The sequence below is a fragment of the Dioscorea cayenensis genome, chromosome 13 (genome assembly GCF_009730915.1).
Source record: "Dioscorea cayenensis subsp. rotundata cultivar TDr96_F1 chromosome 13, TDr96_F1_v2_PseudoChromosome.rev07_lg8_w22 25.fasta, whole genome shotgun sequence".
Classification (NCBI taxonomy): Eukaryota; Viridiplantae; Streptophyta; class Magnoliopsida; order Dioscoreales; family Dioscoreaceae; genus Dioscorea; species Dioscorea cayenensis.
Genome location: NC_052483.1, coordinates 3,973,415 through 4,045,503, shown reverse-complemented (window position 1 = coordinate 4,045,503; position 72,089 = coordinate 3,973,415). Strand labels below are relative to the sequence as shown.

Genomic DNA, 72,089 nt, shown 5'->3' with positions numbered 1-72,089 from the left:
TCAATAGAGTTTGGATTCCCTTTGAGAAATCTCTCTCGATGTTGTCTTCCTCTTCTCCTATCTTTCCTTTCAATCATTAACAAAAAAATTTTTGTCGACTTTTCATGCTATCGCATGTTTTGATCGGGTGGTGAAAACTACTTTATGCTTGTATAAAGTTGTTACATCACTCTTATTATGTGGATCAAAAATTCCAAAAACCATGATGCACAATAGCTCCCATAAATCATCTAACAACAATAAGGAGTTTTTATATTTCAAAAACTTGAAAATAGTTTCTCGATTCGGCTATCACACAAGCAACTGTTTAACTATACAATCATAGAGATCTTCAACATGAAGTTCATATAAAGCTTTAGCATGAATGACATAATCGAAATCCATATTCCAATCATCTATGGACCTTATTATTTCCTTTTTTTTTTTTCAAGAGAATGGTCTAATTTGTTGATCCCTCCCATGCCATGAATTCCAAGTATCCCAAATGTTTTATCTTGCTAGGCAATATTCATGGACACCACTCAAATTGGACCCAATCATTATGCCAACATTTGTAGATGAAATTGGCATATCTATGACCTGATTAGAAGGCCTTAAATTTTCAACTGACTTGTATGATGATCCATGTTCACAACCTGTATGTTATCAATTCAAAATTGTTTTTGCACGTTGCATATCAGATGGAAATTTAATTTAATTATCTTTTATACGATGGTTCATGTTAGTGCAAAAGCACTTTAATTGGCATGATTTGACACCAAGTACAGGTGACGTGGCAACTATTGTGATGACATGGGAAGTATGATGATGTGGCAAGGAGTCTTGGCTTGGAGGCAAAATATCTTGGAAGATTTTGAAGGAGCTATTTTTGGTATGTGTTACAACTTGAGGAGTAACCATCATGAAGGCTAAATAAAGACACTTGTATTTTTGACAAGTAGATCAAGCAAGCAACAACTTGAAAGAAAGATCTTATCAAGACCATATTTAGGAAATTTGATTGAAGACTAAATATGGATGAAGCTTATTTGAAAAAAAATACCTATCATTGGTATGATTGAAGACTATTGAAGATATAACCTTAATAAGTATGATTGAAGACTTTTAATGGTATGATTGAAGACATGCCGAATTAGAGAGATAATTATTGATGGTATGATTGGCATGATTGGCATGATTGATTGAAGATCTATTCTTTGGAAGATTTGAAGATCAAACCTGGGAGAATTAAAGATCAAGTTTGGAAAGTCTTTGAAGGCTAAACTTGGATGAATGAAGATTACGTTTAGAAAGTTTTTTGAGGACGCACAAAGACGTGCGCCCCTTGCGAGGGTACTGCATGGTGAGTAATTGAGGAGGTAGGCTAGTTGCTAGTAGTAGGGATCGGGAGATCTGGCTGCATCGACTCAGACTAAGCATGACCAGGAGGTTGATGGGTCTTAAGGTTGCTTCGTAATGGAACCAGAACTCAGTCAGGTCAGCAGCCAGGACCATGTTGTAGGTTATGTTACAACAGGAGTTGCAACAACTAATTTTGGAAAGTTCTAAAGTTAGTAGCCACAGAGATTTTAAAAAAGGTATGGGCTATATTTGGGACATTGAGACATCTATATAAGCTATCTTGCTCTGAGATTATGGTGTGCAACCAGAGCTAAAGAGAGTATATGTATTAGACAATGGAGTAATTTTTTCAAAGGTCACTCAACTTTGCCTTTGTTTCATTTCGGTTACCTAACTTCAATTTGCATCAAAAAGGTTATTCATCTTTAATTTTGTTTCTTCGGCAGGTCACCCGCGAGTAACCTGATTCATCTATCTGACGTGGCTACTGGGAAAACACAGTCAGCTAATATTGGACACTCTAATTACACATTAGACAATTATAAAAATAAATTAAGTGTCATCTTCATATGAAAAAGATAAAAAAAAAGAAAAAAAAATCAAATGGATTTCATATCTTATTTGATACAATATTGGCTGACTGTATTTTTCCAGCAGCCACGTCAGATAGATGAATCAGGTTACTCGCGGGTGACCTGCCGGAGAAACAAAATTAAAGATGAGTAACTTTTTTGATGCAAATTGAAGTTAGATAACCAAAATGAAACAAAGGCAAAGTTGAGTGACCTTTGAAAAAATTAACCCATTAGACAATCAAAAGAGGGTAGTTATCTTTATTTGTGATGGTGAGTGACAAAGTGTTTGTACTCATGTATTTTCACCTCTTTTAGTGGATTATTTATCTTTGGGCTTGACCCCCTAGACGTAGGTAAAGTGGACGCCGAACTAGGTTACCAACTTTGTGTGTCTTCTTTTGTTTGGTTTGTGTGAGATTTCCTTGAGTGTTTGAGTGTTCTTTAAACCTACAAACCACACCGGCAGAACTACCAATTTATATATAAGTCTATATATGTAACTTGGCTAAGTGAAGATGGTTTTTTAGCCACCATTACTTAAGTATAATGTATTTAGTGTTTAACTAAATGCAAATTTGATGTATTGCAAGTCAATTTACATGAATATATATATATAGTCAATCCTCGACTCGTCTACTTCTAAAAAAATGGGTGGCAATAGGTGACTTGCCAACTCGCTTAGTACAATATTTATGCAATTATATAGGTAATCATACAATGATATATAATTAATAACATAAAAATCAACCATATCAATTAAATTATCATAATAAAAATTATAAACAATCAAATATTATACACAATCAATCATACCAATCTAAAACTCACAAATTATTACTTATTGTATACCATCATTAATTATTCCATTTTATTTATTTAGGCCATACTTGACCTAGCTAAGTATGGCCAATGGTTAAATGGCCTCTATCTCCCTGGGCATGTGCTATACTTGCCTATATGGACACATATCCCAATTAAATCAATCTCAAGTACTGCTACCATCGCTTATACAAACACAGTACCATGACACCCTATCATCGCATATATGGACATATGTTAACAACCTATCTCATCTATATGGACAGTTGCAAGAAAGATCACAACACACAACATCAATCTCTTGGCCAAAGGACATAACCAAACAAGGCAAGCACTAGTCATCTACTATTTTCCGATTATTACATATCTCACATCATAACATCAAATAAATCTCGCTCTATCATATATTTTTATCATCTTATTTCCAACACATCTATATTTCAAACAGAATAATTTACTCTTATCTTAAGATAACATAAATTATACCATGCCATCATTATAAGAATAACAATATTATACTTAACATTTACACACACATATATAAAGTAATTTGTCAATCCAAATAAATTCATCATATATATATATACACACATGATACAACATACATCCACATACAAGGCACTTAAATCAATCGCTAAATTCAACAATTCAATTATATATATATATATATATATATATTAACATAATCAAACATATAATCCATATAAGCATAAATAAATTACTTACCTCTTTGTCTAACATTAAACCAAAGTTTGTGCACCTTTTGCTTTTACCACTATCCGCTCACTTGTAAACCGGTATTGATCTTTTAAAAATTCAATATAACTTATTTAGATTAAAAAGAAGATCTAAAAAGAGAAAAATTGGCCACTTTGTGAGGAAAATAAAGGTCGTTTGATTCGGAATAGGAATGAGAAGAGGGGATGAAAAAGAAGGGAGGAATGAGAATGAGAATAGGGGAATAGGGATGATTATGAAGAAGGTGTTTGGTTGGTGGGAATGAGAGTTAGGAATAGGAAAAAGTAAGAGAGAGATATGATGAAAATTACGTGTATATCCTTTTGTGTAAATAAAATCATTTTGTATAAAAATAATTAATTATGTTTAATAATAAATATTTCACATTATTTATTATTAAATATTTAGAATGTAATTATTTATTTTAATTTAGTATAATTAAATATTTAAACTTAATATAATTAATTCACATATTTAATTAATATATTTAATTATAATAATTAAAATAATGATAGTTAAAAAATAATGATGTTTAAATTATTTTATTATGTTAATCAATATGTAAATATGCTATTATAATTTAAATTTTTTTATAATTAATTATTTAAAGTAATAATTTTTTTATTAACATATAATTAATTAACAAAAAAATAAAAAATTTCACTTATAAAATAATTTAATTATTATTATTTTTTAATTATTATTTATTTGAAATTAATATAATTAAATTAAATTAAATATATTAATTTCAAATATTAATTAAATGTAAAGAGAGGGGTAATATAGGTATTACACCCTATTACCCCTCTCATGAGTCCCATTACCCCCAATTTTGGGAGTACTGGGACTCCTCTTGATGGGATGGTCCAACCATCCCATCAAAGCAATGGGACTCCCATTACCTAATCCAAACATGGGAGCGGGATGCATAGGTGCTTGTGATTCCCACTCCCAAGGATTCAATTCAGAATCCAAACGCCCCCTAAGAGAATAATTTTAGGGTTAAGATGTTTGATCTTATCACTCTCTAACAAGGGATTTATCATGCAAAAAATACATACTATAACGCAGAGGATAACAAAAAATTTTAAAGGCAAGTAAACATGATAAAACCCTAACGCATGCCAGAACTAGGATTAAATTCTAAATAAATAGATAATTAAAAGTTATACTTTCTTTTGATGACGATTATGAATACACCTTGTTTCCCCGAAATTGAAAAAGGATCTGAATCGCTGACTCCCTCTACTATCATGTACATACGAACGCCTCTAGGAATCAAGCATGTATGCTAGTACCTCAAGAAACAACACTTGTTTCTTGGTTTGAATAGCAAGCACCCGAGATTCAAGAGAAAGAGGATGTAGCCACGTGGCAATGGGATCCGACTGAGCAACGGCCAAGGGAGAAGAGTGGGTAGTGGCCAGGGTTTCTTAAGAGACAATCTCTCAATCACTCTATTTTTCTCTCTCTTTCATATTAGGGTTAGACCATCTATTTATATTGGAAACCTAAAACCCTAATTTACAAAAAACCCTTCACTCCTAATCAAATTAGGAATCTCTTCTTTACTTGATTAATTAAACTATTTTTAATTAACCAAATCGATTAGATTAGATCAACACTTAATAAGACCCAACCCGAATAAGCTATTCACTCCACTTAATTTAGGTTTTTCACCAAAAACCCTAAATAGGGTGATCCAATAAGTAACAAATACTGAACCTTCATCCCTAAGCATTAGTAGTGTACAATCCTGTAGGTCCATTTAACATTTTCAATGAGTTTAAACAATTTTAATGCTCATAAATCATAATTATTCTCTACCAAGATAATATGATTACCCAATATAAAATGAAGGTCAATTTTGAGAATTAACGGAACCTATTGCAACCCTCATACAATCTTTGCCACTAAAAATCTAAATTAGCGTGAAAGGCATGGAGTGAGTCACCCTTTATTTTAATGTTAATTAATTTCTTGATCTCTTAGTGAACTGACTAGGTCAAGTAAATGATAACTCTTATCATTTCCCTTGGGCGTGGTCATGCACTACTCGAGCCTCACTAATCAAGTGGCCGTGATATTCACTCTCTCTACAGAGAGGGGCAATCCCTTCACTTTACTCATTTCTCTCAGCATGAACAACGACATGGCCAAACATACCCGTACTTGTCACTCAGTTATGAATGACGTTAAGCGTAAGTTAAAGTATGTAAGGATTCATCCGAGATCTATAATGATTTCAGGTCAAAGGATTTGAGTACAAGAATTGCTTAAGAAAAACACTTATGACTTTACAATCATGTAGTGTTCTCAAGCACAGATCGATATAGGTACACTGTTCCCTAACATGTATCTATGTCCTTTGATTGATATCCCATATCCTATGACTCGTAAAACAAGGCCATCTCACGAAAGACATACTAGTCTTAATTTATTTTCATTCCCATGAAAATAATTGACTAGGGACATTTAGAATATTTTTCTAGTTTATGCTTCAAGATTTTACTATCCAAATTACGCATTTGATAACTTGAGCAGAACCAATATTCAAGGATATTTAATCTTCTATACACAAAAATAATAATAGATAAAACGACGCCTCATAATAATTTTCCAAATAATAAGAGTTCATACAATGTATTTTGGCTAGGGTTTACACTAACAATCTCCCACTAGCACTAGTCCCAATCAGGCATAACTCTAAGACCAAAAGACTTAAATGGTTTGGCCTAGCCAACTGCTTGGTTAAAGGATTGGCTACATTGTCTTCTCTAGCAATCTTGCAAACTTATTTCGAGGATGTTACTGTTGCATAAATTTCCCAAAAAATAAAATAAAAATAAAACATAAAGTAATAAAATATTTTCAAGGGTTGTTTTTGAACGTTTTCACGCCTCTTCACTTCATAGCAGTTGTGATGTGAAGAGATTTCTCAAATTTATAAATACCCCCTCTAATCATTTTAAAATCTTATCTTGTACCTTTTTAAAAGATTAAAACCTAACTTTTCAGAAAAATCTTCTTCCCGTATTGAGAACTCTTATCCTTCTGGTTCAATTGAGTTCTTGAGAAAACAAAGTGCAAATTTGTTTCTCAATCAGTAGACATTGTATCAAAAGAATATTATTCCTCGAGACCGTTTGCACCTAGTGGGAGAAATAATATTCAAGAGACAACTTCTCTTGAAGTGCCTTGCCTACACCTTTCAATTTTCTTCCTGTCTTCTTTCATTCTTTTCTTATATATAGATTCTTCATTAAGTTTCCATACCTAGTGCATTTATATCCAACAATTCTTGAATATTATTTTCCTTCCAATGGCAACTCCTTCAATCAAACCATTCTCTTATGAAGTGGAAAGGCTAGAACGATTCAATGTCATGAATTACAAGCGGTGGAGTATGAAGATTTACTACCAATTATCCTTATTGAAAGTAGCATATGTTCTCCATGAGTATTATCCATTTGAGGATAACACCATCACCAACAACAACAATAATGGAGAGGGAAGCCACTCATCTAACAACACTGGTGGAGAAGGATCAAATAGTGGGGGCAATAAAAGCATTACCAACAATCAAGGCTTGACGAAAAAGCAAGAGAAATGGTTAGAAGATGACTATATTTGTCGAATGTAGAGGATGGCTTAGGAAGTTAGAGGATGGTCTCTTGTCAAGGTTACAAAAGTTGAAGGTCATTGACTTATATCCCTTTGGGTGGGCAGGACCGGAAGAGTTGAAGAAGTTGAAGAAACACATGAACATCAAAGCAATAGGAATGAGTGTAGTATCACAAGAGGTTCTCTGAGAACTCTCATGTTTGCCAACTACTCAGCTTCATATAGAATTGGAGAACGTGAGTTCTTTTTCATTTGATACTTTAAGCTGCAAAGATCATGGATTCTTGAATGAACTAACAATTGAATCATGCCCACAGCTTGAGGGAGCTTGTGATGAATGGAAGTCGGACTCATCTCAATTACCTCACAATCACCGATGACGAAAACTCGCAAAAATTAGTTGAGACGGATATATCACCTCCGGAACATTTTTCATGCGTTGAAGGTGTTATTTATATCAGAATGTAATTTAGCGAGTTTCGCTTGGGTCTTGCATCTCCCATGTCTTGCTTTTATTAAATATACAACATTGTGCGTGAGGTAGAGGAGTTGTTTTATGTGGAAGAGAGAAATTCATCGTGTCCTCGAACGCCCCTATGTTCCCAGCACTAGCATTATTTATTTTTAGTGTATCTACCAAAATTAGTGAGCATAAGCAATTTTTACGTGTGGAATTCCCTCAACTTTCATATCTTTTCGAGTGCATGAATGTCTTAATCTTAAGAAGCTTCCATTCAAGAGTGGCATTAACAACAGTCAAAGAATACTCATTGGTTGTGAGAGAGAATGGTGGGAAAGCTTAGATTGGGATGATGCCACCATCCCATCTCACATTTCGACTTCCCATTCAACAAAGGTCAAGAACTTTGCGGTCTTGCATGCTTATTTTTTTCATTCTTTAATTCAACAACACATTTCAAATACTACTCCCTCGGTTTTATTATAAGTGTCTATTTTAACTGTTTAATGAAGGAGGAAAGTAAAAATTAAAAATTTCATTAACATTTAACTTGTTAATTTATTTTGTCCATTTTATCAATTTCTCTCTTTATCTACTAAGGTCATCCATTTAATATGGTAATGGTGGAAAATGATGTATTTAAATAGAATGGAAATAAATTTAAAAATTAATATTTAAATTGGGTAATATTCTGCATAGAAATAACCATCTGTTTATATTTATTTTCAACTTCTTCTCATGTACTGTGGAGTCATGAATATTAAGCCAATGTACATTCTTAATTTTGTTGTCTAATTTATTAAAATATTTTCTATTAATGAATTCAATTGCTATAATATAAGAACTTTTTAGTTATAAGATTCATTTTTTTTTATTCATGTTTAGTTATTACTATATAAGGAGTTACAATATTCATTATATCTGCACCCCTCTATAAAATCTCATTTTGGAAGGGCATTCATTTATCTAACTTATGTATGTCTCTTTCCATTGCTTATTATCTTGTTTGAAAGCTAGTATGTATATATATAGTTTGACATGCACCAATCTAACACCAAGACTTGAAATATTATTAAACACACGAACATTGTTTGAAAGCACGAAAGTAGATGTACAAGTCTGTCACTTAAACTAGCAACATTAACTTATTAAGAATGATTGATCTGCTGAATATTCATGTCTTTGCAGCATGTGTATGAGGCATCGATGATGAAAGGTTCTTCAAGTTTTCTTTGTTCTGTGTCTGGGCAAGTTTGAGATCATCTCATGTATAAACCAAGTAAGATCATCATTTGGAGAAGATGTCCTCTTTTTTTTCCAAATTGAATGTGCAACTTATAACATTTCGAAATGATGCCATCCTTTGACAGGTCTTTAATTTCCTGAGTTTGCATCTTGAAAAGCTTGTCAGAACCACAAATTCTCTTTGCGATTAATCAGTGACCTACCAAATTTTGTGTGGAATTATGCTTTGGATTGCTCTGTGTTGTTTCTGGTTTCTCTTGTCAAATTAGAACACTTTGATGGGTTTCTTATCTATGCCGGTGTGAAGACATTATTATTTGGTTTCTAAGGTCTGATTGCCATTATTGATGTCAAATTAGATATGGCTCTGTGTTGTTTCTGGTTTCTCTTATCAAATTAGAACACTTTGAATGGTTTCTAAACAACACTTTGATGGGTTTCTTATCCATGAACTCTGTTGAGAGGAGAGAGAATATATGAAACTTTTTCTATTATTAATTATTCAAAATAATTCTCATATTTTACATATCACTCTCACACTTTCTCTCACTATGCACTGCTTCTCTCTCTAGATGCCTACACTTACTCTCTTGCTCTCACTCTTAGCACTCACTCTCACTTAGCTTTCTTGCTTCTTCATGGTTACATTAGCAATGGAGAGCATGTATTTATAGGGTGATAAGTCGGTGGTAGCTTAGCATGCTTGAAGATTCTAGACTAAAGAGGTGGTGGTGAGAAAATGAGGCGGTGGTGAGAAGCTTCATGAATATTGGTGGTCGCCTTTCTAGAAGCCAAGGTCGGGTGGCTTCATTACTCCCCTCAAGACCAACTTATTCGGAATTGTTGATCTACTAACTATTCCAAGTTGTGTACGTGATGTCTTCAAACTTCTTTGTGTTGAACCCCTTTGTAAATATATCGACAATTTGGTCTTCCGCTGGCGTCGACTTCATGTAGATCTCACCTTGCAAAGCACTTTTTCTCTTAGGAAGTGGTAGTGCACCTCAATATGCTTGGTTCTAGCATGAAACATTGATTTTCTCGCTAGGGCATACTGTCGACTCGCTATCACAATGAAGTATTACCTGTTCAATCGGTTGGTGAAGATCCTTCAGCAATTGCATCAACCACGTGCTTTCTTGTGCTGCCATAGCTGCTGCTCTATATTCAGCTTCGGTGGTGGAGAGAGATATGGTAGGCTGCCTCTTACTGCACCATGACACTGCTCATGATCCCAAACTGAAGATGTAACCTGTAGTCGATCGCTTCGTGTCACAATCTCCAGGCGTAATCGCTCGCAATACCCGACTATTTGGCATCTTTCACCTTTACGATACGTATCACCGTAATCTGTAGTTCCTTTTAAGTATTGTAGTATCCGCCGAACTGATTCCAAATGTGGCTTCTTTGGATTTTGCATGTAACGGCTTGCTACTCCAACTGCATATGCCAAGTCAGGACGAGTAAGGGTTAGATAGATAAGACTACCTACCAGTTATCGATACATCCTTGGATCTTCCAAGTCTTTCCCCTTCTCCCCGCACGTAAGCTTAATGTTTGGCTCCATTGGTGTAGACGAGTGGCTTGCACTCCAAACGATCCCGTATGTTCTTAGAAGATCCTTTACATACTTTTTGTTGACATAGGAACATACATTCCTTTGTCTTCTCAACTTCGAGCCCCAAGAAATGCTTCAATTCTCCAAGCTCTTTCATCTGGAACCAGATTGAAAGATTTTCCTTTGTGCATTGGATTTCTTTAGTGAGATCTTCTGTTAAGATGAGGTCGTCAACGTACACCAGTACTATAGCTATCTTGCCTCCAGCGTGCTTGATGAATAGGCTCAAATCTGATGCTGTCAACTTGTAGCCACTTTGTACAAGAAACTATGCAATTTTTCCATACCATGCTCTTGGAGCCTGCTTTAAGCCATATAATGCCTTCTTGAGCTTGCACATATATTCTGGATGAGCCTTGCTCTCGAATCCTTATGGTTGATCCATGTAGATGTCTCTATCAAGCTCTCTATGTAGGAAGGCATTCTTCACATCCATCTGCCAAAGCTTCCATCCTTTGCTTGCAGCTAGTGCCAATAGTACTTGCACCATTGTTATCTTTGCTACTGGACTGAATGTCTCTTCGTAGTTTATTCCATACTGTTGCGAGAATCCTCGTGCCACAAGTCGAGCTTTGTACCTTTCAACTATTCCATCTGCTCGAGTTTTCACTTTATACACCCACTTACATGAGATTGGTTTTGCTTCTTCTGGCCTTGGCACCAGCTCCCACGTCTGATTTTGCTTGAGAGCTGCTATCTTTTCCTCCATTGCTTTCTTCCATTTATCACTTTTAAATGCCTCTTGATAGGATGTTGGTTCTTCAACTTCCATGATTAGTGCAGCATTTGCATACTTAGGATTGGGATGTCTTACCCTAGATGATCTTCTTAAAAGTGGAGGCATTTCTTCTGTAGAGTCTTCTTCCGCTTCTCCATGAACTTTTGTCTTCCATGAGCTCTTGGTCTTTGATGATCTTGGACTTGTGTTTTCTTCAGTTGTTGTTGGTATCTCTTGAGCTTGGTCTTGTAACTGTTCTTCGACTATTGGCTCAGTCTCCTTCATATTTGGTTGAACTGAGTCTGTTGAAGGCCACCAAGCTGAAGATTCATCAAAGACCACATTCCTGGATGCGTAAATGCGCCCAGACGTCGGATTACAACATCTCCATCCTTTTCTCTCATCATCATAGCCGACAAAGATGCATCGATGCGCCTTCTTGTCGAACTTGGTACGAAGATGATCCGGTACAAAAACATAACACACATCCAAAGACTTTGAAGTGACTTCATCGTAGGTTTTGATCTTCCATAGTCTTTGGAATGGAGAGAGAAATCCTATTTTCTCGCTGAGGCTCGGTTGATGATGTGAGTCTGCCGTTCATACATTCGACCCAAAAATCTCCTGGCACATTCTTGGCATATAGCATACTCGCATATCTACGCTATATGCCTGGGTTCATTCTTTCAAACTACACCATTTTGTTGTGGAGTGTTGGGGTAGGTCAATTGTCTTGAATCCTATGCTCCTTCGAGATAGGGCATTAAACTCTTGAGAGAGATACTCTCTTCCATTATCAGTACGAAGACATTGTACCTCCTTGTTGAGCTCATTCTCCACCTTCTCCTTAAACTCTTTAAACTTGGAGAATGCTTCAGATTTTTCTTTCATGAAGAATACCCATACGTACCTCGAGAAGTCGTCGATAAAGGTCACCATGCATGTATTTAGCACCACTAATAGATGATTGTTTGACTGGGCCAAATATGTCGAGTGCACCAACTCCAAAGCTCCTTTGCTCGAATTTAGATTCTTTGGAAGGGAAGTTGATGAGCCTTACCGAATTGACACCAGCGCATATTGTGCCGAGTTCAGTACTTCTATGTCGACGTGCCTTTGACCATTGACTTCTCCATCATTAACTTTAGCTTGTGGTAGCTCATATGCCCCGGTCTTGCGTGCCGAGATCGACGTCTCGTTCTTCCGGGTCTTGTCCACATAGGCTGATTCCGCCGACATCACATAGATAGACTCCAGTTTGCGACCTTCCATTACTGGAGTGCCTGATGCCTGTAGATTACGGTATACCTTGACTTCTTGTGGCCCGAATACCACATAGTTTTCCTTGTCTGCTCGGTTGTAGAGACCCGACAACGAGTTCTTTTTCATCCCGGGGAGCGTGATAGATGTCCCCGCAACTTAATTTGATCCGAATTGAGCGCGGGGAGATAAGTGTCTTACCGATGTGGGTGATGGGCGACTTGGAGTTATTAGCTATTACAATCACCTGCTTCCCCTTGTACCTCGCCAGGCCCTCTAATTTCTTAATGTCACTTGTCATGTGGTTGGAGCAGCCAGAGTCGATGATCCAGTCATTCTCATAATTGATCTTCTTTTTGCTTTGTTATTCGTCGTCGAGCTACCATCTCTTTCTCTTCTTGCTCCCACCACTTTGGTGGTGACCACTCGCAAATCTCGCTTCAACATCCTACTCTTCTTCACTCATCATACCTTCCTTGATGTTTGGTATCTTGGAAGCCTGTTGCTGTATTTCCTTGGCCTTTCTTCTTATGCCAACAGTTTTGTGCAGAGTGCCCTTTCTTTCCACAGTTGTAGCAGCAGTCATCTCGACTGTCACCTCCTTTGGATGGACGGTTGCTGGTACTCCTTTGACTGCGAGCTCCCCCTGAAAAGTCAGTCTTTTCCTTTGGCCTCCTTTGCTGGCTTGTTTTGTCTTCAGTTGTAGGTCTCTGCTTTGGGTTGAATCGACCTTTCCTCCTACCACTAAAAAGTGCCTCCTCCTCTTGCTTCAAGGAAACACCAGCCATCTGCTTAGCTAATCCTTCTTGATTGGCGAGCATATTCTCCAGCTCCAACAATGTTGGTTGTTTTGGCCAGCCTCGAACAGCAGCCATAAACCCACTGTATTCAGGTTTAAGGCCATTGATTTTTATCCTCCTCATTCGCTGCTCACTGATCTTCTCTTCAGGGGTAACCTGTGCAATCTCACTGCATAGTGATTTTACTTTGGTGAAGTACTGACTAATCGTCATACTTCCTTGCGTGTCATCAGCTCACTTTCAAGTAGTTGGAGACGAGCATCATTCTTCTTGGAGAATAGTGTGGCGAGAGTTTCCCATGCAACTTTTGGTGTAGCAGCATCTCTGATATACTCCAACAACTCATCTTCCACAGCTATTCTTAGAACAAACATCGCCTTACCTGCCTTGATGCGCCACTTTCACAGAGCCTCATCTTTTGACTTCTCTGCCGCCAGAACCTTCTTCTCCTTTGATTTAGAATCACCAGGAGCATCTGCCACTTCTTCAAAAGTGACATCTGGTGGTGTCGTTTCCGACCCACCTACAACCTCCCATAGGTCCTGTCCTTGTAGATAGGACTCTATGCAGGCCTTCCAATTTATGTAATTATTATTGTTTAATTTCTTTAAACCACCAGTCGCACCTATGAACTCCATAGCTGTGTCTGGGTCACCTGACGTCCCGAGCAAAGCCTTCTCGTGAGAATACCGAGTACCTCACTTACTCCGATTGGCGAACTTCTTATGCTCGGGCACTGCGTCGATGATCCTGCGAATCTTCCCTCGTAACTCGCTCCGATACCGTAAAATTGTTGAGAGGAGAGAGAATATATGGAACTTTTTCTATTATTAATTATTCAAAATAATTCTCATATTTTACATATCACTCTCACACTCTCACACTTTCTCTCACTATCATGCCCCTTCTCTCTCTAGTTGCCTACACTTACTCTCTTGCTCTCACTCTTAGCACTCACTCTAACTTAGCTTTCTTGCTTCTTCATGGTTACATTAGCAATGGAGAGCATGTATTTATAGGGTGATAAGTCGGTGGTAGCTTAGCATGCTTGAAGATTCTAGACTAATGAGGCGGTGGTGAGAAGCTTCATGAATATTGGTGGTGCTGCCTTCTAGAAGCCAATGTCGGTGGCTTCAAACTCTAAATTAAATTTGGCTTTGAAGTTCGTGGATTGAAGCTTATCTATGTAAAATGTTGTTTATTTGGTATTTTCACTTATATTTGCTAAGGATTATTTATGAAATTTGTCTAACTTTGAAATACTTAATATTGTTAATGTGCAAAATGGTATAAAATAAGGGCCTTCTGACCTGACTTTGTTTAGAGTGTTAGTGATTGTGATTTTTGTTTTTACTTCTATATTTTTTCCCCTTTCCTTTAGCTTCTTTTGCAAGCTAAAAAGAAAACAAAGGTACCCTCAATGGCTAATGAAAGTTATACATGCTAACGGCTACCGTTTGTAACTGTCTGGTGTCTTCTGTTTTGTTTTCCTTGTTCTGCAGGTTTGCTGCAGTTGTGTAGGTTGTCTTGTCTGTCTTTTGGTTTGATTTCAATAAAATTTCAGATTTTAGCTCTTTTAACAACAAGAAAAAAAAAAAAAGAAAAAGAAGAAAAAACAAAGGTACATGTGTTTCTTTTGGCTTTGGTTACAACAGTTATTTGATAATGTGACTTTGTCACAATTTTGTATTATTATTTTGTCTATTTGGGGTTGAATTTTATATTTTAATATTCATGACACATATTTCTAATGAGGGTGTTATGATTTATTTTTTTCTCCTTGTTTTTTTTCCCGGTGTTAGCAAATGTGTTGCTAGCTCGTCCATGGAAATGGAAAGCATGGAGCTTCCTGGAGGACAGCAAAGATCCAAAAACCTGAGGATAGTGAGAATGGGGTAAAAAAACAGAATATCCAACAACCTGCTGATCAATCAAAGCTTTGATTTTTGCAATGCTGCTAATTAAAGAGCTTTTAACAATTTCTCAAGTTGAATTGAGATTAGAGAACAAGATACGTTTGATGATCAATCAAAGCTTTGATTTCGCAATTCTGTTAATCAAAAAGATCATCCACTTTTTGATAAGATGAAATTTAGACAGCAGAAAGATTATGTCATAATTGTCATATTTACTATATGATTAAATTGCTCATCAGATAAGCACACATTGAGCAGTTCTTCTAAAATAGAACCCATGATCTGTTGTCCTATCATTAAACATAATAATTTTTTTAAAAAAATATATTTACAAAAATTTATTATATTTTATAAATTACTTTATCTAGTATATTTTATAAAACAAATCTACATTTTTAGTTTTTTTGATTTTTTTAAAAATTAATTTAAATAATATATAAAAATTATATTTTTTTGATAGAGTTTTTTTGTAAAAAATTTATTTTTTTGAACAACTAATTTTTTTATAATCTAAACTATAAATTAATTTATAAATAAATTTAAAAAAATATAAAAAAATTATTAATTAATATCAATTCGCCCCCTACCCTATAGTTTCTGCTCCGCCATTGTTCGCCGCCCATCGCCGCACTCATAGATCTCTCACCAATCTCTTCCTCCGCTCGACTCGTCACGCTGGTCTCTTTGGCCCTAAAAAAAACTCCTCCGCCCAAGCCTAATAAGGGCTTGCTTGGGAGGGGTTTATTTTAATACAAGATTTTTAAGAGGGTATGGTATAAATGTATAATGGGGGGAGGGTGTTCAAATTTCCATGGACTAAAATGGCCTTTTATATTTTGTCAAATTAGTATTGTTACTGACCATCATCCACATCCACTACCCATATGTGATCGGCGAGTCACCATCGCCGGGCAACCGACCGCCCATCGATGACCGATGATCACTCACCGCAACCTAGCTTATGGGGTTACAAAGAGTAATTTGGTAATATTATTATATGAAATCTTATTACTTTTAAACCAAATACTACCTAATTTGTAATTTGACAATCTTCTTTTATTCCATTTTGTGCCAAATAAAATATGGTTTAAAACTTTGTTTTCCCTTGTCTTATTTTACCTTATTTTATGAACCCTTATTTTACCTTATTTTATGAACCCTTCTATCGCTAACTATTTAATCCAAAGATCCAAATCAAGGTCAATTAAGGAAAAATTTAAGAAAAAAAGGGTCAGCAACATAGATGTATATTACTAAAAAATATAAGAACCAAAAAACTTATAGAGACACAAAAACAAGAACAACCCAAATAAACTCAACCAAGAAAAAAAGCAAAAATAGTAACAACAAAAAGCATAGAAGCTAAAACATAAATCTTTCTCTCTCAACCATCTAGGGCTTTCCAAAACCATAGTGAAATAAGGAGAGAAAACTAAGCAAATGCCATGCCCGGCCGGAAGAAGCCAACCATTCTATGTCAATGGACTTAAAACAAATACTACCCATGGCTAAGAGCAATTAGTGGAGTTCAGGTAATCAATTGACGAGTATGCCATGAAAGCACTACCTATCCATCAATAACCTGAGATCATGACAATCTAAAAATGCCATTCCAATGCACAGGATTCTCCATGTTGGCATGATGTCAGGCAAAGATCAAGGCTTTCAGGAACATGGTAACAATTTTTAAGGCAAACATGTGAATTAGGGACCTACAACGCAAAAACATGCACCTCCATTACTTCTATCCACATGTGAGCCCCACCCCTTAATCAAATCCTAGCCATTCCTTTTAATCTTTTTAATCCTAGCCGTTGGTTTTACTTTTAATTTTAGCCATTGATTTTGTTTTTTTTTAGTTTCAAAACCCTAGCCTTCTTTTCACCTTCTTCGGTTTTAGATCACCGTTTAGGGGAAAAAAGAGAGAGAGACTTGCCTCATCTCTTTCTCTCCCTTTTTGTGGGTGGTGTCTGCGACGATGACAAGAGAAGGGTCTCGTCGTCACGGATTTAGTTTCACTGTTATTGTTGAGGTAAGGCTCTGAGTTATTTTGTTTTTGCTCTTTCTTATGCTTGTTTGTGACGTGTTACTAGTTAGGGTTAGGGTTTAATGAGAATTGATTTGATTTTAATTTGAGGATAAAAATTTAGAAAGTTCCTGTTAGCATAATAGAGATCCCTAATTTATTTGGAAGATTTAGAGACAGAATTTGGAAGATATCATAATAGACAAATTGTATATAAACGTCTTGTTTAGCTTTCTGCCAAATTTCAGAATTTTTGGAATACTATCCTGCAAATTATAAATTTTTAGACGCAGGTGACGCGGACAGGATTTCTGTTCAGCCCTTGAACAGTTTTTGATTATTTTCATAATTGTAAGTTCTGTTTTAGATTTATATTTATATAATAAAGTTATATAGGACGATGTTATCTTTGACTCTGCAAAATTTTAGAATTTTTAGCCATGTAAATTGTGAGATATGATCAGATATCTATAGGTGTGCTCAATACTATTTTTGCAGAGAACATAAAGATTGCTTAGACAATTTGATAGTCTTGTATATGGAATTTGGAGAAGAGTAATATAAAAAAATTATATAGTTTGATTTTATATAAATACCTAAAAAATTTCAGATTTTATGCACATGTAGTTTGTGAGATATAGCCCTATTGGTATAAGTGTCTCGGATGATATTTCACGTGCATAGCCTCGAAGAATTATGGTCATTTTTTGATGATCATGAAGATTGAATTGGATAAGGTAAAAAAATAGGAAAGTTGTTCATTTCTGAGTTATCTGATTGTCAGTAAGATTGTATTACTTTTGGAGTTGTAGGTTGAGAGATATACGTATTTTAAAAGTATTGGTCTGAATTATAAGTTTGCAGAAATAGTTGGAGATTCCATTGAATGTTATAAATTGAGTAATACTCTAAATTATGTAAATTATGGATATGTCATAGTGTTAGGTGTCTATTTTTTTCCCGAATTTTTAAAAATTTGTGATTTGGAAAAAGTGTAGGGTGAAGTTATGAGGGTTTTAGTACTCATTGATCATGTTGGAATTATTGTTATGGCTTTTTAGAGTGTGTAATTACTATTGTACCCTCACAATAAGCAATATTTGGGAGTGTAGATTAATAGTTTGAACTTTTTTCATTTGTACCCTTCTAAAAATCCTTTTTAATACTATTGCTTGTTAGCCCTCGATTTTTGTTATTGAAAGCTAATAGGATCTCTTCCCAAATATAGGAGATGCCAAAAAGTATATGGTTTTCTGAGTATTTTTTTGGGCATTAATCAGGTAAGTATCCCACATATAAATCCTATTATATGTATATACTTTAGTTTTCTGAACATCTGAAAATTTTGAGAAAAATACGAATTTTATTTATTTATTTAAATTTGGATTACTTAATTTTTGAATTTCTGATACTTACTTACTTTCTGATTAATTACTATTGTGTTTTTTTTTTATTATATGTTCATGTTTGGATTCAATTAACTGGTTTATTTTGATAGGATAAAAATGGAATCACGTTACTGCAAATTACTTGCATTTTGCCCAGTATCAATTTTGATAGTTTATTGTTTTGTGAACATGAAATATTTTGACACAGTACTCGTAGTCCCCAAACTAACTTTGCAATAACTCTGTCACTGGGGGTTAAACATTGATCGTGTTGACATGTACTCTGATATAGAAACTATAGTTTCCCACCGCTTTCCGTCAGTGAAGAATAACGGCCTCTGATAAATCAGGCTCGGGTCACCGAGGGTAAAAATATGAGTTATGATAATTCTGGCTCGGGTTACCGAGGGTAAATATATGAGTTCTATTCTTTTGTTTTGGCAATAGTTGTTTGGGGGACCTATATGCTCGGTTTTTGACATCTGTGTTTATTTGAAATGAATTTGATTCGATTTCGATTTTTGATAAAATATGATTTTTGTAATTGATCCCTATATTTTTAGTGGGTGCTTACTGGGCTGTCAAGCTCATAATCTGTTGTTTTAATTTTTTTTCAGATCTGGAGTTTAGTAGCTCACCGCTTTGAGAATCAGTTTTGGAGGCCTTGCACGCCTACTGGGTCTCGGCCTTGTAGGTGTGCGGCCGTTTGTCGGCGTACCGGGTCTGGTGAGCTGGGTTCGGGGCGTGACACCATAGCCCAAAATGTAGTAGAGAATATACAAATATATCTAGGCATAGGCTAGTTTCTGAGATAGATGGTTTTTCCCCAAGTGAGTAGGCAAGGCCGTGAGAAACTCTTATACATGTGCAATGGCCCTCCTAGGAGTCCAAGGGCGGAGGGACAGAGGGCAGCCGCCCCTATCACCAACGGGTCAATAGACCCCTCCCGCCCCCTGTCACTTCGCCCCCATCCACAACCCAACCTCCACTCTCCTCCTCCCCCGTGTTTCTCCACTATTTTCACCTTTCTCCGTTCTTTACCTAGTTGCCTCTTATTCTCCGTCTGCCCATGATTTCACAGTGGTCATGTGAAAAAGTAAAAAGGCGTTGAAACTTTATCTAATTGAGTAAAAAAATAATTTATTAAATTAATTTATTAAAAAAATATAAAAAAAGTAAAAATTATATAGTTTGGATTATGATAATAACGATTTTTTTATAATATTTATTACATATGGTTGAATTTCTTATCATTAATCTGTCATTTGTTGTACCTAATCATTAAAGAATGATTTAATTAGCCAAATTTCATCTCCATTCTCCAAATCTTCATTTAACCATTTGTATGGTGTTTTTCATGTGCAACACTATCGCTCACTGTTTTCCTTTGGATAGATGATTGATAAATTTGTAATACCTTTTTCATTGCTTGAGAGATTTTTACAAAGATTTTATTTTTATTTTTTTCAAGCCCCGAAAGTAAAATCAATTCACGAAATAAAAAGTCAAACAGATTGGGCCGTGCATAATTTTGTATGAAGCTTAATAGATATACCATTGTTAGATGAAAATATTTACAAACATATAGTACAACAAAAATCATTTTTACTGTTTCATATATAGATTTAGTTCTAGTGGCGGGACTACGAGGCACACATATAATTTTGTATGAAGCTTAATAGATATACCATTGTTAGATGAAAAATATTTTACAAACATATAGTACAAAGAAAAATCATTTTCTTTGTTTTCATATATAGATTTAGTTCCGATGTGCGGGACTACAAGCACACATATAACAATGTCACATCGCTCATTCATTCATTCTTTCCTTGTATTGGAAACATATACAACACATGTTAAACATATTAAAAATCAAAACTATTGAAAGTGTATATATATAACACATGTTAAATATCTAAACTTGTATTGGAAAGTAACAAAGAGCCAAACCATTCTCAAACCGTGACACAACAGTGGGAACCCACAAAAAAATAATCGAGTAAGGTCAGGGAGCTGCTAGTCTAAAGGCATCATTGATGTCATTCATTGATGAAAGGAATCCATTTATGTGACGTTTGGTTCACGGAGTTGGTGGGAATGGAAAAAAACGAATGCATTTAGATTCGGATTATCATTACTAAGGAATGTGAATACACACAAATCTTGATGCTAACACCATCTCATATGAATGGGAATTGAATTCTAGGTTTTTAGAATTGAATAATGGTCTCCATTACACCTAAATCTGAGAGTAATGGAGTGGAATGGAAGACATTTGACATATATACACTCATCCCAATTTTGTATAAATAATAATAATAATAATAATAATAATAACTATTCAATATAAATATTTAATTATAGTCATTAAAATAAAAAATATATCTAATTATTTCGAAACAAAAGTAGTTTCATTGTTTCATTATTTATACATTAAATATTTATTTAAAAATACCTAATTGTACTAATTAAAATTAAAAATAATTGTAGTGAATTATTTAATTAATATTTGGTAAATATTTTACAAATTAAAAAATTTGTCATAAAAATTTCAATATTATTTATTTACCCTAAAGGGCAAAAATAAAGTAGCATTACCACATTTTTCTTTTTTTCTTTTTCTCACTTCAATGAATTTTTATTTCAACCAAACATAATTTTCATTACCATTACACAATCCAAACACACAAGTAGGAATAGGAATACAAATAAAAAATAGTATTTGGTTGGAAGTTGTGCCATTGGAGGAGAAAAAGTAAATAAAAAGAAATATAGAAAAAATTTCATAATGCCCTTAATACTAATAAATAATTTATATATATAAAAATAATGAGTAATATTCCATGATAATTTTATTATTTAAAAAATATTTAAATATCATTATTCAAAATAATTATTATGATTAAACATTTAAATTGAATATCTCTTTCATAATTATTAGTTTTAATTATTTTAGTTAATTATTTAAATTAAAGATTTGTATTTAATTAATTATCTTTGAAGGGTAAAAATGTCATTTTAATTTAATTGAATATCTCTTTCGTCATTATTAGCTTTAATTATTTTAGTTAATTAAAGATTTTTGTTTAATTAAATGTGTAAATTAATTATTTTATTTAATTAAATATCCATTAAGGAAAAAATATCATTTTAATTTAATTATTATAAGTAAATATGTATATTAAATAATTCATATTAATTATTATTTTTTAATTATTCTAACTAAATATTTAAATTAGTCAATTTATGTTAATTATTATAATTAATTATTTAAATTAATAAAATTAGAAAGGGATATATAATGCTACGTGTCTTTCTGCTGATCAAAACAAGAATCCATGGAAAATGAAAGCAAACCACTCCAATTTGATGTTGTGAATGATTGACTAATGAAATAAAAAAATCACCAATTTGATACCATTCTTCTAATTATCTATTAGTATTTAAAAAATTATATATATTTTTTAAATGTTGAAACAACATTAAAGTATCCACTGATCAATAATAATATGTTAGTAAAATTAGTTCATTTTGCATCTTTGCTAATAACTCAAATTTAGGAACTAAGGCATAGACTAGTGGTTTTCTATCTTGCTTGTGTTTGAGAGGTCTTGAACTCAAAACCTCTCAACCACAATGCAAAAAAATAAAAAGATGCTTTGTCATGCGATTTTATATATACTCAAGTTTATAGGAAAATTTTTTCCCATAGAAGAGAATCCTCACGCCAATGTTGACATTTAAGAAGGAGATATGTATCCTTTGCTGTTCATGTTATATTATATTATAGATGATGCATAATAATAATCAATATTATAAGTATATTACATATAGCGGGAGGAGTAGTTGTTGTTCCTTAAATATTAAATGGTCTGCGCTACCCCATCTTTTTCATTAACTCATAGCACCATCCTCTGTTTAATTAGAGTCTCTGCAAAGAAAACCCAGTGGCATGTTTGATCTAATGAAGCTATGGGTTTTGCTCCAAAGAAAAACTTGATAGATTAGAAAGTGTCGTTAAAGATCTCATGGCCAAGAAGCATGGTATTGAAAGAGAGCTTAATCTCCCTCAAAACAGAGGAAAACAACCCACTGATCATAAACTTCAGTGTTGGGTTCATAAGGTAAAGCTATGAATAATTAAAAATGGACAAGACATATGTATGAATAATTAAATATGTACGTTTGTGCATCCAACTTGTTGTTTGTCCTCATCAAAAGAAGAATCCATATAAAATGGAAGCTAACCTCTTTGATTTAATTTGTTATGAATGATTGACTAATTTTATGAAATAAACATTTATCAATTTGAGAACGATCCTTTCTTTAAAAAAATGAGGACAATCTTCCAATTTATTAGCAATTAAAAAAGAAATTTGTATCTTAAAATGCTGAAACAACATTAAGTATCCACTAATCATAATATATGTTAGTAAGATTAGCTTTTGTTTTTTTTTCTTTTGTTTTAACAAATAGGAGACAAGTGTCCGGTTTGTTAAAAGGATAAACAAGTAAAAAAGTGCACCAATTATAATGGCATACAAACCTCCTAAGAAGATTTTTGTTCTACACCACGGGAGAGATGAAACTACTATTTCTCTCATATAGGACCCACACCCATACTTAATAAACAGTATTGATAAATCATATTGTATTCAATTGTATAATACATGAACTTTTTGCACTTTTTATGTAATACCATTGGCTATGAAATGGGTGACTCAGTTAGCTAATTTTTCATCATTGCTAATAAATCAATTTTATAAAAAAATATTATAGATACAATATATATTATTTATTTTGCATAGAGATGATGAACAATAATAATTAATTTATATGTATATTAAATATAGCCCGAGGAGGGGTTGTTGTTGCTTAAATATTAAATGGTTTGCACCACTGCATCTTCTCCATTTTCTCAAGACATTGTCTTGTGCTTGGTTTGAGTCTTTTCCACACAAAAAAAAAAAAAGGCAGCAACATGTTGGAGCTGGTGAAGCTATGTCTTGCACCTTGCTGTTCTTGCTTCCAGAGTCCAGGTTATGCGTGAGGACATGAGCTATGTGTTTTGCACCAAAGAGAAACTTGATAGGTTAGAAAGCGCCATGAAAGATCTCATGACCAAGAAGTATGGTATTGATAGAGAGCTTAATCTCCTTGAAAACAGAGGAAAACAACCCACTGATGAACTTCAACGCTGGCTTCATAAGGTGAAGCTAAATTCTATCCTTGAGTTTTCCCTCTGGTATAATACCTAGTTGGTCCCTTTACTTTTCTCTCTCCTTTTGGTCCATCTACTGAAATGCTCGGATTAGTCCCTTACTTTTTGAGCGTGCCGCTTATTTAAAGTATACAAGCAGGTCCCTACACTTTTTAGAAATGTGCCCACTTACTAGAGTGGGGCACATTTCTAAAAAGTAGAGGGACTGAGTGGGAGCATGTAATAGTGCACTTTGTCAAAAGTAGAGGACTAATCGGCATTCTCGATGAAAGAGAGACCAGAGAAGAGAGAAAAAGCGGGGACTGATTTTGGTGATATATAATCTTTTCCTTTCTTATTTAATTTTTACTCTCTTTGTTTTAAACGCACGTTCTTAATACTTGTAGTTTGGTCATTTTAGGTTCAAAACCTCCGTCGATCCACTTTCTTTCGAAAAAGTTACCTTTTAGTCCCTCTACTATTTTGCGACGCTTTATAGTCCCTTTACTTGTTAAAAATGTGACTTTTTAAATCCAGACTGACGGATCGTCCATTCTTAGTCTAAAGCGACGTCGATGTGGCCTCACGTGGCTTTGTTTTATACAAATTTAATTGATGCCATCTGACGTGGCTTTTTATAATAGATTAAAAAGATTAAAAATTGGAAAAGTAATATTCGTATATGTAGCGGATCCTCGATCACGGATCGAAACTTAAAAATAAAACCCTTCTTCTTCCCGAGCCCTATCACTCTCTCGCTCATCTTCGACTGATCCTCCGCTATCTCAACCTCATCTTCCCACCCAAGCCGACGATCCTCAGGCTATCTCAACCTCCATCTCCCCCTCCCACACCGACGCGTGCCCGTCGTAGGCGGCGAGATCCTAGTGGAGTATTTTAGGCCCCCGTTTGGTTGTGTCAATTTTATTGACTTGATGTAATAAAGAATAATCTAATATAATCCAACATTCGTTGTGATTGACCCTACACATATGTCCAGTTTTATTAATGTGTTACAATTGTATACAAGACTAATTTGATGTAATCGATATTTATTTTTATTCAATTACAATCCAATCCAAAAATTTTGATGAAATACACGTGTAGACTCAACTCGATGTAATACAACTTACATATTCAATTATAACAATTATAATACAACATCAAAACATTTCCCAAAAATAAAAAGAAGGAACAAAAGTCAAAAATCTCATTGATGTATTATATCGACATATCCGCATATATCGTTACGCATACATTTCAAACTCCAAAAATTGGCAAAAGCCAAGTGACATCAATCAAAAAATTTTTGATGAAATCAATCAATCCAAAAACAATAGTCATGTTAAAACAATATCAAAAATCCAATCGATCCGATCAAAAAATAGGTGTGGGAGGGAGATGGAGGTTGAGATAGCTGGAGGATACGTCGGCTTGGGTGGGAAGATGGAGGTTGAGATAGCCGGAGGATCGTCGAAGATGAGTGAGAGGATAGGGGCCTCGGGAAAGAAGAAGGGTTTTTATTTTAAAATTTCGGATCGAGGGATTGAGGATCCGATAACATATATGAATATTACTTTTTCCAATTTTTAATCTTTAATCTATTATGAAAGCGCGTCGGTGGCATCAATTAAATTGTATAAAACAAAGCCACGTGTATTCCATCGGCCGTTTTAGGCAACGACTGAGACGTCCGATTTTCGATCCTGATTTAAAAAGTCACATTTTAACAAAGTAAAGGGACTATAAAAAGGCACCGAAAATAGTAGAGGACTAAAGGTAACTTTTTCGAAAATGCGAGGAGGTATGCGGAGGTTTAAACCGTCATTTTAATCAATTTTGTTTCTATAATTTTGAAAAATTCGATATGATGATTATATAATATCATTTTTATCATAATGTTGACTCAGTATACAATTTTATATATGATTGATTTAGTTGTTATGTTTTTTTTATGCACCTTATCTAAGGTTGTGCATTGACCAGGTTGATTGATTTTGAGATGCCAACTACCACATACGGTTTAAATTAAATAATAATTTTTTTAAATATTATTTTTATTACAATGACGAGGGACTAATATTTTTGACTAATCCACTCCCATATTTAAAAATAAAAATAATGAACTTTTAAATTGGCTAGTTTACACAATTAGTTGCCACATAAAGAATAATTTTGGCTCAGGAGTAGTTGCTCCTTACATGCCTAGATGCGAGCATGAGGTTGTCGGGATGGTGTCTTCAGCCTCTCAGACTCCCCTCTTGTTATTCTACTTTTGTATTTTTACATTGTGTGTGTGTATGCCTCACACTCCCGGTGAGAGAACTTGGTTTTATCTTGTTCTTTGTCATCTGATAAATGCATGGTTTATCACGTTTATTTCATAATAATAATTTAAAAATCAACATATATAAAACATTCTCCATGGAGACAAATGAACGTTTTATTATGTAAGCGTTGTATTGAATTATTTTAGAAACACAATAATAATAATAATAATAATAATAATAATAATATAGTCTAACAATGGCTGCTAAATCAAGATGATTTTTCTCATAATTATCTGATAGATTTTTTTATGTCTTGGTTTTGCGTTTTTCAATTTGGTATAATAAAAATGTCATTGTGTATTGGTTTGTGTTTTTCAATTTGGTATAATATTAATTAGTTGCCACACAAAAGAATAATTAAAAATCAACATATATAAAACATTCTCCATGGGAGAAAATGAACTTGTTATTATATAAGGTCGTATTGAATTATTTGGAAACGCATAATAATAATAATATAGTCAAACATATAATAATAATAATAATAATAATAATATAGTCAAACATTTTTACTTTGGTTGCTAAATCAAGATGATTTTTCATAATTATCTTATAAATGGTTTTGTGTTTTTCAATTTGGTATAATAAGCAATGTCAGTGTGTATAGGTTTCAAAACATCTGAATTGGTTTTTAAACAGGTTGGAGAAAAAGATGAGAAGGTAACACAATTGTGGATGAATACAGCAAAAGTTGTTGTGTTACAGGCCCTTGTTGTCTGAATTGTGTATTTCAAGGTATAGCATTAGCAGAAGAGCAATCAATTTATTAGATGAAATAAATCGGTTGAAAGGAGAACAATCAAATGTCTCATTCATAGAGCAACACCCTCCTCATCCAGTCTCTGAATCATATAGAACAGTGGGGAAAAGAAATCAGCTCAATGTTGATATTGCTCGCAATTATCTGGCAGATGAAACAGTCGGTATAATTGGCATATGGGGCATGGGGGGTGTAGGCAAGACCACACTCTTGAAAAAAATCAGGCAGTCATTGTTAGGTGATGCAAACATGGGATTCAATCCGTTATTTATCGAGAGCTTTCGAAGATATTCAGCTGGAAGAACTTGAAAACAGATTGACTGAAAAGGTTGAAGTTGGAATCTTCTGCTGGTAAAGATGACATCTTTGATGTTTTAAAAATTAGCAACTTTGTATTGCTCTTGGATAATATATGGGAAGAAGTGGATCTTATTGCTCTTGGAATTCCCCATCCTTATAGCAATGATAATTCCACCAAACAATATAAACACAAAGTGATTTTCACTACTCGATCTGAAGATGTGTGCGCCAAGATGGGTGCAGGAAAAAATACCATCAAAGTGGAATGCTTGGAATCAGATGAAGCATGGGATCTTTTCAAGGACAATGTAAATCTAGTTGTTATTGAGTCAGATTTTCAGTTAAAGAAAATAGCAAGGCAGGTGATGGAGAAGTGTGGTGGTTTGCCACTTGCTCTGAAAGTGGTTGGTAAGGCCATGTCAAACAAAAAATCTGTCCAAGATTGGAAATTTATGTTGAACTCGATAAAGAATTCAGGCACTGAAGTAGTTTAAGGTGTGCAGGAATCATTGCTTCCAATTTTGAAATTCAGTTATGATAATCTAACTAATGATTTCAAGGAGTGTTTCTTATCTATTTGCATGTTGCGAGGACAACATAAACTGAGTATTATAGAGTTTTTGATAGGATTAGGCTTGATTGGTGATTTTGACAATTTGCAAGAAGCTTATGGCACAGGAGAAAATATCCTCAAGACTCTAGAGGAATCGTGTTTATTGTCTTCTGATGATGATGATGTTGTGAGGTTACATGATGTAATTTATGAGATGGCAGTGTGGATAGCATCAGACTGTGGGAGTAAGAAGATTAAATGGATAGTGAAAACTTATGATAGGTACCACGTCGATGAAATAACATCAATCAATGCAGAGAATTGGAGATTTGCTAACCGAGTGATTATAAGTGGCAAGGTGGAGCTTTTGCCAATTTTGTCTCATCAGTGTTCTGATTTGTTGTGTTTAATGATAGAATTTAATTCTTGTTTCCAAAATATTCCTGAAGGATTTTTCAAACAGATGCCAAATTTGAAATATTTGGATCTTTCATACACTGGTATCGAAGAGCTTCCAAAGGACTTCAAATGTTTGGTTAATTTGCAATACCTAAACATTTCAGGCACAAATATCTCATCACTTCCAAAGGAGTTGGTATATTTGAAGAAATTGCAATATTTGATATGCAGAGATTTGAAAGGGCTTGGCAAGGTAGACCTAGAAGATCTCATGTCAAGATTACAGAAGTTGAAGGTCATTAACATATATCCATCAGGGTGGGTAGACCTGGAACAGTTAAAGAAATTGAAGAAACATGTCAAAGCCATAGGAATTCGAGTAGTATCAAAAGAGGTTCTCCAACAGCTCTCATGTTTCCCAATATCTTGGCTATGTCTATACAATGTGGATATCATCTCTCTTTCATTTGACACTTTAAGTTGCAAAAATCATGGATTCTTGCAGTCACTACAAATTAAATCATGCACACAGCTTGAGCAGATTGTGATGAATGGAAGTGGGAGTCATCTCAAACACCTCTTTATCAGTGATGTCAAAAAACTAGCAAACATTATTTGGAAAGATCTATCCCCTCCAGAATCTTTTCATGTGTTGAAGCAGTTATATATAGTGGAATGTAATTTTTGATAATTTAGCTTGGATCCTGCGACTCCAGTGGCTACTCGATTTACATATAAAGATTGTGCAAAGATAGAAATGTTGTTTTAGATCGAGGAGAGAAATCCAACAACAAGAAGTCTCCGAACACATGCCCAACATTCCACCTCTCTGGAATATTTATATTTAATAAACCTACCAAAATTAGTGAGCACAAGCAATTTTGCATTGGAATTCCCTCAACTTTCATGGCTTCAAGTGCATCAATGTTTTTAATCACGAAGAAGTTATCATTGAAGAGTGGCATTAACAACAATCAAAGAAGTATAACCATTGCTTGTGAGAAAGAATGGTGGGAAAGCTTAGAGTGGGATGATGGCACCATCCCATCTCACCTTTCGCCATTTTTCCGTCAAGGTAAGTTTCATGCTTTTCTTTTATTATTTCCAACTTCACACTGTGGCTTCATGAATGTTAAAACAAGTTCTATTCGTTAATCAATTGCTATAACATAAGGATTTTTTTTTTATATAATTATAGAATTCTTTTTTGCATTCGTACTACGTTCCTTTTAATATATATAATATATATATATATATTAGGAGCTTTAAAAATTCATTATATACGCATTATTAACTCGATAAGATCTCAATTTGGAAGGGGCATTTAATGGGGGCATATGTAGGAGTAGAATTTTTAGTGAGTCACTAAACTTTGGCTCATTTTCACTTTGATCACTGAATTTCAATTTGTATCAATTAGTCACTCAACTTTAATTTGATTTCAACCGGTAATAAATCAAGGATTTCAACCCCCAATTGATTACATGGTTGTCTAAAAATCTAAGTCAGTCCTCCTATTGACACATTATTAAGTCTATTAGAGATGTCCACGTCATCGAAAAACAGGCACATCATTCATTTGGAGGTTGAAATATCTTGATTTACTACGAAGTGAAATGAAATTAAAGTTGAGTGACCAAATTGATACAAATTGAAGTTCCATGATCAAAAGTGAAAATGAGCCAAAGTAGTAATAGTTTACTTCAAAAATTACCGTACCTGTGCCTCTTTCTACCTTTAATATCATGTTTGAATGTTAGTTTATCTATAGTTTATCAATATGCACCCATTATAACACCAATAATAATTGGATTACTATTATTAAACGCATGGACAATGTTGAAAGCATGGAACAATATGTACAAGTATGTAATTAAAACTAGGGACATTAACTTATTAAGAATGATTAATTTGCTGAATACTTTTGTCTTTACAGGATGAGAATCCTAATGAATGCACGACTAGTGGAAGTGAATGAAAGGTCTTTGAGTTTTCTATGTTTTTTGTCTGCACAAGTTAAGAGATCATCTCATGCTCAAACCAAGTAAGATCAATATTTATTAGGAGAAAATGTTCTTTTCTTCTCTTCTCTTTTTTGTTTTCACATTCAATGTGGAACTTATAACATTGAGAAATCATGTCACTCATTTGACAGGTCTTTAATTTCTTGGGTTTTACATCTCCAAAAGCTTATCAGAACTACAACTTCTCTTTGCGATTAATCATTGATCTACCAAAGTTACTGTGCAATTATGCTCTAGATTGCTTGTGTTGTTTCTAGTTTTCTTCTCAAATCTAAACACTTTCATTGGTTTTTTATTTATGCCAGTGTACTAAAGACATTATTATTATTTGGTTTACAAGTTTGAGGTTTGTTTACCATTATTATCTTTTGTATTTTCTAAGTTAAGTCTGGCTTGAAAGTTGATCGATTGAAGACATCAATCGTTGGGTTGTATCTTTCATTCAAACTATATTTTCAAGTAAGTTGTTCTTTGTTAGCATGTTGGAAGCATATATATATATATATATATATATATATATATATATATATATATATATATATATATGTAAAATATTGTTTATTTGTTATTTTCACTTGCATATTGCTAAGGATTAATTGTGGACTTTGTCTAACTTTTAAAGCCTTAGTTTTGTTAATGTGCAGAATGGTCTAAAATGAGGGGCTTTTCAGACTTAACTTTGTTTTTGGTGTTACTATTGTGATTTTTTTTGTGTATTTTTCTCTCTTCTTTTGGCAGGTTAAAGAGCAAAACAAAGGCAAAAGAAGGTGTTAATTGATAAATGTGTGTTTTTTTTACAAGAGGAGTGGGGGACCCGCTAAAATCGTCAGGGGCCTGCACAAGCCTCGGTGGAGCAGGTGGGGGAGGGGCTCGAGCACACGTGGGCGCTGGGACCACCCGCACACAACCACCGCTCACATCTCCCAGAAATATGCTCTCAGCCGAGAATCGAACTCTCGCCACTCGGCAAGAGTCCTATCGGCGACCCGTGTACCAATAGACCGTGTGATAGTTGGCTTAATTGATTGATTGGTGTTGCTACAGTTGGTAAAGCTATTTATGGAAAAGGAGGCTTTGGCACTTCAAAAAAGAGTTTTCATTGAGATCAAGATACGTGAAGATTCTTTATCTATTTGGTAGTGATAGCAAGATTCTACTTATCAAGCCAAGGCAAACTTGTTCGAGGATCAAAAGTTTAATACCGGAATACTAAAGAAGCATTGGGTCTTTTGTTGCAATAATTTATGATAAGGTGATGTTTCTTCCACACTTTTTTTTTTTGTTAATTTAATTAGAGTTGAATTATTTTGCTTAGATATTCATGACACATTTTTAATAAGTGTGCTATGATATATTATTTATTTATTTTTCCTACATTATTTATTTATTTATTTATTTTTCTGTAGGTGTGGGCAAATGAGTTGCTAGCTTGCCAGTGGGAATGAAGTGCATGGAGCTTCTTTGAGAATAGCAAGTACTCTAACAACTTGAGGATAACGAGAACCAGGTCATTGATCTCTTCGGAGATCCAACAACCTAATGATCAATCAAAGTTTTGATTTTGCATTGCTGCTAAAGAGCATTAACAAATTCTCAAGTTGAATCCAGATTAGGGAACAAGATAGGATAAGTTTGGCAAGGCATAATTTTTATCGAGCGAACAATTAGATGAGGCAAAATTTGCACAGCTGAAAGATTATGTCATACTCATCAATATTTATTATATGATTGAATTGCTCATCACACATTGAGCAGTTTTTCTTAAACAGAATTCATCACTTATCCGATCATTAAAGACTGATGTATCCCTGTTGTCAAATGTCACCTCCATTCTCCAAATCTTTATTTAACCATTTGCCTGGTGTTTTTCATTTGTAACATTATCATTTTGGATAGATGATAAATTTACAAGACCTTTCCATTGCTTGGCAGATTTTCCTGTTTTTAATTTCCCTTGAAGACCTGAAGGTACAAACATTTTGACAAAACACAACAATGAAAACAGAGTAGACAGTGAATAAGTTTACACGAAGCTCAATAGAAACCATTGTCAGATGAAAATATTCACAAATCAAATGGCACAACAAGAACATTAACACTTTCACATATATAGATATAATTCCAGCAACAGTAGTGCAGGCACATATATAACAATGTCATATTCTCTTTTTCATTTCATGCATTCACTCATTCATTCAATCAATCATGAAATGGAATCTAGTTCTTAAAGATTCCTGACCCGTGAGACCATATTCCTCAATAACTCAACGTATCATCGCTATTATTTACACAACTTAATTACACTCAACCCGTTCACTCCCTTTCGTCACAATCAGCCATAGGGTCTTCCCATTTTTGTCTATATAATGTCCCTGGTTTTCAATTGGATACAAAGCAAAGAAAACACCCTAAGAAACTCCTACAAGCCACTACAAGTTCTTTGGACTTGCAAGTACCAATATATACTGAATAGGCAAAAAGAACATTCCTGTACAGTCTCCACAAGGAAAACATAAACACAAGCCAAGTGGGCATTAATTTTTGCTCTAGCCCAAAAGGTAAACTAAACTAGCATTTCACTTCACATCTCCTGATTTAAGGGCGCTACTACACACTACAAAAAGTAATAAAAGGATGGATCTCTTAGCTTATTTACCTTTTAGTATGTTCAAGGCGTTATGTTTACTGGTATTTCTTGTGCTAAAGGTAGGTTTTGCCGCATCATGATAAGCAGGGACAACAAGCCGTTGTTAAGACTTGAGAGCTGTTGTGAGATCCGCAAAGCAAGGCCTTAAGTTTGGATCTCTGCATGTTCATTTCACAAAAAGCAAAAGTTGAGAACAAAACAGAGTTAGCACAATTCTACAATACCTATCTATATATAAATATATAAAAAAACTTAGGTGTTATGTATGAACAGTTCATATCATTATTAATATATAATGTGCTTACTTTTGCCAGCATTGCCAGATTATTTTGGCCACAAGAGGATCAACGTCTTTTGGAATCGCAATCCTCAAGCCAACATCACCCATCACCTGTATTTATTCATACCAGACCAAGGCAACCTCAAAGTTGTGAGTTCCCATAATATCACTCAAAAACTGTACACATCACACCTTCGATGGGAGGCCATCACAAGAGAACAGCTCAACTAACAAACACATCAATGAATGCCAAATGTCTAGGAAATGATAAGGTGCTTAAGTGTAACTATAGATAACTATAGATATATCATAGATAATATAACCGAAGTAAACTATAGATAATTCATTTTTTTAATTTATCATATGTTGTGTTTAACTTGTTCGTTCTCTGTTAGTTTACTTCTGTTTCCTCAAGCTGTGTTGTTTCCGTCTTATTAGCTGTTGTGACAGCTCTCTTGTCAACAAAATAAAACAAGAGGGTTTTAATATAGAAAACTCACTTCTCATTTGATGGTTCATTGCCCAACAACTCTGCTGCCATCAATTTAGGCTGAAACAGAATAAGGACAGACTAGAAATAATAATTTCCTAAATGTAGTAGAGCAAAGATTCGATCTTACCATTCCAGCGGTTGACTTTGATGATAAAAAATGTGCTGTGGTTCAACCTTGAGAGACCAAAATCACAGACCTGCATTACACTGATATCAAAAGGCTATCAATGCAAACTAATAGAGTAATAGTTGATCAAGAAAATTAATGATGATATCCATTTATTATTCTATTCCAACATTTAAAAGGTTACCTTTCCCAAACATACATAAATAAATTTGTTTGGCATGGATGTTTGTATGTGACATTAAATTATATCTACTGGCTTCCTAAATAGATCACACTGCATAAAGGAAAACTAAAGATGACGCTATGGCCAAAAGGTGCAACTTGAACTTGCCCGATATTTTGATCAGTATTCATGGGAAAGGGCTATACTCAGAATTTAGGACCTCTTAGCTCTAACTAGGAGCATAACCAATGAACCAACATAAGTAACCAATCCCTATTAAGAAGGCAACACAGTGACAACACTAACAAAAAACCACAGAAAAACATGTGTATACACATAAGCATTAGACAAACTAAGTTTTAGAATGAGAACAAGGATATGGATATCCTACGAGTGCAATTCAAGCTTATGCAGATAGAAACACATTTAAATATATTTTTTGAAACAAAGCAGGACTAGTTTCGATTGGGCCCAAGAGGTATGACAATGATTGAAAGAGTGGAGGTAAACAATGATTGAAAAAGTTGATGTAAACTCACTTTTAACATAGGTCTTACTGACATCTAATGAGACTAGAAAGACACCCACATATTTGAAGAAAAAAGCTAAAACAACTAAAGCATATAGGTCAGCAAATAATGAACACCTAAAACAACTAAATGAGTGATGTAAACCAAATGACTAAAATTTAACAAAATCATGATTATAGATTGAATGATGCAAGAATTGTTGGTCTGACCAGCATATTTTCTGCAAGTATGGGATATATAAAACTTCTTGTTGCCAGATCCATGCAAAGGTTCAGATGCCTTAGTAGGCAACTTACAAATAATGTCTTACAAAACAAGTTATCTGTTCAAATTCCAGGACTTCAATACATCCCAGACATTGGGGTGCCAAATAAACCAAAATAGAAAGCTAGAATCCTTCTAATTTTTCCACATAAACACTAGTTTCCCATACAATAGCTTCAACAAAACCCCCAATCCCACTTTCTGCAGGCTGAAAATGTTACCAGCAATCAATCTAAGATGACACAATAAAAAACATCCTATACAAATCCAAGGAGAATTGCTCCCAACAGTAGTATGAACCCAAGTGATGGAAATTATGATCTTCTTTTTTTTATTATTATTCTACCAACTATGCCTGCAAGTGCACAACTCAATCAGTTTGAGACGAAGTTTTAAATTTTGGACAAGGAACGTTTTGCTATTACTTTCTAAATTACCTTAGCAGCTTTCCTTCATATTAAAAAGCAGAACAAGTTTTAAAACCTTTCCATGTATTCAAGGTTGGCAAAAATAAAATACCTTCATAGTCCAGTTCTTGTCAATTAATAGATTTGGTGATTTCAGATCACGATGGACAATTGTTGGTATGCTAGTGTGCAAGCAGTTCATGCCCTTGGCCTATGGGACAACACAGAGGATCAGTTTACACGAGACTAGCAACCAAGAAATTATGAAAAAAAGAAATTAAACATACCACATCAACAACCATTTTGATTCTTCGCTTCTCCTCAGTTTTGACAATTTGGTCGGTGAAGAATTCTGTACAGACTTCCCCTGATTAATCAAATTGCATTTGAGTCAAGTGATGAAAGGAGCAAAAAAGACTTCTCCATGGCACAATTTGAAATTCTAAAAGTAAAATCAACAAATGATAATTTTTTTTTGCTAATACATCTCAAAACTCCATAAATACCTATGTATCCTTTAAAACATTGCATTAAACTTTATACCCTTCAAATCCTCCATTATTTGCTCCCCCAATTTTAAGTCGACAAGCCCATGCACATCATATGGCTTCGCTGATGTTCAATTCTTGTTATATAACACAAATAACAAAATGCCCACCCATAGTATCTGCTGTAAATGGCATGAAACCTAATAAGATATGGCTGATTATGTTGATAGGTTTGGAGAATTACATACATAAAGCTATAGGCTCAAGTTGCACTGTTCATGTAGAAAAAGGTGAAAGGTTGAAAAATACACTGGTGACCTAACCAAATACAGATACAAAGCCATACAGTTCCTCTAACACCCGAAGTGCAAGAATTTATGGATAAAAGCTAGAAAAGGATGGGCTTGGTCCATTGGGTACAAAACCAATGACAGAATGAAGCTCAATTGCATTCAAACAATAGATGTTGAATACAACTCTGCTTCAAGTCCATTGCTAGATTCTTCCATGAAATCTAAAATGTGGAGACGGGAATGTTCTCTTAGAACTTTCAAGAAGATGGTACAACCCCTTCTTTCAAATTATTAATGCACATGTGAGATCAGACCATTTTGGACAAAGTTTATATAAAACCAAAAGACGGACCAACAAATGCTTTGCAATCAATTAGTAGGTGCACAAACAATGTCGGAACATATTTAATCTGAGTTCATGCCAATGACCACATTGAAACCAATTTAAGAAATTGCTAAATTTTTTGAAGTAAGAATATGCAAATTGATTTCTTTTATAGTACTCACTGGTTCAATTTAAGGGAAAAAAGATTTTTCTTTTTACCTTAGAAGAAATTTTGAAACAATTGATAGGTTGGGAGGGCTGGTCACGTCACCCATAAATAGAACAACATTTGGATGCCACAACCTATGCATTATTTTCACCTAATGGAAAATAAAAAATAAAACTCCCTCATCAAAACATAAAGTGGAAATATAAAATCATGTAATGATTACTCTAGAAAACAAGTAATTTCTCTCCGAAATTCATCTAAGGCATCTCCATCAAAATCCTGATGCAGGAATTTCTTCACAATCACTTCCTAGTATTCATATACAGTACAGATAAATTATAACATCTTTTTTACGAAAAAGATGTCCAGATTTAAAAAATCAAACAAGATAAGAAAACTATTGATATATTAAATAGCATAATAAAGCAAAGATCCTTCACATAAAAAATAATAGGATCACCTAGAACATCTTTTAAACACAAAAATTACCCAAACATTTCTTAAAGCAGCTATGTAGTGGATAAAATGAATGCTAATACAGTATTCTGTTGCTAATTGTTGTATGACCTATTAAGGTGACCTCTTCTCACTAAGACAAGCTCGCTTGTTTTATGGCATCACTTGTGATCACCGCCAAAGGACATGCTATGAAGAATATAGACGAAGAACAGCATATAGGGAAAAAAAACTAAGCAGTTGATTCAGTTGTTTATTAGCTTGTGAAGTAGTTTGGCCAATAAACATCTTACCATCTTGATGAAATCTGGAGGAAATTTTCGATTTGTTGAACTCAAACGGGCGACCACCATTGAAGGCACCATTCATCTTACTATCAGAAGTATCTCAGCCACTAGAACCATCAAGCAATGCCTTCCCATCTGCAGTTGATTGATGAGAAGAGGAAGCATTAAGATCATTCACTCCTATCTCTTTTCTCGATAAAATTCCTTCCACATATTTATATTGCTTTCTGTTTGGAACCTCATTGCAAGCAGGGCGATTTTTCCAAATCAATGGATGTTGAGGCTTGCAGGTAATAAAGCAATGCTATCTCTGCGCCTCTGATACCCATGTTTTTTATTATCAGTAATTTTAGATGGTCCAGAAATTTTTCTGAGACCAATTTCTTGGAAAAGGTTCAGCTCAGCAAAAAGGTTTCTAGAATCTTCAGCATTCTGTAAACTTGGTACTATGCTGAGTTTCTCACTAACCGAATCATTAACATCCAAAGGTGCTACAACAATGACTTTCTACTTTGAAGGGAACTGATTTGGCTGAATAGAAGACAAGCCCTTTGCATTTGTACTTGAACTACTACCAAGTGTTATGGATGATGTTCCACTACTTGCAACAGAAGATACTAGTACTGCCTTCTCGTGCCTTGAACTTAGATATTATTATCGAATAATGAAGCTCCAAATCCATTTTCATATAATTGTTTGGATCCCGATAAGTCACCACCTAATTTATTTGTGGTCCAGGAATTGAAGTTTTTCAGTGAATCTTGAATTACCTGAACTTAAGGGCACATCTTTTGCACTCACTACATCTACTGGAATAAGAGTGTAAGGGTCCGCCATGAGATCAACCAAGAATTCCCTAGAAAAAAAAAGAACAAAAAGAAGTGAGCAGTTAAAGAAGACATTAGGCATTGAGAATAAGAAAACGCCACATTATTGTTGTGAAAAGTATAATAAGTCTTCATTAACAATGACAAGAAGCATGACTTACACAAATACAACCAAAGTTTACCATACAAGAAACAGATTTCACAACAATTCCTTTTATTACTAACATAATTCAATCTCATTGAAGGGATACTGTGATCATACCAAAAAAAAAAAATCCAAATCATTTCAACGCATTACAACTCTCAGTCAAATAAACTTTTGCATAGGCAATAGTATTAAACCAACCCTTCTGTGAAAGCAGTTAAAAATGATGGGGAAATATATAGTTATACTTATGCATGATTCCATGTTATGCAATGGCATACACAAAGCAAGCAGCATTTAAGAGAAGTATTTATAGCAAGTGGTAAAAGCTGTCAAATTCAACAAAAAAAAAGGGGAATTATTTGTGAAACCATAAAACATTTATAGATAAATGACAAAATACCAACGGCTCAATAACTTTTTTTTTTTTTTCCAAAAATGAGCTTTCAAGAATAACTTAGTTAACCCCAAATGTTATTATACAAGAACTCACAATTTTTAGCAGGTACTAATTAATCCTCTAAGAGTGACACTACTTAAAAAACATAAGCACACACCTTCCGGCATCTAATTTTATTATGTTAACATTGTCATCGTCAACCACAATGTACTGGCTTCCTTTGACTAACTTGCAAGGAACACCAACTTTGTCTGCAAGGACCCGCATGGGTATGGTTTCATAACAAGGTAATAAAGAAAAAGGGCTTAAAGTACCATGGTGTTTATTGCATGGATGGTGTACCAGAATGTGGTGATAATAATGAAAGAAACCTCATTTTAGAATAGCAAGATGGCTGACATTGAAGAACAAAGCGCGATGACGAGATAGACCTAATTTTATGCGACCAATAGGTAATACTCTTGTTTGTAGTGACGTTCGTAACGCTGTACTATTCTCCAACCATCTTGCTAACATGATACTAGCATCCTATACAGAGCCACCCATATGCCCGGCTACAAGTTCAGATATTCTTTGAACTAAAATCCCTATTTCAGCAGGGTAGTCAAGCAGTATACACTGTGTTACTTGCTCTAACTCGACCAAGTCATGATCAATAATATGATTGACAACAATAGCTTCAAACCCAAGATTTCCATTTTTTTAGAGCCACTAGTGACGGAATCTTTCCTTCACTTGCAAAAACTGACAACCTAAGTACACCATAAAACCCATCCAAAACTGTGTCTTTATAATCAAAAACATTATAGTTCTGGAAGCAAAAGATAGAAATACACTATTTAAAAATAACATACTAAAGAATAACATATGCACATAATTATCAAATTCAAAGGCATAAATAAGATGTGAAAGTGAGAGAAATCACACATGAAAAAGCAAAAGCTTATCTTGAAGGAATAAATGCAATTTGCAAAATCACCTACAGTTTTATCATAAATGAATGTGTTGATTTTCAAGCATTAGGCATAAGTATAGTCACAGAATATTAGATTGAAAAAGATTTTTGAGATGGCAAAACATGTAGGCAAGCAAGCCGAAAATATGAAATCCTCCACTAATTGCACTGTCTTTTATTAATCATAGTGCAAACAGACTGGGGGTTAAAAGTAGTGGGGGTCTAAACAAATTGGATGATCCTAAGGCTCAGGTCATCAATGAAGAGCAATGATATTGTAGAGTTCCCTCATGCAAAAAAAGAGCCATATCTTCATAGAAAATTCAGGGTAAAAAATTGCTAACAGTCCAGTGTCACATCTGCCACTCTACAACTGCAAAGTTAATGAACTTCAAATCATTGTCTTCTTCACATTCTAGATTGTGTAAGGTTATTGTTGAGAAAAAGATTTGAGAAACAAGGAAGTAAACAGGCCCAACAAAGATCAATCACAATAAAAAGTAAAGTTGGCTTATTTTTTTACATCACTCTACCAATGGCCAGAGCCAACCCTAATTTCTCATAAAACTTCACAATTCCTCTCCAAAACCATAATTTCTAAATTTCCTACTGTTCTTAAGCATAATCAAACCTAAATCGGATACTAAAACAAGAAAAATTCAAGCTCAAAACGAGCATGTAGAAAAGAACTCACCCAATACCGACAGAGAAAGCACACTGGCAGAAAATCCTCCTCCCAAATCGGATCCATCCGCTGCTTCCCCAAGCTAAGAAGCTTCATCGCTCGGATCTGATCCCGATCAGGATCATACCAAAACTCTGAGTTCGAGATCGCCAGTGCCAGCTGCACCTGGTACTCCTCCTCAGACATCATAAAGTCTCCAGCCGGAGAAAGCCATGAAGCATTGAATGGCGATGGCGGAGAAGGGTTAGCCGGGGCCGCCGCTCCACCAACTCCGCACGGTGGTCAGAGGCGCAAGAAGGAGACAGCAGAGAGGGCATAGACGAAGAGGAAGCAACCGGGACCTCGCTAGAGCGGCCATGATGATCGTGGAGCTTCTTGAATAGCTTCATCGGATTGAGGGTTTCTTCCGCTCGGGCAGAGCTCTCTCGGAGAGATTTTGATGACGAGATGATTCACAAAAAAGCTCTCGGAGAGATTGGCAGGAACATTGCCAGACTATTTTGGCCACGAGAGGATTAATTAACCTCTTTTGGAAGCCAACAACACCCACCCCATCTGATTTGAGTAGCTCTCTGTGAGCTCTCCTCTCTGTGAGCTTTCCCCTTTTCTTTGTTTGTTCAGCCCCCCTTGCTATGGCGAGTGGGGGCCAACCCCCTCCTCCGTCCATGTTAAACAAGACCTGGGCAGACGTAGTGGCTGCGGCTCAACGAAAACCCCCGTCTCCATTATTAATGGAAGGCCCTGTACTTAACAAACTCAAAGCCAACACAATGGAGTTCATTCGGGTGGATCATGATACGCTATCTAGGGCAAGGATGAGGTTCCAGACGGCGCTCTACGAGAAGTTCTTTGGGAAATCACCTCCATTTGAGAAAGTAAAGGAGATACTGAGTGAAAAGTGGGCGGAGATCGGCTCTTTCCACATCTCCGATCTGCCGAATGGGTACCTGTTGATTCGGTGTGAGAATCAAGAAGCAATGAATAGACTGATGTTTGAGGGTCCGTGGGCGGTTAATAGCATCATCCTGCAGCTGGCTCCTTACCAGCCGTTCTTTGAACCGGCGTTCACAAAACTCTCCACGGCGGCTATATGGGCAGTGGCGGACCCAGGAATTTAGTTCAGCCCGGGCTTAAATAAAAGTCAATATTCTCATATTCATCACCTTTTAATTTTTTGGCATTTTTAGCTCAACCATGACCTCTCCTCAGTCCAACCACGACCAGTGGCAAAACCAGAACTCATCGGTAAAGGGGGTTGAAGTCAACTATTATAATTGTGAGGGATGTTTTGAACAATTTTTCAAACTTTATTAAAACTTAAAAAAATTTAGTAATTTTTAAATAAGAAAAAATTTTCAATACCACATTATTAATTTAATTTTTTCTTGATTATTAAAAAAATCATCAAGTTTAGATCATTATTTTTGTTATATAATTTTTAAAATTTCCACAATTTTTTGAAAAAAAAAACCTTGTTTTTAATTACTAAAATTATTAAAAACTTACAATTGCAAACTCTAGGATTTGAACCATGGTGGGCTCCTATCATCCAACTCCCACAAACCACTCAAGCACATACCCATTAAATATTAATTAAACACAAACAAAATATTATTAAACATTAATATTCATATAAAAAAATATTATTGGACACGGTTTTTCTAAAGTTTTCCGGCCGGCCAGCCCGGGCTGGCACCCATGTGGGTCCGGCCCTCTATATGGGTTCAACTGCATAACCTCCCCGTCGAGTTCTGGGACGGGGAATCACTTGAAACTATAGCTACTACTTTTGGTCGTTTGCTTAAGATTGATGATGTTACTTTTTCCCTGTCCAGGTCTAAGTTCGCTAGAATATGCATTGAAATTGACCTAGCAATGACATTGAAGCAAGGATTCTGGATTGGAGATGATGAACACCGTGTTTTCGTCGTGCTGCTTTATGAGCGACTGCCAACCTTTTGTTATAAATGCGGGTGCGTTGGCCATGGTTCTAATCACTGCAACCGCCGGAGCTCTAAAGGTTCGGGACACCCCTCTCCACCCCATTGCAACAGCCAGTTTGGCCAGCAATGGAAAGAGGTCAGGAAGGAGTCTGACGTCATGAGCGAGGGCATGGAGGCAGATCTGGATCCTATGCTGGCGAATGCCTCGGATAGAAATGGGATGTCGGAGGAGCTCTCGAAATCGGACTATGGGCCCTGGATGTTGGTTTCTCTGAGACGAGGGCGCGGTGGAGGTCGCGGGGGTGCCGGTGGTCTCGGGGGCTCAGGATCACATGCAGCGCATGCGAACTCATGTGACCGCGGATCCCATCTGTCCGACGTCTCGCATTCCATACATACTGATGCATGTGTGACGCGTGGTAGTAGCTCGTTGAGAGGCCGGGCCGGTTCGGCTGAGGCTAGGGTACAGGTCCCTAAAGGAATTAATGCTGAGACGACCCCTTTTCCTGAAAAGGAATTATTTTCTCCACCCCAAGGAACGTGCTCTGATTTAACATCCACTTTGGTCTCTGAACCAGTGATAGGCACGCCTTCTGATGTCTGTCTTGCAACGGCTACGGAGGTGATTTTGGTGCTAGTGAGACTTCCAAGTCCCAAGGGTCCAGTTTCCCCAGACACAGCTGTGAAGCATGCTCCTTTTGTCTCGTCCAAGGGTAAAGAGGTAATCACCTCTTCGTCTCTGGAACCTCCTATTTCTCCGCCAATACTCAGAACATCTGAAAACCTGAGTGAAGGATTAGGGGAAGGAGGTTTATCGGAGGCCCATAGGTTGGTTGTTGAAAGAGTGTCTTTGGCGCTGCAGCCCTCCTCTCATGCTTCCAGTGAGTCTGATCAGGTGATGAGTGACTCTGAGGATAGTGTTGGTGCTGTGTCAGAAGAAAAGGAAAATATGGAAACGATGGAACCGGAAGACTCAATGACATTGGTCCAGTATCAAAGTAATCATAGAAAAGAAGTCTTATCTAGAAAGATCAGTCAGTCTCTGATGTCGTCCCATAAGAAGGGCAGAGTAGTCACAGATGGGGAAGGGCTTTGATTTTTCTTCTTTTCGATTACTGTCTGTTTGAATTTTCTCTTATATCATGGTGTTTTTTTATACCTGTTAATTTTTATTTTTCTGATTACCACTCAGTTTAGCATGTTTACAGAAATCACTAAGATAATTTGTTGGAACTGCAAAGGTGTTTCCAGCCGGGATACTACCTCCAGAGTTTTTCATCTTATGAAAAAGTACAAGCCGATCATGATATGTTTGGTGGAAACCAGGTCCAACGATGATAGACTCCAGAGGTTTTGCTCTAAACTAAGGTCTCAGTGGAAATGGGCTGCGATCTTAGTAGAAGGATATTCGGGTGGCATCATCATCATTTGGGATATTAAGATTGGCTTTGTCACCCCTCTGATAAGATCTAGATATGCTCTTCATCTGGTTGTTACTCCTGCCCAATCCTTGGATTGGATCATCTCCATTGTTTACAACTCTAACTCAATCCAAGACCAACGGCTTCTCTGGTATGAACTCTCTGGCATGAATTCGTTAAATTTATCTTGGATTATCATGGGGGATTTTAATGCGGTTATTTCCCAAGAGGAACATCGTGGTGGCTCCCATCATTATTATAGAACTAAAGCATCTGTTTTCTCTGAGTTTATTGCCACTAATAATTTATTAGATGTGAATTTTATAGGATCTTGTTATACTTGGTGCAATAATCAGTAGGGTTTGGCCAGAAGATGGGCCCGACTTGATCGTTGGCTTATTAATCCGGTTTGGTCTAATTGCTTTGATGCTTGTCTTGTTACTCACCTTTCGAGATTTTCTGTCTGATCATTATCCTCTTCTTTTCTCTGTTACTCCTAGAGACACTGGTAGGAAAAAACTTTTTCATTTTGAGAATTACTGGCTTGAACTTGTTGGCTGCCATGAAGCGATTAAGGGATGCTTGGAATTTCTCCCCTCACTCTAACCCTTTGCAGGCTTTTTCTCACCTTCTATCCGGTACTAGGCACATGCTTTTGGAATGGAAGGCCAAAGGGTTACATGATATTGATTCAAGTATAACAAACCTGGAGGCCTTGATTCTAGAAGCTGAAGCTAAGGATGGTTTGGGTGGAGGTAATGATCTTTCCCCCCAGTCCCTTTCTATTATGTATAATAATTTATCTGCTCTTCATAGACAGAATAACACTAAGTGGGCTCAACGTGCTAGGCTCTTGTGGGTTCAGAATGGTGACAGCAACTCATCCTTTTTCTTTAATTCTGTTCGTTATCAAAATCATTATAATTTGGTCACTAACATCATGGATTCTGATGGTTCTAGTTATACTGACCACTCAAATATTAATAGGACTTTCATTAATTTTTTCTCTGAGCTGTGGAACGGTCAGAATGATTGGTCCATGCAAGATATTCTTAATATGCTTCCTAATGAAATTCCTCAAGAGTCTAGCAAGGATGGTGAAGAATTAACTAAAGAAGTTACTAAGCAAGAAGTATTTGATGCACTCCAATCGCTTCCGACTGGTAAAAGCCCAGGACCAAATGGGCTTAATGTTGAGTTCTATCGCTTCTATTGAAGTGAGATTGGGGACTCTCTGTACTCAGCGGTCAGGTATTTCTTTACTCACTTTGTGTTGCCTAGAACTTGGGGTAGGACTTACATTGCCCTAATTCCTAAAATCTCAAATCCCAAAAGCCCAGCAGATTACCGCCCCATATCCTTATGCAATGTTTGTTACATGGTAATCTCGAAAATTCTTGCTAATCGTTTAAGATTCATCCTCCCTAATTTAATTGGTATTGAACAATGTGGTTTTGTTAATGGCCGTACTCCTTTTGATAACATCATTACTCTTCAGGAAGTGGCCCATTCGATTGATAATGATCATTATCCCCCTAGGATGTTGGTTAAATTGGATGTATCTAAAGCTTATGACACATTGAGTTGGTCTGCAATTCTTGCTACTTTAACTAAAATGGGTTTCCCTAGCAGCTGGGTCAGTTGGATTAAAACTTGTATTAGTACAGTTTCCTATGCTCTGTTGATCAATAAGTCCCCATCTCCTTGGTTTTCTCCTAGTAGGGGTATCAGACAAGGGGATTCTATTTCCCCTTATCTCTACATATTGGTTGCTCAAAATCTCACCACTATACTTAACTATGCCCTGAGATCTAACAGAATTCCTGGTTTTAATGCTACTCTTAACAGAAACTTCAACTATTTGATGTATGCTGATGATATCATTCTTATTACGGAGGCCTCTAGAAAGTCTGCTAGGAATATTAAAAGCTGTCTCTCTTTTTATGGGAACCTCACTGGTCAAAGGGTTAATAAGTCTAAATCTGAAATCATTTTCCCTAACCGTTTTAATAAACACCTCTCCAGCAGAATCTCTAAAATCTTAGAGTTTAAAGTTGGTTCATTTCCTGTTAAGTATTTGGGTATTCTGATTTCTCCTAAGCGTTTGGCACTTTCTTGTTTTTCATCAATGATTGACAAGATTGAGAAGTCAATAGCCTTTTGGAAGAAATCTAGAATATCCCATGCAGGGAAAACCATTCTTATTAATTCCTCTATTATGACTGTCCCTCTATACTATTTATCTGTTTACCCAGTTCCTAAGTCCATTCTAGATGCTATCTCTAAAGCTGCTAGGGGACCTATTTTGGGCTAAGGATAGCAATCGAAAGGGCATCAACTCAATTGGCTGGGATGAAATTACTCTTAACCGATCTGAGGGGGGTTTATCAATTCGAAACTTGGGTATATCGAAAATATCTCATATGGCTAAAAATGTTTTAGAATGCTTAACAAGGATAATGTCTTCTGGACTTCAATTTTGGAGGCCAAGTATGGTGTTTTTGATGTTTGGAAAGGTTCTATTCCTGGGAAATGTTCTTGGTTCTATAGAGGTTTGTACCGCAACGCTTATATTATAAGACCTTTCCTTTGGGTCCATTCATTCAATCCTGGTATAACTTCTTTTATGAATGACCCTTGGTACTCTGAAATTCCAATTGCTCTTAAACCTACCTATCTAAACATGGATATTGATTATGAAAACTTACAGATTGCTGATTTTCTTATTGATATTCACTGGGATTTGTCCAGACTTCATGAAATTTTTGGAAATCATGTTAATGTTAACATACTTGGGCAGATCAAAATAGATTATGAGCATTCTAACCACTGGGTCTGGTACCCGAAGTCCTCAGGCACTAAAATCTCCACTATGATCTATTCTTTCTTTAATCAAAGAGATCGCTCAGGTGATAATTGGGAGGGCTGGGGGTAAAATATGGCGTCTTAAAGTTGCTCCTAGAGTCAAGCATTTTATGTGGTTGTTGTTTCACAATGTTGTGAAAACTAATGAGTATTTATTTCGATTAAATTTAGGGCCTAATACTCTATGTACTTTCTGTAATCTTTTTCCTGAAAAATGTGGAACATCTGTTTCTCAACTGCCTTAAGGCTCAACAGGTATGGAACATCACTTGCTCGACTGTTGGTAAGGCTATTTATTTGTCTGATGGGTTGTATTCTGGAAGTTGGTTGGATCATGAATTGTCAGGTAATGATAATTTTATACAATCTGTGATAGCTGCTATGACTTGGTTTCTTTGGAAAGCCAAGTGCAGTAAAATTTTCAAAATTGAAGAGATAAATTGCTATAATGTAGTGCACAGAGCCATTGGGTATGTCAGGGAGTTCTGCTTCTCTTCCACGTGTCATTTGAAGAATAATTTCATTATGAGTAATTTTAACATGGCTGATTATCCTATCTTAACTGTTGCATTTATATTCAATGCAGATTTATCCAAAGCTGGCCTTAGTTTTATTCTTACCAATTCAACCTCAAGTAACTTTTGTTCAGGAAGCTGTGGCTGCCCGGCTGTATCTTCTCTGGACGCTGCAACCAAAGCTATCAAGTTTGCTTCGCAAGTCATGCTAAACTAGAGTCCACACATCAAGGTCAAGACCATCCTGTTAACCAGCAAAGAGCTTGTTCAAGTCATTCAGAGAGGCTCTGAGTCTGAAGATTGGAGATACAATTGTCACCTTCAAGATATGTCTGAGCTAATGGCAGAGTTGGGTAATCCAGCAATTCATGCAATCCCTTGGAACTGGAGTCGAGCTCCTTAATCTCTAGCTTGCTATGGGCTTACTCACCATGAAGTGTCCCTGTTTCACAGTGGTAGGAAGCTTCCCAAATGACTGATGAAGATTTTTAGATCTAATGGTTTTGTTTAGTTTTGTTTTATTTACTTTGTGTGTAGTTTTCTATTTTTGTGTTTTGTTTGCTTTGTTTTGTTTTTTCCTGGTTTGTAATCTAACTCTTTGTATTTTCTTTGTTATTTAATAAAATAGCTCTACGAGCTCTTTCCCTCAAAAACACCCACCCCATTTGATTGGGTTCATACCTAGGGATGGTAATGGGGCGGGGGCGGGCGGGGCGGGGCATGCCTCTACCATCCCTCCCCACATGGTAATAAGCGGGGCACCGGCGGGGCACTTTTTTTTTCATAAATCTCCCGCCTTGCTTATAGTTACAAATAAATATCCAAAATTCTTAAAAACATTTATAAAATACATTTTATTTATAAAACATATATTTTTAAAGACAACTCATAAGAAATTTATTGAAAATTAAAAAAAAATTTTCATTTACCCCATACATTATATAATATTTATAATAAATTTAATTATTATCGGGGCGGGGCAAGCAAATACCAAACCCGCCCCGCCCTGCTCAAAACCGGGGCGGATCGGGGCGGGAACTTCGGGGCGGATTGGGTTTTGCCATCCCTAGTCATACCAAACCAAGGCACCCTCAGAGTTGCAAGTTCCCATAATATTTCTCCAAAGTTGCATACATTACACCTGGGATGGGAAGGAAACCATATATATATATATATATATATGAGAATCATGAGATTATCCATAGAAAAAGAAAATTGAAGGTTTTAAAGCATAACAAGAAAATGGCTCAAGTAAACAAACACATCAATGACTGCAGCCAGGCCAAATAAAACTATGATATATTTACTTGAAATGTCTAAGAACTAATAACTTGCTTAAGTGTAACTATAGATATGGAAACTGACTTGATGGTTTATTACACAATACCTCTAGTACTGCCATCCATTCAGGCTAAAACAGAAGAGGATAGAGATTTAGAGAGTTGAATGTGATGTGAGATCTACACTAGTCAAGCATGGTCAAGCATTGTCAACCATGCTTTGCTTCTTTTGTTTTTTTTCCTCCCTACCATGCCTTGTCTCCACTATAGAAAGAACACCCCATCTTGCCCATTTCTTGGTTGGACTTAGGGGTGTAAATGATACACCTCTACTCGCAAGCTACTCGGGCTCGACTCGGCGAAAACTCGAACTCGGCTCGGTTACAGTCGAGCCGAGCTCGAGCTCGAGTAGCTCGAGTAGTCGAGTGAGCCGAGTTCGAGTATTATGATACTTGGCTCGAGTGCTCGCGAGCCTAATCGAGCATGTATGTATATATATAATATTAGATTTATCTGATAAAACTCAAGGGGAAAAACTTTCGAGCTCGAGTCAAGTTTGAGCTCGAGCATAATGTTTATAGTCATTTTCAGCTTTTCGAGCCTAATTGAGCGAGCTCGAGTAGCTCGATTTGTGTACCGAGTCGAGCTCGAGCTATAAAATGAATACTCGGTCGAGCTCGAGCCGAGTATCGAGTACCGAATTTTCAGTCGAGCTCAAGCTCGAGCTCACCACTGCTTGGCTCGAGCTCGATCAATTACACCCCTAGTTGGACTTCACCCCCACAACCATGCCTCCCTCTCTCTTGGCCACACCATGAAACCATTTCTTGGCATGGGAAATGTTAAAAATTCCAAGCTTCAAGAGGCCAAGGTTCTCTTCATATTCTTCTTCTTCATCTTGCTACAACTTTGGAGAACTTGATTGGTTGGAGGTTGGAGAGAGAGCTCTAGAGTGGAGTGGCTTCTTCTCTATAGCTATTTGTGTAAGCAAGCTCTCGTTTTGCTTTGTTGAAGCCTTATCTCTCATGCTTTGTTTGTTGCATTGTGATGTTTGTCATGAGTTGTAAACCTTGTGTTGGTTGAGCATGTGCTAAGCCTTAGAAAAATCCTTGCTTGGTTAAATTCTATCTTTGTGTGTTCTTGGAATGTATGTATTATTCTCAGCATGGTTATTGTCAAAAATTGCTAACACTTGGTCTTTGATCATGCACACCTGGTGCTTGTTGAAATGCCTTGGAGACCTTGTTGTTAGATTTTCTTCATTTCTTCATCAAGTCTAATTACCTTAAGATTGTGTGAACCTTAGATGTTTATTCAAGCTTGTGTCTATCACTTCCTTGTTATGACAACATGTCTTCCCTAGCCTAATAGTTACTTTTCTTTGAGTAAGAAGTGCTTAGGATGCTCTCACTAGTTCATGCCATTGTTGGTGAGTCAAATGCTTTGTGGTTTTTAATTTGGCATTGAGCATTTAGATTTGGTTGCTATTTATAGGATATCTCAAGAAGGGTTGATTTGGCTTTGGGAGTGGGTTAAAGTGGGAGCTATTCCAAGTAAGTAATTCCACATATAGTTTTCAACTATATTTTGTTATATATATATATATATATAAATTTCAGTTGTATATGTATTTTAATTATGTACTTGTGTATTATCTGCCGTCTTCTTGAGCAAAAATTGTTTAAGGCTTTGATATATTGGATCTTGTGAACTTTGGGGTTTATCTTTCATTTCACAAGAGCTTGGTTATTGTCATTGTTGAATTGTTCTATTTCATTTATTTACATTGGAGATCCTACCAGGTTTTTAAAATGTTGGCATGGATAAGCTCTTCTTTTGGTGTTCTGGAAATAAATATTATTGTTCTGTTTACTGGTCTTCTTAACCTTGCATGCTAACATGTATTTATATATGTTATTAGTTGCATGGGTTACTCCCAGTTCCATCAACCTATCATGCCACGTTCAAACGTCAATGCTTAAAGCATTAGCCTTTGTGATGGTGTTAACTGATACCATCAGTTAAGCTTGAGGGTTATTATATGTCTGAGCATCATTCTTTTGACTGCCTTATTTAATCTTTTCATTAGTGTGTTTTTAATGTGTGTCACCTCAGGGCACTATTTCAAATAATGGCCTTAACTTAATGCTGCTCATTAGTTTTTCTTAAGACTGTAATGGTTGGATGTTCTAATCTAATTCTTTTAGGTTTTAGTTATTAGTTAATTGTTAAATTATCTTTAAAAGCATGTTTAGTTTGGGTTTCTGTTAAATTTTGTCACTTGTAGTAGCAGCCAACTGCAATTTCACTTGTCTAATTATTTATTTATCTATTTATTTTTATTATTATTATTTGTTTATTTATTATTTTTTTTTTGGTTATTTTGAAAATACTTGTTAGTTTCTCAAAATGGGATATTGCAAAAATTATTGTTATGCATTAAGTTAGTTTCCAATTATAACTATGTTCTAACCCTAGTCAATAGGGGTCAATATTGACCATGTCGACATGAACTCTATAACTGAGACTATAGTTTCGCACCACACCGTCATCGAAACAATAGTGGTTCTAAATTTCTAACTCAGGCCACAGAGGCAAAATAAATGGAGTCTGTTATTTCTGACTCGGGCAACCGAGGTAAATCAAATGGGTTTGATATTCTGACTCGGGCACCGCCGAGGAAAAACAAATCGCCATAGTAAATTGGAGACACTTAAACGATTGGAAAACCACTTCTCTTTGTTTATGTATTTTGCAAAATGTTTATTGGATGCCGATATTTTTATTTTCTTAGGGTCCGTTTGATTTGTGCGCGCGTAGGGACAACACAAGTAGCATGACACGATACAAATACCTAAGTACATCACAAATGCTTATATTATTCTTTGTTTGATATTTAGTGGGCATCACAAAAAATTTTGTACTATTTTCTATTTGATTTACATAAGTACTGCACTAAAAATTGTAAAATTACTATAACACCCTTTGTATAATATTTTGTTGTTTTGGGAAAAAAATTAACATGACAAAATATTTTGAAATTTCTTCTATTTTTAATAGTAATAACTTAATTTTTTATAATTTGTAAAATTATTAGGGTATAATTATATATTCTTTTTAATTTCTAAATAATCAATAATTTTTTTATTTCCAAAATTTTTTATTGGGTTGCGGTCAATTGTTGTAATTTGAATTTTAACTAGGGGCAAAATTGTCTTTTGGTTGTGTTGTATAACACTTAAAAAGTTGTACCATGGTTTTGGTGGGATAAGATTTTTAACAACTTGTGCTATACTCAACCAACTTCTTGTGTTGTACTCCAAGCTTATTTACAAAACAAACAAGAGAGTTTGTGATGTGCTGTACTGTCCTTTATTTTTTTTTGCGTATCAAACACACCCTTAATGTTTTGGACTTGAGATTCAGTTTCTTTACATATATGTATCTGGTTCATGTTTTGTAACATAATGTTACTTTAAATCTTTGAACTCTGTTAACTCCGTATTTTGGTTTTTAGTGGATTAATTGGCTTTTTAAAGCTCACCAAGTTGTTCTTAATTTGCGTGCCTGCAGGGTTTCCGCCCTGTGGGTTCTCAGTTGTTTGTCCACTATCGGGCTGAGTTCGGGGTGTGACATGTGAGGTGTCGAATTAAAGCAATATATAATTTGGGTAAACTACCCAGATAGTCCCTAAACTATGGTGTTGTTCCTAATTTGATTATTGAACTTCAGAAAATTTCAATTGCATCCCTAAACTATTTATTTTCTTCCAATCAAGTCCTTCTAACAAACGGTGTTAACGGGAAGCAGACGTGGCGAGTCAACTTTCCAGCTTCCCTTCACTTTCTTTTTCCACGTGTGCATATATCCCTTTAAATTCTAATACTTATCACACTTCCCTTATCTCTTCTCCATCTATCTATAAGGACCCGTTTGGATCATGGATTGTCTCCTTGGGAGTGGGAATCACATGCATCCCATGAATCTTTAACCCATGTTTGATAACCAGGAAAGGCATAAATAGTGTCTTTTCATGGTAATGGGACTAATGCATGTGGATGAGTGGCACTCCTTGAAAAAATGGGGGGTTTGACTCTCCTTAGCATAGAAATATCTATATTACCCCTCTATTTATATTTAATTAATATTTAAAATTAATATAATTAATTAATAAATTTAATTATTACAATTTAAATAAATAATTATTAAAAATAATCATATTTAAATTATTTTTATAAGTGATTTTTTTATTTTTATTAATTAATTATATGTTAATAAAATTTTTTTTACTTTAAATAATTAATTATAATAATTTAAATTAAAAATTTAAATTGTTATAATATATATATTGATTAACATAATAAATTAATTTAAATATCATTATATTTTAACTATTATTATTATTATTATTTATTATTATTAATTATTATAATTAAATATATTAATTAAATATGTGAATTAATTATATTAATTTTAATTATTTGATCATATTAAATTAAAATAAATAATTATATTCTAAATGTTTAATAATAAATAATGGTAAATTTTTATTATTAAAAATAATTCATTATTTTATACAAATGATTTTATTTATACAAAATGATATAAATGTAATTTTGATCCTATCTCTCTCTTACTTTTTTCTATTCCTAACCCTTATTCCCTCAAACCAAACCTTCATCATTATCCTCCTCTTTCCCCCTATTCTTATTCTCATTCCTCCCTTCTTCTCATTCCCCCCCTTCTCATTCCTATTCCGCAATCCAAACGGGCCCTAAATACTCTCCTTCTCTTCTCCATCTCTCGACCATCAAAACCCAAGTAGTCCTTTGCATTACATCAATGGTCATCTTTCCAAAAAACCTACCTTTTCCATGCTATTGACAAAGCTTATTATTATAGTTATAATAATAATAATAATAATAATAATAATAATTATTATTATTATTATTATTATTATTATTATTATTATAACTATAACAATAACAATAATAATTGTCGGGTCCACACTAACCTCCCTATCTCCCTTTGTAGATATGTGGCGAACTTTGAGGACCCATTTTAGAGGGTAGGCCAGAGATACTTGTGATATTTTCTTTAGAACTATTCTTTGGAAAGTTTTGGCTTGCTTGACGAGAAATGCACATTTTTTTATTCATGTTTTATTCCTCCTTCATCTTTAATTATTAAAATTACTCTTACGTTTTTTTTATGGATATCGCGGCCTTAAGCGAAAAAGACAAAAGATGGAAAGGTCAACCAGTATAGTAAAACAGAGTTTGGAGTATGTCAAGCCTAGTGGGAAGCTTAACTAGCCTAAACAGAGTTTATTGTATAAACTCACGTAGCCTAGCCTGATCAGAGTTTGTTGTTAGGCCCACTTAGGGGACCTTGACTCCCTAGGCAGGGCCCAATCTTTGGTCACCTAAGTGGTTAAGAGCCATAAGAGAAGCATAGGATGCAAAAGCTAACGTGCAAAATCTAAGAAAGATTTTTCAAACTCTTGCACTTGTCTATAAACAAGTTTCACAACTTTTGGGCATAGCATATGGATTCCACTCAATTGGACTTGATCTTATTCAGGTTATTGAGATCCCACAAATGTAGCTTCTTGACGTCACTTTCACTTCCATTTACGACTGTTTCCTTTAACTTGGTACATGTAGTTAGTTTTAATTTTTCAATGCATACACGATTCTTGCAATTTAAAGATCCTAAATGAATGGATTCTAATTCATGTAGTTGTTTTATCTGAATGTAACATGTAGGTGATTCTGATAGTAGATTGAAAAACATAAGAGATTTGACAAGCAAGTCTATCCTATTCATATTGCCTACATTTAACCTTAGACGCATTTTGCTGGAACAAAGTCAAAAGGCTGTAGCTCAAGCACCCCTAGTTTGTGTAAGTTGTATATAAGACCCTTTTCTACATCACTGAGCTTTAGCTTTTTACATATTTAAAACTTCAATTCCTTGAGTTGTGCTAGCTCACATGAAAGTGATACATATTTTCATCCTCAAAATGTCGAGATCTTAGAGATAAGAAACAGCTGTGATGCCTTTTGGAAGTACCAGTAGATGACAAATCCAAGTTCTAAGTTTCTTCACTTGTTGGAAAATTCCATTTGGGAGTCTTATAATGCAGTATTACACTGAAGCATTTAATCTTATTAGGTAAATTGTGAAGCTCTTAAAACCACAGATTCTATGTTTACTTGACGAGCCAGTCAGGCTATAGATCTTCTAAAGTTTATCATTTTAGACATTGGCTTTCCTAGAATACATCTCATTCCGAAGAGTTGGTGTTTAATTGCAGCTAGACTAGCGTCACATAGCATTTCTCTCCACATGTTATCTTTGTTTCATCAAGGGAGGGATCTGACTAGATGGCTTAAGAAAATTGTTCATAATCATGGTTTCTCCTTTTAATTTCTTGTTGTTCCTTCTTTTTTCTTGTCTTGGTTGTTCTTTCTTCTTCCTACTTTGGTTTGTTGTTGTTTCTATTTCTTCTTCTTTTTTTCTGTTTTCTTTTTGGTTGTATTGTGAGAGCTTTGTTCGCTATTTTTTTTCTAATAAGTCAGATGTTTAAGCTCTTTTTATCACCAAAAAAACACTATTTGAGGAGTGCATTCAAACAAAAAAAAAAAGGCTTAAACCGTTGCTTGTTTGATGATTCTATGCATGCTAGAGGCTTTCTTGTAGATGAATCTTTTACCGTTTTTAATTTGATGTATTGTTATGATATCATTATATTGTGATTTCTTAATTTGTTATTTAATAGTAATAGTAAAACTGAAAGATGAAGCATCTGGCTTAGTGATGAGGAAAATGATGTTTCTGCAATAATTGTACAAGTATAAATAGTTTTGTGATCAAGAGACTAACCTCTAACTAGCCTATTTTTATGAATTTATGTTCAATTTTGCACAGATGCTATTGATTAGAGATTGATAAAGACTATGTCAAGTTGAATGACTATGAAAAAAAAAATTCTCTGCATGTTTTCAATTGCAAGTGACTTTGTTGTTTTTGTATGAAATAATTTGATTTGGAACAAGTTATTTGATTTATTAAAGACTTGAATTGGAGTTTATATATATATATATATATATATATATAGTTTTGAATGTGGACATATTTTGATTTTCATTATTTGGATTTGAATATGTTGTAGTTTGTAAACATTAAATTTGATACTAATATTATTATGAACATCTTTCTATATAATTTATTATTTATTTGATTAAAAAAAGTTTTTTAATTTGGATGGGTTTGGTTGTGCTTGGTTGGGCCTTGGTTTTAAGGTTGTAAATCTAGACAGACTACAGCAAATTTTATGGCCCATATTATGGAACAGGGCAAAGTCCAGATAATCTTGAATCTAGTTATCTACCCGTCTTAACCTAAACTGAACTTGGGTCTAAGTGAGATCCAATATATCTTGACATTTAATTTTGAGGTTGATAAGGCACCGCTTGACAATGTTCTTCATCGTGCATGAAACCGCTACAAAAAATTAGCAAATGGTCACTTTATTTTACTAGTGGCAAAATATGACTAATTAAAAATTAATATTTTCAATTGTTCATATTCTATTATAAGTTATTTGTTCCATCTCTACTTAGATTTCTTACCGTTACCTTGTAATAGAATTTGTAGTTTATCTAGTTTAAAAAAATTATACTCAAAATCAATCCAAAGGCCACCCTTTATCTATATATTTATTTATTCATTAATTATTTGTGTTAGTGCCTTGCGTGGAGAAGGATGTGTAGTGTGTATCCAAGAGATTAATATATACCTTGATGTTTAAGAAGAAAATAAGTCTTTGGATTGATGTTAAAAGATGCCTACTCAATAATACATGTTGTGTGGGCCCCACACAATTTTTTTCTTTTTTTTTTAATTCATTTATTTTGCATGCGTGGAGGTTACGGAAGAGGAAAAGAAACCTTTCCTTTTTATTAAATATTTTTTTTTCTCTTCTCTTAATTTTTTGTACCTCATTAGGTTTTCAAACCCTAGCCGTCACCTCTTTGTTTCTCCCAAAATAAATTTCCGTTTGGATCAAGAAAGAGGGAGAGATCTTGTCTCTTTTCTTCTTCTCTTTTCTTTTTTGTGTGTGTGGTGCCGGTGGCGAGGACGGAGATAGGTCTCTTCGTCAAGGTCTTGTGTCACTTATGTTGTGAGGTAAGTGTTTTCTTTATCTAATCTTTGGCCAAGTTGTAGGTTTTTACTAGGATATTTTTTTTTTAATTGAAATTTGTTGAGAGCAATTTGATATAGTATGCGCTAGATTATTTCATCAGAATGCCTTCAATGTGTGTTCCTTAGAGGGTGCTTTTGGTTACCCTGCAACTAGGTCGTAAGTAGTCAGTAATGTAGCGGTTTTACATGTAAAATCTTTGCTTTTGGTTTCTTTCGTGAAAATCGCGTTTTACATGTAAGCATGTTTTGTAGTTTTATGTACTGTCTGCATTTCAACTTACGGCAAAAATTTCTTTGTAAGATTGAAATGCACGATAAAACATTTGAGCTAAAATCACCATTCTTCACTCTCAAATTATGCATTAAAAGAAAATGAAAATTTTACATGTAATCAATTGTTAATATAATTAAGCTTTATACTTATTTATATTTTATTAAATTTATTTTTATTTAAAAATATACCAATTTGTATTTAATTTTAATTAAAAAAATATTTTTTTATATAAAATTAAAAGAATTTTATATTTTTTTAATTTAATAAAAATTATTATTAAGTTAATTAATTAATTAATTTACATTAGTGTTAAGAGTAGATGGGGAGAGTTAAATTAATTATTTAGAGTTAGTATTTAATTATTTAAGTTTCTTATTATTATTTGTCTTAGTTATTTGAGTTTCGATTATTATTTTTTTAAATGTAATAAATACTTTTATTAAAATCATTTAATTTAATTTTAAAAATTAAATTAAATTAAATTAAATTAAATTAATTATTTTTAGTTTAAATTATTTTTTTAAAAATGCATTAAATAATTAATAATAATACATTATATTGGGGGTAATCTCACCCCCTCTACTTACATGGTGACCATATCTTCTAACTTACATCAAACCAAACAAATTAAAAAGTAATGCGGCGATTTTTCGATTCTGATGAAATCAAACAGCAGTGATGTAAATAGAAATGCAGCATTTTCACTTATACTGTAATTTCACTTACATGTAATTTCACTTGAAGCCTTTGAATGTGTTCTAGATGTTTTTAAGTATCAAAATATTTTATATGTTTCTGTTTTAGTGATCATTTGAAGCCTTTGAATGTGTTCTAGATGTTTTTAAAGTTGCATGAGATAGCACAAATCATATCTCATATTGTTGACGTATATATTTATTTATTTATTTATTCATTTCCCTGATGCTTGGGAAATCAATAAAAAAAAAAAAGGGTTTTAGAAGTTCAATGTAGATCTTCTCTTTCTTGTTTTAAATGTATATGCCTTGGATTTTTAGAGAATTATAATAAGTGTCCATGTAATCTGAGGATAGTTAGATTAATCACATGTGGGCCTTGTAATTCACCCCAACCACTCAAGGTCATGAACAATAAGGACTCTTGAAGGTGCCTTTAATGTATATAATATAAAAGATTTGATGTGTATAATGATCGAGTTGAAGTTTGTGTATGCTTTACTTAAAATATATATTTATGTGTATATACATGTTTAAGGGATGGAGCGGAATTAAATTCCAACGTTGGCGTCCACAATTTGTTCACTTGTTTAATACACATATATATATATATATATATATATATATAATTGATTAAATATTTTAGATACTGTATTTGTTTTGATTCCCTTGGGATTTAGTGGACAAGTTTATGTATGGATAGTTAACACACACAGATTTATATATATAAATATATACATATATATGTTTATATAAATTGGATTGTTAGATGTATTAAGTATTATGATAGTGTAGAAATTTGATCCACTGTATATTCCTATGTATTTGTAGCATGTTTAGCGTTTTAATACATTGGAATGTACTCTCAAATATAGGGTGTTCTGTGGAAGCCTAATTTCATGGTGCTTGTAGTTTTGCTGTTAGCTAGTCAGGTAAGTAAACCACCTATAAATATTAATATATGATGTATTTGTGACACTTGTTAAATTGTTTTTATTTAATTATTTCTTCTATTGTTTGGTCACTTGGCTATCTTATTAGTAAATTATTATATTTTTTAACATTGATTTCAGACTTTTTTTTTTTGTTTAATTCTCAGTATTATTCTATTTTTTTGGAATTTGTTTAAAAAGGTGAAAAATTCCTGGATTGTTTGATGATTCAGTATTGAGTAAATTTCTATATATTATGTTTCAGTAGGTTATTTCTTTTGAATTCCAAGTTTTTTGTATGTATATATGTGTTTATAAATATGTATATTAACTTTGGCTATTTATTTGTTGTTTTGTTAAGTGTGTTATTGTTGATATAATTGGTTTAATTTTTGTAAGAAAAACGGGATCACCGAATTTCAGTATTTTTGTGTGGATAATGATTTTGGACATACCGACATATTTTTGTTATAGAAACTCGTAGTCCCCAATTAACTGTGTAATAACTCTGTCACTGGGGGTTAAACACTTATCGTGTCGACACGTACTTCTGACATAGAAACTATGGTTTCGCAATGTTCCGTCGGTGAAGAATAACGGCCTCTGATATTCTGGCTCGGGTCACCGAGGGTAAACCTATGAGTTCTGAAATCCGACTCGGGTCACCGAGTTTAAATAAATGAGCTATGATATTTTGTTTTGGCATTAGTTGTTTGGGGGACATATATGCTTGTTGTTTTGGTAAACTAAATCTGTTATGATTTAATTCTGTTTTCTGGATTTCATTTTGATATTTATTTCACTTTGTTACATTTTATACACTTTTAGAAACTAATGAATATTTTTGTGATCCCGATGTTTTTAGTGGTTGCTTAATGGGCTCCCAAGCTCATTAAGTTGTTCTCTCTATCTTTCAGATCAGGAGTAGGGTTGGGTGGTGGACAGTTTAGCGGGGTCGTTGAGCAAGTCGCCGCCTAGTTATATTTCAAGTTAATAAACTTTCTTTGTTGTGAACTTAGAACTTCTGTCTTATGTTTAATGTCTTGTGAGACACTGGTTATTTGCTTCCATCATATTTTGGGCATTGTGCCTCTATGTTGTTTTTGAAAATTAACGTATTTGTTAAAGGTTGTTTTATCTAGTGTGAGACAGGTTTTGAGGCCTTGCGTGCCTACTTGGTCATGACCTTGTAGGTATGCGGCCGTTTGTCAATGCTCTAGGTTCAAGGCGTGACATGTTGAATATCTATAAACATACAAATGATGTATTACTTAGCAAATTCAACGTATTCATATATTTCATTGGACTAATCAAAAGGCATAAAAGAAGCAAGTTATTAGATAGTTACTAAAGGTTTACATTATATAAATTATTATAGAAGAGGTGTCATTGCTTAATTTACCCACTAAGTCACCTTCTTTTACTCATAATACCACTAGTGCTTAGAATTTGTGGAAATTAAACACAGACACATGTTTCTAGTGAACCTGGTATGTATTGCACACCAAAAGATTTATGTATATATAAAGATTTTTTTTTTCTTTTCTTTTTCTTTTATTTTTAAATCAAGATTGTATGGTCTGAGACTCTGAACAGGTTGGAGAAAAAGATGAGGAGGTGAAACAATTATTGGATGAACATAACAGAGATATTTTGTTCCAAACTCTTGTTTTTTAAATTGTTTGTCAAGTTAAAAGAGTAGCAGTGCAATGAAATATTTGAAGGATATAACTATAAGTTGAAAGGTCCTTGTTTCTTATAGGGCAATGGTAAAATGAATTTATCTTCAACCTAGATATATATATATATATATATACTAGTAGCTGACAAAGCAATCAGAATGATGGGCCATGTGGAACATGGGAGGTATTCATTCATTGTGGCTTCATAGAACATTCATTTGGGAAAACTCAAGAAAAAGATAAAGTTGTCAGTTGCAACTTTGGCCCCATAGAGAGAGTAACAAAAAACCTTAATATCCAACCTTAAAAATAATATATGGATGCAAAACAAGCTCCACAGACTTAATGTCTCAAATTTTCTTCATTAACTGCCTCATGCTAGCTAGTATAAATAACTGTTAAGAGTTAAGGCCGTAATTGAGTGAGAAAGTTGAGTAATTACTGAGAAAAGAATAGAGTCATGAGTGAGTGCTCATTGACACAAAAGTGCGTGAATGAGTGACAAATATATATAGTGTGCAATAATAGTAGGCTAGAGTGAAGGGTAAGGCACTAGATAGAGGAGCGGTGTAGAAGTATACTATGATAGTGCAATATGATATTTGAGTGTGATTAATGAAAATCATTTTAAAATATTCTATCTCTTCTTGATAGAGGTGTACTATTATATTATAAACATGTTTTATAATAGTGGAAATTGCCAAAAACACCCTCTAAGTTTGCATTATTGCCAAAAACACCCCGTTAGTTTTGCACTCCCCAAAAACCCCTTCCTTTTTATTTCCATGCTTTTCAACCCCCCAAAGCATGTAACGGATGTCAACGGAGTTATTTTTAAAATTTTATGGACAAAAAAATGCCCTTGCATGGGGGAGTCGTGATCTGCGACCCATTTCGGCAGTATGAGAGGAAGTGGGGTGGTTTTCCGTAGGGTAACCCCAAGAGAGAATTTCTGGAGCCTTTTTAGTTATTTTTTTCTCAACTAGAGTCTTCGATTAAACCATTTCCAAGTTGTCTCGAAGTTGTCTCTACCAGCTCGACCCTCCGTAATTGCGACTTTTTCCCTTTCCACCAGACATCTCGAAGGAGAAGTCCCAGCATAAGTAGTTGGCATTTCATCAGTTTGCAAACTAAGGTATTGAGTATGGTTTTATGTTAACTGTTCTGTTACAAAGAAAGATTTTTCGGTTTTGTTTTGTGCTCCTGTTTTTGTTGGAAGATATTGAAGTCTGCATGGGGATTTCTCTGCTGGGGTTTTGTTAGTCTGCAGGGCAATTTCTCGGCTAGGGTTTTGTGTTGTTTTGCGCTTTCATCTGTATACACTATCGAAATAGTTTTTTCGATTGTTATGATTTGTGTAATATTTATAATGTACAATTGCCCTTTCATTTGATATGGTTTCAGTTTTAAAAATGAGGTTTACGTTTAACAAATGAGATGTTACAATTTAAAGTTTGTTGTCTCTGTTTAAGTATTGTTGTCTCTGTTTAATAAACTAGTTCTCTATTTAACAAATGATATCCCTGTTTAAGAACTGAAGGTTACCGTTTAAAATCTTATATGTCCGCTTAATGTGCTGTTATTGTCGGAGACTTTTGACTATGGCGGTCAACCTAGTTAATGGGCGATGCTATTTGACACCGGTAGTGGAGACCTTAGCTGAATTGAAAGATAACATGACCCCACGACACTGGGAGATCATCCGAAGGACACCATTTGCAGCATTCACTGAACTGGAAGCTATCTACCAAGAGGGCCCTTCTTGATTCTCTATTGCAAAGATGCGATGGCCGCACTAATAAATTCGAGGATCGGGAGAAAGCTCGCTGAGTTTCGAGCCCTCAAGATGTGGCCCTCGTTCTTGGTTTCACGTTGTGATGGCGACGCAGTCGTTTTTAAGAAGAATAAAATCCGCTCAGCGTTCGAAGGTAGGTATTTATCAAAAACCTATGAGAGACATACAGACTCCATCAAGAGCACTCTTGTCCAACTTGTTCGACAGAGGGGGAAAGAAGAAAATTTTGTGAAACTCATGATGGTGTACCTCATGGGTACAGTCTTCTTCCGAAATACATCATGCTCGGTTCCGAACTGGATCGTTGATTATGTCGATGATCTACCCGCCATGGGGCGATACGCATGGGCGCAGGCGACGCACAAGTGGCTAATAGAGGACATTCCACAAGCAGCCGCTCGAGTGCAAGATAGATGCGCCGGGAAGAAGACCAACACAGGATATATTAAGGGGTGCTCGGTCGCGCTTAACGTATGGTTTTACGAGCTGACCGGAACGGGAAAGAAAGTTTGATTCGGCAAGATCCCAAGGATGCTGTGCTACGGTGAAAGTAGTTACCGGAAGCAAGCGACGGTAGAAACTAACTTGTCATCGCTCGTAGGATAAGAGATAATAAATCATGGACAATGTTTAACATCAGTCTTTAATGTTTAAACATTTTATTTAGCGTTTAAATTTATTATTTACAGTTTAAAAGTTATTAATAAAGGTTTAAACATTTTGTTCTCCGTTTAAATAAATTCGATAATGTTTAATATATAAAAACTAATTTTAAATTTAGTTGTTATAGTTTAAACTGAATGATTTCGCTGAAATTGTTTGGTTTACATATGTTAGTTTCTTGAGCTGGTTCCGGCGAGTGCTGAAGAAGAAGTATTTGTTGGGGCGAACCGACGGATAAATGCTATTGCTCCGGAACCACTTGCTCGAAGGCTGGATGAGAGGGCTGCCTCTATCGTGCGCGCTCAACCCCGTTCTCGTACTTCCAGCCCACCACGCGCACGCATTCCTCGACGCCGGAGAAGCCCTCCCCCACCCCGTCAGATTGCAACAATCATCCCTACCACGACAACGATAGTCCCCCTGATTGTGCCAGCCTCCCGACCATGGCAGCCCCACCGGCGACATTAGGCGAAGATGTCATGGCAACTCTTATGCAGGCGTGCCAGATATTGATGACCGAGTTTCCTCGGCTTATCGCTCGTGTTGAGGCTCTGGAAGGACGTTCACAATCGTAGATGATGTGGCCGTTGCCGCGGTTGAGAAGATCGTTATCTCTCTGGTTAACGAAATCCCCGACCCGGTGGAATCGGCTGCCGAGATTGCGGCATCAAAGATGGACACAATCCCTGAAGAATAAGAACAAGCTAAGGGTTTGTCTCCTGATGATGTTGTTGCCGTGGCCACGACTGAGAAGATCGTTGAATCTGTTGCCGTGGCTGTGGCCGACTGTACCGCATCGAAGCAGGACACAATCCCACAACAACAACAACCATGTAAGGATGTTTCTGCGGTTGATGCTGTCGCCGTCGTCCCCGCATCGAAGCCAGACACAATCCCACAACAAGAAAAATCACGTAAGGATGTGTCTGCGGTTGATGCTGTCGCCGTCGTCCCCGCATCGAAGGAAGATGCGGCTGGTGCTGAACACCGTCAAGGCTCAACGACAGTGCCCCATGAAGACACCGACCGAGCAACGCGAGAGATGATCAAGGCCAATCAATAATAGGACCAGACGGCTCGGCAAGTCTTCGTTCCGAAGAAGAAAAAATGGGTTGGTCTATCTCGTCTTAACAAATACGAGCATGAGTTGATGAGGATCTTCCTTAACTGCCGTATGGACATGTAAGTTTAAAGTTTTCATGATAGTGTTTAACTTTCTATTGATAGTGTTTAAATGTTTATATGTTATCGTTTAAGTTTTCTACTTAACATTTAATTATTTATAATATCATTTGAACATTGATAATATCATTTAACTATTTAGAATATGGTCTAACTATATCTATTATCGTTTAATCTCAGTACTGTCGTGTGGAAGAATGACGCTGTCAGCACCACACGCAACAATTTATACACTCTGCTTGAGAGGAAGGAGATGGTCACAGATGATGTGATGGACGCTTTTGTATGCATAATACAAAAGTCGCTTAGCAAAGTGCCATATCCCTACAAGAAGCGCGCCTCCATCACAAGACCGTTGGCGTTGTTTATGTCAAAGCAGGACGACGCACATGAGACAACTATGGCTATGATCGAAGATGCTGTGCGTAGCTTGCATGAAGTTCAAATTGTCATCCTCCCGATAATAATGAATGGCCACTTCCATGTCGTCGTCCTTGACAATGACAAACAAGAATACAGGCATTATTCTTCATGCGCGGGGTACGAAAAAGATGCATCAGACATGGTAAGTTCTTTAATTATGTCCGATTGATAGTGTTTGTTATTTAATTCGGTATTTTAATCTTAACTTGCATATCTCGACAGCGGAATCTATTCGACACGGCTGTCGATATGGAGTTCGGCGAGTTGGCGACCGCAAAGTACCCACTCCTTTACGACATAGAAACCCCACGGCAAAAACAAGGAAGCGTCGATTGCGCCGTCTATGTCATGTGGTTTATCGAGCAATTACTTTGGGGTGAGAAGCTACGGCTACCACAGACAGACGTTCCTTACCTGAGATTAAAGTATGTTACCCGCATACTTAAGGAGGGGAGGGCAGCCGGCGTCCATGAGAAAGGGGGATCGTCCGAAGCAGTTTAAATTTTGTTTTCGCAGAATAGGACTTGTATATGTCAACGTTAATTTTGTTTTCGAATGTAAACCAGGACAAATTCAATTCATTGTTTTCATTTTTTCGAAGAACATGACTTGTATATGTCAATGTAAATTTTGTTATATTTCAATTGTAAAGTAGGTTAAATTCCATTCAGTTTCATTTCATTGTTTAAGTTACAGTGTGATTGTTTACATTTCAATTTAAGTATTTAACTTTACCATCTATCGTTTAAATATCAGTTTGAAACATTTAAACTTACAGGTTCTCTGTTTAACATAACACTGTCTCTGTTTAAATTATTGATAACACTGTAAAGAATAAGACTTTAAATATATGAAAAATTGTCAGACAATTCAGATTGTTTCTCTTTAGAAGTCAGCTTATTTACAATGCCTAGTCGGAGACAGTTTCATTACAAGATCTACGATTGTGACCGGATCCATGGCAGCGGCTGCAATGTAACTCGCGGACATCAAACTCTTGCGACTCGATCCTCTTTCGTCTAGGACGCCCAGGCTGTCTTCTCGTCACAGGCGGTCGCAAACGAAGCTCAAGATTTCCGTCTGAAGGCCTGTCATCGTCGGGTATGGGGAATATAGCTTCCTTATACGCCAGTTTATAATTGTCGATGGTGAAGTAGCTGCTAATAAATCGATGAACGTTGGTGTCTGTCTGCATTATTGCAGCGCAAGCGTGTTTGCAAGGGATACCATAAACTTGCCACCTTTGACATGAACAAGTTCTGATGGCAAGATCTACAGAGTTGCTACACTAGTCGATCACTTCGTAACAATCATCGACACAACGACCAACAGGAAGATTTCGGCTATCCTCAACAATTATCTCTACCTTCGAATGTATGTCTGGGCATAAGTAGGTCTCCCATTTGTTCGCTTGCTCACGCCGGTTACATAACATGCGCATCAACTTGAACCTGGCAAATAACGTTAAACAAAGATAGTGATGGTTAAATAATTCGTAACCATGTTTAAATATTATTGTAAAAAGTTAAACGATAAGATCAATATCTAATGTCGGAGAAGTCTAATTAAACAAAGATAGAAAAGTGTTAAAGGGTAACACTAAATGTTAAGTGTAAATCAAAATTCCCAGACCTTATGGAGTCGACCATTTTCGTCACCGGTAAATGACGAGCTTCTTTGATCTAAGCATTGAACGACTCCGCGACATTTGAATACATCTCACCCCAACGATCACCTTTGAACAGATAATTCGACTAATGTGCCATATCCGATTTATTAATCAACCAGTGATGAGCTTCGGGTGATGTGGCCTGCAGTTCATTCACGGTATCATTGAATTCTTTAGCTGTGGAAGCCCACGCAATGCGGAAGCATATCGACCAGCACTCCTCCCTCAATGCCTTCCCAAGTCTGACATTGGCTTTCATAAAATTGGCCTCCAAATGTCGAAGACAGTATGCATGTGGCGAAGAAGGGAAGACTCTCACAATTGCGTTTACAAGGCCCTTCGACCTGTCTGACACGAAGGTAATTATCTCATGATAATCTCCTTCCTCGTATAAAGCATTGCCTAACTTAGATATGAACCAAGTCCAATTGGCATCGGTCTTGTTGTCGACTATACCGAAGGCGACATGGAAAAAACCATTGTTTCCATCTTTCCCCTGTGGCACCCGATGAGTGTACCCCGATATTTTTCCAAGGAGGTGGGTACCATCGAGAAAGCAAGCAGTGACTTGCAAGCCCTCTTGAATCCCACAATACACGCGCTGAAAGAAAAGAATGCACGTTTAAAACGATCACCGTCCCTTTTCACGATCGCGACAGCCGGGATTTGTCTCGACCCACCTTATCCACATACCAAAGCAAAGCAGATCAGTAGGCGGAGATGTCACTGCCATCGTGGACCACCCGAGCATGCTCCTTTCCCAACCAAGCCTGCTTGTATGGTATGTGGACACCATGTTCCCGCAATATGTCCTTCTGAATGTCGATGGCCTTGTACAAGGGCCGGTCCTTGAGCTTCTGAATCACTCGTGCGCTTACCCATTTTTTGGATGCTTTCGGATGTGACGCCGAACCTATGCCACCACCGCAAGTGTGTGACGGGTTGATTGTCTTGATTCTGAAAGTATTTTTATTATACTCTTTTGAAGCATGAAGGTGCCAACGACAACCATCGGCGACGCATTCCACAGTCACCCGATGTTTTTCGTTCTTTATGAATTTGAAGTCAAAATTCTGTTTGATTGCATGATTTTGAAGTACGTCCTTGAAATGTTCAACACCGTCAAAACGTTGTCCAATATCCAACGACATCACTTCAGAATGATCTGACGATGAAGGAAGACATCCCACACCGTCAGGGTCACCATGGGATTGAACGGGAGCACTCGCAGAATCTGAATTCCTGCCAACACTTCAGTCAAATGAAAAGATCAATATGTTAAGCGGAGAATATAATATTTAAGTGATAATGCCAATATTTAAACATTAAACTAAATACTTAAACTGTTACCAATTAACATAAACGAATAGTACAATATGTTAAGCAGTAACTGACATATTTAAACAATAACGAACCCATACAATTGGATCAAATAAAAGAGAAAGAACTTACAACGAGTAAAACTCGTTTTCATTAGGATTCCACAATGGCACATTGTCTGTCTCGACAACAAGATCAACTATACCGCATTTGAAGATGGAGTGCACATGACACATTCGCTGGAAGTCAACATCATTTTCTATTGGACAAACCGTTTTATATCCATCTGGTGTGACAAACTTCACCCTGACAAGGGAAACTTCGAGATCCCATCGCTCACATATCTCAACTAACACCAACTCCCAAGAAGTCTGAGCCGTGAACATCAGCACTCTTCCCTCCCCGTTGAATCTAGCAATACCGCAAAAATTCTCCATAATATATCGGCCGAAAACCAAATCGTACAAACCAAATGAAATGAAGAACAAAAAGAAAATGAAATGAAGAAGAAAAAAAGAAGATGTAAACAACAAAGCGATGCGGATAGGCAAACAAAAAAAGTGTACGATTGATGCATAGAGGATAGACTAGGCGTGATGTGATTGGGCGGTATTTTTTTCCCTCCATCCCAAGGGCAAAAAGGGAAATATATGTCAATGTCGCGAGGAAGACATATTGTCATCGCTCGAATGAAAATTCTCACATCAACATGAGTCTCTGTTTAAATGTCAAGCTTTTTATGTTTAAACAGATACATATAGTGTTTAAAATAACGGTTAACTTTTTAACTAAAGTCTATATCATGTAAATAATATGTAAACCGTTTAAACATCTTTATGTATGTGCTTAAACACCGTTGTCATTGTTTAAAGAGTAAATCGATTATTGTTTAACTGTTTGTATTGTTTACAATGCCATTCTTTGTTTCTCAAATTGTTATGTCTCTGTTTAAATTTGAAAAGTTATCACAAGGTGATGCTCAAATAGGTTTGTTTGTTTAAAATATTTAAACGTTTAAGTATCAGTTTCTCCCTTTAATTTGATTTTTCTCTGTTTAAATTTCATTTTCTCAGTGTAATATTTTCTTATTGTATTATATCAACTTAATTACAATGTAATGAACCTAAAAAACAAATCTCTAAAAAAAAATAGAATGTTCACTTAAGACAATACAAGACAGCATTCATTTTCTTATTCAATATCAACTTACTTAAAATACAAATCTCTGATAACATTCATTCTCTGATAAAAATACATTTAATACAATACAATACAACATTGAATTTTATTATTAAATATCAGCGTAATTACAAATGACCTTCACTTAAAATACAAATCTCTGATAAAAATAGAATGTAAGACAATACAAAAATTCTCTGTTTAAGCTTCAAACTCCCGTTTAACGCATGACGCGTAACCATCACGGGACGATCATTGCTTTTATAGATCAAGTACACCTTTGAATAGGGTATCCACAACACTCGCTCGGTCGGACCACATTTTTTTTATAGATCAAGTTCTTTTTAAAGGATATGTGATGAACCTTCTTCTGGTAATCATCCGTAATCAACTTGTAAGTGAAACTTTCTTTTCTTGACCCAAGGCGAAACGCACTTCCGTCATTGCTTACCCGTAGAGTAGAGCAAGAAGGCGAGCATTTCGACTTGGGCAAGAAAAAGAAAGTTTTCACCTACAGGCTGTTTAGAGATGACAAGAGGAAAACAATCATGACACATCCTGTAAAAAGTCTATGATCTAAAAAAATGTGGTTTGAATGGTGCGAATGTCGTGAACACCAAATGTGCGACTTCGGCGGGATGACCATCACACAAGAAGAAGAGGAAGAGGAAGAGGAGTGGTTGCGCCCGATGAGAGTATGTTCAACCATTTATCTTTGCGAAATCCAGCACTGCTTTCGCTTGACTCCGATTTTTAATGTCGACGGCGAGTGGAAATGCTTGGGTAACAGGCGTGCATTAATTACGCTGGAGACCGCCGCCACCATCGCGTTGTATATTTTTAAGTGGATAAAAATACAGTTTAAACGATAAAAGAACAAATTTAAACATAGAAGCCAATATTTAAACCATAACAGATATATTTAAATCTAAAGTTCAATATTTAAACAATACTAAGAAATATATACACAATGCCTACGCGGCAACAGATTCCGGTCACGATCTGCGATTGTGACCGGAAGCGTGGTAATGGCTACAACACAACTTGCGGACCGGAAGGGTGGCAATGGGTAAAACGCAACTTACTGTCCTCGGACACTTACGACTCGATCATCTTGTATCTAGCAATAGAACAAAAATTCTCCATAATTTAATCCGAAGAGCTAAAATTGAGTACACCAAATGAGAAGAACAAAAAGAAGAACAAAAATAAGAACAAGAACAAGAAGAACAAGATATGAGCCTTCTAAACTTTGTTTGAGAAAAAGCAAGCAGGAGGCATTGGAGAACTATGCATAAAGTTCGGACATGATATGATTGGGCGCCATTTTTCCCTCCTTTTGTAAGGGCAAAAAAGGAATTTCATATCATGGACCCACTTCAACTTACCGGCGGGGGGTTAAAGGGAATGTGAAATATAACGGAGGGCTGTCCGGGGTGTGCAAAAGTTGGAGGGGGTTTTTGGGAAGTTTTGAAAATGACGAGGGGTGAACAGTAATTTTCCCTTTATAATATTGAAATATTTACGAGAAGCTGGGGGATATGTGAGAAGTGAGAACTAAAAATTTAAACTATTTACTGTTTTGATATTAGACAAACACTGAAAACGGTAAATAATTTATTATTTTATATACTTAAGTTTATAAAAACACAAAATTTGCTTGAAAGATTTTAATAAAGTTGTAATTTTTTTATATTTTTTTTCAAATTATATATATATATATATAAAGAGGACCCATCATCTAGGGACGTCCTTAGATTTCAAATCTAGGGATGTCCATGGTAGCCATCAGATGGTAATCTGACGGCTCTTATCATTATGAATAGTAGAAACCACGTTCTACAGTGTAGTATAGTGATCATGAACAGTAAAAAGGTGTACAGTGTTTATATAAACAATCAACCATTGGATGATGATCCAACAGCTTAGATTTAAAACGTCCCATAGATTTCAAATCTAGGGACTTACCTAGATGATGTTTTTCCATATATAAATATAGATATATATTTTTTGGGTCACAAGTTTTAATATCTTCTCTAAAACAATCAATACCATCCAAACCAGAGGGGACACACATAATGAGCTTACAGTCACACAAACACATGACCCCTCTACTTACTGTTGCATACAATGAGAACAACAAACATGATCATTTATCATATTCTTACATTATATATATATATATATATAATCTTTTGAAACTCTAATTTGGTTTTCAAATTAATGATATCCAAACCCCCTTTAATTGACAAAACCCGTCCTATTAATTGAACAATTTTTCAATTTTCTAATCCTATTTAGATTACAAGAACAATTTAAACAAGAACACTTTCAAACAAAAACACATCCAAATAAAAGAACAATCAAACAAGAGCACAAATTGCAAATTCACATATAAACTCTTCTGCACTTGCTTGAATAAAAGAGCAACCAAGCCTCATGAAAGTTTTTTGTGAGGGAATGTAAGGAAAAATCATTGGAAAAACTAAAAAAAAAAAAAAAAATCATTTTTTCTCTAATTTCAGCCTATCTATAATTTCTCTCACATTTATTTATAAAAACTCATTATGACTATACCACACCCTCTGCCCTACAAATGAAAAAAACAAAGTGGGTGTTTTTGATAAGCTTTGAATGGAAGGAACCCCATATTTTTTTTTATTCAAACCTAATTTAATTAAAAAATGGATATGAAAGTCAAGATCCACACTTAATCATTCAAGCATGGTATGGAATAGCTATATCCATTCTTGGTATTTGAGCTTCATTTCTTGGTTTTTACCTATTATAAGTTATAACACAATATATGTTATTCATCAGTCTCATTCAATCAAAAAGACAATTGAGTGGATATCTACAAATTACTCATCAGGATCCAAAATTTTAGGGTTTGCTAGCTGTAAAGTGAAATTTGTTTTTATTCGTTTGTTCTTTTTTTATGCTTTGTTTAAAAAAACACTTAAAAAACTATTAACATATTTAAAAATTAGTAAGAAAACCAAATTTGAACTTGGGAATCCATTCACAAGACCTTTTAAACATTATTATTGGTTTGTAATCTATTATAGTATATTGTGCTCCTATTTTTCTCTTTTATTTTCCCTTTTTCCCTATTTGGTTTAATAGTTTTTTTGTTGTCCATACATGTATAGACATAAAAATAAAGTATTTTATTTTATTTTATTTTTATGTTTTTAAAATTTGTAGTTAACTTTATTTTTAAAATTTCTCATTGAGCTTTTAGAAATTATGTATGTATATATACAATGCATTGCCCTCTCCTAACAATATTTAGTTACTAAATTGCTTTAGTTATTTGCTTTTTCTCTTCTTAATATAATATGTTAATTTGGAATTGAAAATTATAAGATAATAATAGCAAAAAAATAATTTACAAAACTTATTGGATATTTTTTTTTCAAAATACAATTATCAACTATTAGTTTTTTTTTTAATAACAAACTAAAGACAAATCATAGCCTACTTTTAATACGATTGTTAAAAGTTGAACTTTGATTGATTGCCTACTGTGCAAATCAAATCATACCTAATATGTCTTTGACTAATTTGCATACATTTGAAAGACTTAACATTTCTCATGCTCTTCAATTAATCTCAATTCAAATAGTTATCAAATCTTAGAAAATAAATTCAAATTTTTGTTCCTCATCATATATGAAACATTTTTATGTTAATAGAAATTATTTATCTTTTAACAACTATAATGCTACTCTTCTTTTAAGAAGGCCCGATAAAACATGATTGACATCTCTGACTAAAGATGCAAAATATAATATAAAAAATACATTTTAAAAATTACATCAATAACTAGAGTAGAACAACCCAAACCAACAATTTCTCTATATATTCATTTGTGAGGTAGTTGTGGCTATCCCAACAAAAAAAAAAGATAGAGTAATCCTTCCCAACAACACTCCACCCTCCAATGTTTGTAAATTTTAATCCATCTGAGATCCTCTTTTCTCATCCTTATTATGATTG

At 35.1% G+C, this 72,089-nt stretch overlaps 2 long non-coding RNA genes and 1 pseudogene across 2 annotated transcripts; 2 read left to right on the top strand and 1 right to left on the bottom strand.

Moving 5' to 3' along the window:
• The first annotated feature begins 23,699 nt into the window (after window positions 1-23,699).
• LOC120274456 lies at window positions 23,700-30,344 on the top strand. The gene is made up of 3 exons (XR_005540934.1): window positions 23,700-23,741; window positions 30,010-30,117; window positions 30,229-30,344. It is a non-coding gene; the product is annotated as an uncharacterized LOC120274456 (long non-coding RNA).
• Window positions 30,345-32,347: 2,003 nt separating this feature from the next.
• LOC120274609 lies at window positions 32,348-40,997 on the bottom strand (annotated as a pseudogene).
• Window positions 40,998-48,859: 7,862 nt separating this feature from the next.
• LOC120274472 lies at window positions 48,860-51,759 on the top strand. The gene is made up of 3 exons (XR_005540937.1): window positions 48,860-49,045; window positions 49,557-49,615; window positions 51,636-51,759. It is a non-coding gene; the product is annotated as an uncharacterized LOC120274472 (long non-coding RNA).
• Window positions 51,760-72,089: the final 20,330 nt, after the last annotated feature.